Below are 61,113 nucleotides of genomic sequence, written 5' to 3' on the forward strand. Positions count from 1 at the left end.
CAGATGTACCATTCACCACAGATTTTAAGTGGGAGCCATAATAAAGTCATGTAAACTGCTAAGGGATAAGATGGGCTTGCTGTCTCTCAGACCATCTTACTTGCCCCCAAGTTAAGCACCCAAGGTGTAATTTCAGGCTTTCCTAAACTGCATTATTCAGTTTCCCTAGATCAGCCAGGTAATTCTTTCCTGGGGTCAATGTACAGAAACGTAGAGGCATAGGACACAAACAGTATGCATGACATCCTCTGGACAGCCCGAGACAGCAAGGCAGGTTGGGTTTGCCGTGGCTGCACCTGGGGGGTGCACAATTACTGTATGGTACACAGTGTCCCTTCTCCATGACTCTGTTTCTGCACAGACATCGTCGACAGTCACTGTCATGCCCCCCTGCCCAAAAAAAAATGCTTTGTAGCCACAGAGGTTTTAGTGCAACTGCAGATCCTGCATGGAATGCCAGGCCAAGGAAGCCTGACAGACGGAGCTCCTCCTGGACACAGAAAGCACATTCATTTCCAGTTTTCAAGCAGGGTTTCCTTCTATCCCTTTACTCCTTCCCAAACAAATTGCAATCTCTGTCTCCTCACAGTTGTCTCTGGCCCCTCACCATCTCTTTAACAGATTGCTGCAGCCATGTCTGCCAGTATTTTGAGACTCATATATTTATGAGTCTCTCAATTCCATGTCACTGGCTCCAGTGCATGGCTTCTGCTAAACCTAATATTTGGAAGATCGCAGGTTCCTGAGTGAATTAATCAGTGCAAAAGAATAAAACAGAGTAGTCTCCATTCAAGAACACAACAGACGTAACATAACTTTCCAAAACTGGATTGTGGTCTCCAGCCCACAGTCAGAAAACAGGAGCGCCAGGAAGCACCCTCTCAATCACCCAAGGCTCACCACAATGTCCAGGACTATTTGTGCTTTTCACAGATAAAGAGTTAGAAGATACACACTAAACTGAGAAGGAAGAGGTGAAATTATAATTTAGAGGGGAAAGCTGCTGGGGGAGGGGAACTGCTTCTGTATGAACTTCACCTTCAAAACAATGTGTCAGTAAGCACAAAAAGCCATTCTCATCAGATGATAAAAACTTCACAAATCTCTAGAAGCCTGAATCTAGTTTTGTTCACTTCTGCATGAAGTGAGCGATATACAAATACAATTTTTTAATGAAAGCATAGGACAGTTAGACATGCAATTTAACTTTGAGTGGCTGTTAATCTTTAGGGATATAAAAGTGAAATATATGTGTTTTCCCATAAAGAAAATGCCACAGAAATACTGAACACCTCAGCAGCTGGATTAGGACACAATGAGCAGTGTGTCTACATTGCAAAAAGAGAGGATATCACCTTCCAATAATATTTACATAAAATCCCTTAACATCTTTAACTAAAAGCTGAGAAAATAATACCTGAGATTTTCTAGATTTTCTAGTGCCATTTTTAAGAGCAATTTAATTTGGCTTTATTTATGTTCATGTTCCTTTTGGATTTATTTTTGACAATATGCAAGTGATTGCATTTCATGTTCATGGAAAATGGATTTCAGAGTAATTTCAAAAGCCACATTTAAATGTAAGATTAGAAGGCATTGAGAGTGGAAGTCTGTGCATATTTGTGTAATCAGGGAACAGGACAAATACCTTATGTCTTATCAGCACTGCCGTGCAATTTAAGCAGCATCATTTCAGTTTGTAAAGTTATGGTCCATCAGTAGAGTGACATAGTAGGGATCATTATAGAATAGATTTGAATTACAGATAATTTAGAGAGAAATCTGTTCACATAAATCAAAGCTAGATTCTTTAGAAACAGTTAATCTTAAAAATTATTCATTTACTTCCTCTGAGAATGGAATATGGTCAAATCCATCTATACTTCCCCATGCATTATAAATGTCTATAAACATTGAGTTAAATGTCAGCTGGAAGGAATCCCTCTTGCATTAAACTGAAATAGGAGCTTGATATAAACTCTTGTTTAAAACAGTTTATTTTTAATAAGACAAAACCTTAATTCTGGACTGACATCTCAGATTTAGGCAGGGGATTTCTGCAAATCCAAATGTTAGTTCAGTGCCATAGTCATTTCTATTTGGCATCAGACCAGCTCTTGTTTCTTCTATTTTTGAAATCACAGGCAAAACCACAGGCAACTGGATCTCTCCTAGGAAAGAATTGGATAAATAGCAAAAAGAGTATAATATTCTTCCATCATTTAGTCACAAAAAGAATATTATTTTAATTTCTGTTCTCCTCCTTTTCACTGTTCAATGGTTACAGTACTTGAAAGAAAAATAAATGAAATATATGTTTTTACTACTTAGATATAGTATGGTTCTAAATACTCAACATATTTTAACAATATCAGAATTGTTGATAAAAAGCCAAATAAAGCAGCATCCCTCTTCTCTCTTTTAAAGATGAAGAAAATACTCTTTCAAATAGAGTATTATTGGGAAGAATCCCTCATTAAACCAGTGTCAGAGGCAAATTCTGAGACAATTGGAGTTGAAAATGTAACTAACAGGGACATGCTTGTCATTGTCTCCTAAACTGTTTTTCCCTCAATTATCTTCCCATACCCCAATCACTGTTTTTAATCCAAAGTGTGTCAGCACTCTTTTTGCAACTAATTATGGTCCTCATATCTCTCAGGTCTGCTAAAATAATAAAATACCTTCTAGGAGTATGAAGGACTAAGTAAACTGGATTTAGTCTGGAAAAGAGACAGCTGGGGAGGTGGGGGATGGATAGACCTCTCCAAAATTATGATGACATAGTCAGGGTGGGTAGGGCTTGATTATTCCTTCTGTTTTGCAATAAAAAAAAAAAAAAATGCAGGATAGGAAAGAAAAGAAGAAGTGGGATTCAAGGAGAAAAAAATGTCTGACACCAGACACCTGGCCATAAGAACTCTTTGCCAAAGGATGCTGTGGGTGCAAAGTTTATGGACAGCTAAGGAGAGTGTGAAGAAACAGATGGAAAAGACATTCACTGATGGTCACTGAAGCCCCAAAAACCACATATAGCTCAGGAAATTCACAGAACCAAAAATAACTGAAGTTTAGAAGAGAATTATTCAGTACTTTTCTTTACCCTCCACTTGCACAGCTGGAGTCTGCTCCTGGAGATATGTACTGAGCTACTTGTACAGCTACTGACATGGTATGGGCCTGATTATTTCCTCTACAAGTATGTTTTTTAATAATGAGGGGCTTTATTTATTTTCTCCACAACATTTTTTAAACTTAAATTTTTGTAGATTTTTTTTTAAAAAAATCTAGATTTCAAGGTATTCATTTGGATGCGAAATTATTTTTAAAACATGTAATGATCCACAGAACTAGGGTCCAGAAACATAAAATTTGTAATTTTTTAAATGAATATAAGAATGCATAAATGAATAAATTAGTTTACATTAACTACTTCTTTTAATCTAACCACTGCACAAAGTAAATTTTACAAGGTTAAGCAAAATAATCCTGTGCTTTGAACAGATTCTGAAGATAGATTCTCAAGGGACTATGCTGGTTTTAAGACCAGCAGGGAAATTAAACTACAATTAAACCACTCCCCTTCCCCTGTTCCTTCCAGTTATGGAGGGACAATAACTGAGAGATTATGAGTGGAAATAACAATTTCTGAAAAACACATAGTAGTGGAATGAAACACACAACATAATGACAGGAATACTAATAGTGAATGCATACAAAAGAGAAGGTGTTTTACCAACACAAGGGTATTCACCAGCGGGAACAAAAACAAACACTTCCTGAAGGTCACACCCACATGGTCTCCAGACAAAGGAAATATGGCAGCCATTCCTGTACCTACACCACCTGGTGGTATTCAGAAAATTGAGAATTTCCAGTTCTGGCACTCCTTGTTTCCAGAAACATGGAATGTTTCTGACAAGAGATGTCCCCAGCAATGATGTACATGGTATGGAACAAACAACTTGGTCACACCCACACAGCGCTAAAAACTCCACCTCCTTTCCCAGTAACCAGGACAGAAACTTATTTCCATTGATCCATCAAAACAATAAATCCTATGGAAATGTTAATGCCTATCACTTAGTGAAAATCAGAAATAAACAGCTTGATATTTGAATCTGAAAAACTGACCTCCAAAGAATCCCCAGTATTAACAACACCTGAAAAATACCTTAAATGAGTATCACCAAATACAGATGGATAAAAATAATACTTGACATTTTCTGAAGGTCAAATATGAGAGAGATCATGCCCAAATATCCATATCTAACTTTTCCTTTTTCTTCTGTGTTGGATCACATGGCTCAATCACATATGAAGACCGATAGGGGTGTCCAAATGAGGAATGGTCTTTTCAACCTTTCTCAAGCTGCTGTTGTTCACACTGACTCATTAACTTGAAAAGCTACTGACATCTCTCTGCCTGGTGTTTCCATTGCTGGTGCTAAAGCACATTAAAATAAAGTTGCTTTGTTTTGATTTCTGACTATTAAAGTTTCACTGAGACTATAGACCTGTCTAACCTGTCAGGGAATGTCAAGCTGTCATGATTATAAATAGCCTCAGACCAATGATTAAAACACTAAAGTATGTCTAGATACACCACAAAAAAAGCAAATTTCCCCTGGGTAAATCAGAGCTAAACTTGTCAAGTGGTCAGACTCCTTCTTATTGTATCATGTCCTCCTTTTTTTACTTTTCAAATGCAGTTTTGCTTTTCAAATGCAATTTTGCTTTTGATTTGCTCCTACATATACATCTGCCATCATGCTATCCAGCCTTGTGCCTTACATCCCAGATTTGTCTTGTAGATTCTGTAGCCTGGGCTGGGTAAAACAGACTCGTGGAAAGACTGGGCATTTCTCCGTTGTTCAGGGGTTCATGTCTTTGAATGAATGCAATAATAATCCCACTTTATACAAAAATGATCCCTCCTTTCCAATTATAAATGATGTGCTATATCATCAGAGATGCATGTAGATTTAAGAAATTGTTTCTACATGTATTTGAAACTGTGCTATAGTCCCTGATCTTTTATCATTACTGCAGTCTGCTCACATGTCCTCCATATTATCCACTAGCTGTACACCTTTCTCAATATTTATATTTGGAATTTATTGGATTTGACATTTACAACAAAGTGTTAGATTACAAAGGAAATGCCCAAAAGCAGGACTTGGGTAATATCTAGTGATCTGAATCTCAAACCACTTATAAAAACTTCTACTCAGGCAGTGATTCTACTAACTATGCCAGCCCTTTAGATGATTACACTTGATAGCTCTCCTTCCCTTTGAGAGTGAGTTCTTAGTTCATACCCATGCTCAGATCTACCAAAATGTGAGCTGCCTAGAACTTACTTCCTTAGCCAGTCACTATTCAAAGACCAAGCCTCCTTTTGCATGAGTGGGACCTCATCTGATAGGGACAGATCCTAAAATTCTGTGAGGAACTCTTCTTTGTTTTGCAGCTTCTGGAGGAGGAGATTGGTGGATGAGAAGCAACTTAATATTTTATCTTACCAATTAGGATATCCATCCAGGAAAAAACTTTTTTTTTGCCTGGTGGGATTCAGATCCCTATGCCTTAAGTCATTATTTTGTAGGCAGAGCACTATCAGGGTTGTTCCTGTAAAAGCTCATGCACTCTGAAGATCAGATGTCTAATAAACAGAGAGAAAGACTGCTAAAATCAGTGGTTGCAGCCATTTTTTTTGAAAAGCTATGTGGATTTCTGATCTTTGTTCCCATTGCTCTTCTAGTCCTATATTTCAAAACTGCCAAATATAAAATACATTAAAAGCCTTAAATTCTAAAACCAGGATCTAACTTACTTTTCCAGCCTTGATGCCCCATGCTGCATTGTGTCTTTTTAGCCCAATCAGTCTTGAAGGTAGTCAGAACTACCTTCTTAATAATTCAGCTTGAGGAAAAGGCATAATTTCTGGAGATAAAAAGAGCAAATTCTTCTACACCGTGTTAGCAGTGATGTAGTTGTCTAATGTTTGAGGTGTCTGAAATCTCTCTGTGCTCTCCAAGGGTGTTAAGTTCAAAGCGACTGTGGGAGAATGTCACAGATGCACATATCTGAAAAAGGTCAGTGTCACTCTTCTTGATGAATCTCTCAAAGCTTTCCCCATGTCTTTATTTCTGTTTCCATCTACTCCTACCTCAGGAATCAAGTAAATGGAAAAAGGATGCCTGCTCTTTTGGGGCTGGCTGGAGGTGGCTGTCCACTCCTGCAGCCTGCAGCACTGTGTCCCCAGGAGGTGCCAGCACCTCCCCCCAGCCCTCACTGAGACACTTGATCTATATTTGACCACATCACCAGTACCTGGGTTCTCCATTGGATGATTTCAGAAAGCTTTCTGCTCAAGATGATGATGTCTTAAATGTCTGCAGTGCTCTGTCTAGAGCTGAGTCTTCCCAAGTGGGCATTATTTTGCTTTTAAACTTTTGTTGTATGTTCACTGGAGTTGCGCAGAGAACCAAAATAATGTTAACTTTATGGGACAGATTTTTTAGATTTATATCATATTTTGTTTCTACTCCTAAGAGGCTTAAAGCATACTTGTAACCACAATAAGTGGTTTACCTCATTGACTAAAGAAAGAGAGCCAGAAAAAACTTCAAGTCTGATGTTAAGATTGAAGATGGGTTTTAGTCTGTCTTATCCCAACTGAATAACTCATAGAACAGAAACCACAAACATGTAACCAGCACCATCACAAAAAGTCTCATCTGAGGTATTGGATACAGTCATGAACCCTATTGTCCACAAATGGCCTTTCCTGTTGCATTGTGGCTGATGAGCAGTTTATCCATTTGACATATTATGAGCCGGTGCAAGATGGCTTTAACTTACATTGCAAACATTTAGCTCTTGTTATCACTGAATAAAAAAAACACAAGGCATGCTATACCGTCTCTACAACCATGGGTTTATTCCATTAGGGTCAGGGATAAATTCCACTACACCAACAGATCATTCAGTTTAAGCTGATTGTACTGTAATACATAGCTGTAAATACATATTTCAAAAAGAAATAGCATTCCAAAAGGTACAGTCTCTTGAACACAACCCAAAGGCAGAAATGAATCTTTCCTTTGGCAATATCATCTGACGGCCAGCTGATCTCCACTGTCAAGCTGAAGCGACAAAGCATAGTTTTTCATTTGTGCACAGTTTCTTATTAATGGCAGCAGAGTCTAGCAGAAACTATTGCAGGATACCTTCAAAGAATTATGAAGAGATACGAAATTGAAGGCCCACATTCTACTTCTGATCTTCACCAGTAAAACTTACTAAAGGAATTAACTTGATAAAATTAGCAATAACATGTAAAAACTAAAAATGAAGAACCAAAATCCAGCTTTGAGCTGAATGCCACATATGGTGTTTACTATCTTATTAATGATATGTCCTCAATTTTTTTTTTGAAGACTAACTGGGAGATAACTTAGACCAGAGCCTTCAGAGGCAGTTGTGAAACAAGTCAAATGTATTTAGGATTATATACATTCTAAGGAGCATATAATCTATTAGTTAAGCATTTCAGTTTCCTATGCTTAATCTTTGATATTCCTACACAAACATTTATGATATTGAAACATTCATTTATGTAAATACATCAATATCATCCCTATGATTATTCTCTCTAGAGGCACCTACTATGACTACATTAAAATACTTTCAAGGCCATGTCTTTGAAAGAGCAACACATTATATGAACTGACATCTAGGTCAAAGCCAAAAGAACATTTTTACAAAGAAAACAAACCAGTCATTTCAATCATTGAAAAAGGAAGGAGCAGACCTAACTATCTGGCCTGCATGGGGAACTGATGGGAATTGCATTGTATTACATCATAAATTGCAGTGTTGGGAAGGGGAAAGATGCCTACAAAGTCTTCTCCTGCTGTGGGCCACTCGCTAGTGCAAGAAGGGGAGCTGCATGTAGATGGAAGTAAGGAAACAAAGTACTGTTCCTTACAAAAATACATTCTGCAAGAAAATACCACCTGAGGTCCTGTGAAATTAAGTCTCATAGAGGAAAATCACAGTATTATTTCTGTTTACCCTAACTCATCACCACATTCAACACACTGAGTCAGATCCCAATCTGCATAAATCAGAGAAAGTCGATGTTCTATTGATTCACACGAGCTTATTTTCTAATCCAGTAGTATTTCAGAACATATAACTATGATTTAAAATGGAGCACGATCTGTTAAATATTCCTAAAGAAAAAAAGGCAAGGCAATACAATGAATCAGAGTAAACTGAAATATGTGTAACCACATAACCACACTAGCCAAAAGTAACACTTCATTATTGCAGTTGGCGTTACATTTATTGAGTTTGTTCTTTTTCCTGTTTCTTTTTAAACTTTTCAATAATATGACAATAAGGTTCTCTTGGAGAATCAGGCACGCAGAGAACATAGGCCTTCCCACATGTCCCAGCCTGGAACACAACACATTTTGATACAAAAACCCCAGCTGCAAAATTTGAGGGAAGTAGAGCTAAGACTTCTGAATTGTTTTCCCCTTGTGTCTCTTTCTGTCAATATAAATCCAAAACTATAAAAACTTTTAATGCTTTGAAATACCTACAGCTGCGTATAATTAGTCCATTTGGGTTTAATATATTCTCTTTCCTTAGTTCCAAGCTTTTTGATATTCAAGTTAAAGCCACATTCTGTTGAAAAATATGAGTTTCACTGAGAAAGCTGGTTAAATGAACATGTGAAATTGAGTACCATAATATGGATCTGGACAGGAGAATGTGTCTGAATAATAGTAGGGAAATTATTCACTAAATGGAAAATAAAGTTGTCAATTTTCCCCAAGCTATATTGTCTGCTTGTTACTTTTTAATGTGTTTGACCCAAAAATGTAATCATAAGCTCTTAAAAATATAGAAACCTGTAGATATTCCATAAAATAGTCCATTATCATGGGATAACTTCTATCTGTCATGCTGAGCCTGTGTTAAAAACTCACACTGCAAATAATCGAATAATTTCATATTGTGAGGGTTCAATTTTCTGAAGGCTAAATGCAATAGGGCACACTATATGAAGCAAGAAATTGTATCAAGCCAAGGCTCTGCAGGTAGCACTATGAAAAGTAAGGGAAAAAACCAATGATCTAATAAAAGAGACTTCGGAGCAGAGTAATGAAGTGAAGGGTATCAAACCGAGACACCAGGTGGAATTTATCCAAAAATTCAGGAAAGGACCATGTATGTGGAACTGGTGAACTAGTAACCACACCATGTAACCTATAGCTTAAATCGCTTGAAGAATCAAAGCAGCAACAGTGACAACAATTCTTTAAAAAACTTCAGGTATGATCCTGGAAATTATGAGCCCGCCTGACTGATAAGTTAGGTAAACTGGTAAAAAATAAATACAAACCAATAAGTAATAGCAATAGTACCTCATTAGATCTATTCAGTTTTTAAACTCTGGAAGAAAATAATACCTAATAGGACATCTTTGAAGGAGCCAAGAGAAAAACATTTTTGATAAAACCCCTTGCCTGACATAAAATCATCTGTAAGGACCTTCATTAAACTATTAAAAATATGCAGCTGCCATTGGATAAGAACTAAGGTGAGTCCAAAATTAAAAAATAGATTGGGAATAAGTAATTTAATACTGCAGGCAAATCTGCAGAGGTGTCTGTGATGATACTACTTGTGGATATAGTGAGGTGTAGATACTGCTGGTGAGTCACAGTTAATTGGGGAAGTCAAACCTGAAGCATTTTGCAAAGCACTGAAAAATGCTCAATATTGCTGATCTAAATTATAAATGGCAGATGAAATTCACTGCTGGTGTATGTGAAGTCATGGATAAGGGAGAAAAGTTGCCTCAGACTACATACACATTGATGGACTCTTATTTAACAGCTCTAGTCAATAAAAGTATCTTTGAGACACTGTCAATAGCTCTCTGAACATCCTGGCTCAGCAATCATCAGAAAAGTAAAAAGAAAAGTGGGGTTACTGGGGAGGAATGAAGAATAAAGCAGAGGATGCTAGCTTCTCTCTACATATCCATGTCTGGCCAACCTCTGAGCAATGCATGAAGTTATAATGGTCCAGTTTCAAAATGGGTCTAACACAATAGAAAGATTTTTTAAATGGTGACAAAAATTACCTGAGGAATAAAGCAATTCCTGTACAAAGAGATAAAACCCAGATTAGTGCTCAGACTGGAAAAGCAACAATTTGGGGCAGAGGAGGACTGTAATGCAGTCACAAAGGGAAGGAAGGCGGTTGACTGGGGAATCGCGATTCATTATTTCTCATGGTCACATCTGGCCCACTGGTTGCTCACTGACATTGTTGTGTAGTAAGAGAAAGGGGGAACAAGAAGAATGGAAAGAATGAAAAGAATGGATGATGGACATTGCTTAGTCTTGTCCCAGATTTTATTCTCCTTCCTTGATGGAGCCAGTGTTTCAGGCTAGATTGGTCTTCAGTGTGATCTGAGCAAGCAGTACTTATGTTCCATGCGCCTCAGAAATTCCAGAAAGTAGCTGGATATAGCAACAAAGAAGAATATGGAAATCTGCTTTCAGAAAAGACTGGAAACAAACAGGTTAAATTCTGTTGCAGCTTTCATTTCTAAACAAAACCCTTCCCCATCAAGGAATTATTTATTCAACAGTACAGTTTGTCACATTGCCTTTTTCCTATATTGTACATGTGAATGTAATTTTCACCCTCAGTGCATTTATAATGTAATTTTTCTAATTAATATTTTTATGTATTTGATTGATAGTGTTTCATCATCTGTCTTAAAAATTGTGTCAAGATCATTAAAACACCAAAATGGAAAACTACAATTGGATTGTTGTTTGTCTTCTGTCGTAAAAACGAAATATCCATTCCACTACATAATCATTTCCACAAAATAAATTTACTATGCTTTATATTCCCACAGTACTAATATTGCAATCCTAAATTCTGTTAGTTCAGTCAGTGTCATGCATGCTTCAAACTGTAAATTACTGTCACATTTTGTGGTTATATTGCACCACTCTGCTAAAGCACTTTTCTAACATGGGCCAAAACTCTTCCTGCCCCTAAAAAGGATCACCAGCGGACTATATAATCTTAAGGAGAGCTAATGTTGAGAGCCACCATTTTCAATGGCGTGCCAAAAATAAATATATGGACATCACTGTGTCTCCAGCTGAAAAGATTGTTCCAAATCTGTGCGACCAAGGCGTTCCAAAGGATCTTTCCTGAACTTTAAATATATAAGAACAAAAGTAATTCAGTTGCTCCAGTAGATGCAACCATACACCCTGTGCTAAGCTGCAGAATCCCACCAACAGCATTGAAATTTGGAAAATTTCTCTATTTGCATTGGGATATGCTTTCAGATACAACCATAAACAAATAGAGCAGCTCAGAAATGTCCCTGGAATTATCTGTCATCCTGCAACATATTTAAGCAAGAGCTCAGTTTTATAATGCAAATAATACCCTTTTTACAAAAGACAATGCATGTATGTAATACATGATTCATGCTTGCATGCTTTGGTGCTCTGGAGCATCACCAAGATAACAGCTAGTTGAACTATGTATGATTTTAGGTTTTAGGATTTTAGGTAAAAAGGTTGTATTTAAGTCAGTAATTGAATTAATTGTTGGACAAAAATATTAACTGTAGTGTTTAGCCTCCAAATTATATCGTACATTCCAACTAAACATTGGAAAAGTGTGGAAAACCATGCTGGGGTGGTGGATGTGCATTACTTTCTTTCTAATGTGAGTGGAACTGTTATTCTGTTAACCTCTTCAAGGAGACACAAACTGGCTTGTGCCTTAGCCTTGAGTAGGGTAACAGAAATCTTAATGCAACTAACACTGCAAGTGGAAAATATTTTCCACATGTTTGAAATGAAGTAGAATAATAAAGTCAACATTTCTCTAAATGCCTCAGAAGAACTCCTGCTGTGGGACACTATAATCTGGTGACAGAGTTCATTTTGACCACCGTCTTTTAATTAAATTCTCATGATAATGGTCAAAGCAAGTGACAGTAGAATTTATTCATCACCAGACAAAAGCATAACTAAAGGTGTTGTGCCTGATGGTATATAATACGTGGGCTTAGATTTTCTCAGTTTTGTTTCCCTTTATCATTTTCAGTATTAAAGAACAATAAAATCCAATAATGTGTTCTTTCTTCTTAGCACTTTCACTGCAGGAAAAGAACAATTCCTGAATAACATTTTCAAGGGAGTGAGCTTGCCTCAGAAAAGAAAGAAATAAAAAGTCTTAAATCAATGAGGGTATAAAAGTAAATTTAATCCATTCTTAATGGCCCATGGACATGGTTCACTGAGGTTCCTGCCAGCAATTTTCTGCTGTTCCTTTGGAAAAAGAAAGGTAATTAATGAAACAAGTTGAAACTTGTTGTGTAATCCTCTCCTGAAAGTAGTATTCGTACATTTTTCAATAAGAATCAGCAGCTGATTAAAAATGTACATGTCTGAATGCTTAACGCTGTTGGAACAGAAACTGCTGCTGGATATTAGGTTTATTAATACTGCATTAGACTTTTTCTTTCTTTTCTTTTTTCTCTCCCACTTGTGATAGAACGTGATCTGCTTTCAGTGAAGACACCCTTGGATAAACCAAAGTTCATTAGAAAACAAATGTATATCAGTGAAATCTATTAAATATAATTACAGACAGAGAGTTTACATCTAGTTTGGATCCAAGTCTTCAGACAACAGAAATCTCTCTCCTGGGAGACATGGGCATGAATCCTTCGATCCAAGGAAACAACAGATGCCAGAAATGCCATTTCAATTGCAGGTGTGTTGGTTGAGAAGTCACAGTAGCCCAATGCATGCCCACCATCCCCTCCCAGGTTGCCCACAGACTTTTGAGAAATGGCAGCCCCTCTGCCTCCTCCACTCTTGGCGAGGAGGAGACACCTGGAAGTGCAGACAAGCACTGAGTGCCAGGCTGAGACCTGTGCTTCTGACACCTCTGCTCTTCATCCTGCTGCCTGGCTAAGCCAGGCCTTGGCATTCCCCTCTCTCCTGCCACACTTAAAACAGAAGAGCAACACCTGCTTGGATTTTCTGGAAGAAATATGACATTATCTACACACAGAAGACAAGCATAGCCTCTTGACTCAAAAGGAACAGACCTGTCACCAACATCTCTGAGTCATATTTCTAAGCCTTGGAGTAGAGGAAGAATTTAATATATGCAGGATCTAAGTCCCTGTATGTTTGTAATCTAATATTGTAATTAAGCCCCTTGGGAGCTAGAGAGCTGTGCTAGTAGTTCTGCAGGGAGACTGATCTATGTACATTTTGTTTGCTTGTTAAGTGAAATAAATACAATGCCAGCTAAAAGAGCCATTATTTCAGTAATGTTTTTCCTTGCACCCCACTGTCTTAAACATCCTTAAAATGAGAAGATTGATGCTGACAGAGCTATGGCAGGAACATTTTAAAAGGACAGAAATGCAAACCCAGCTTGAGAATTGACATATGACTCAAGCTGACTTTTTTTCACCTTTTCTAGTGCTAGGAGGCACTTGTCTAGCACCAGCTGCCTTGTCAAAGGCTTCTGCAAGATTCTTCTCTCTGTTCCATTCAGCTTCCTTCTTAGGATTCAGTTCTTGATTTCCACAATGCACCGGGTTTTTTTTACATGAAAGACTTGATGGGGGAAAAGAATTCAGAAATCCCTTCCAAAGTACTTGTAGCTGTTGATCATCTGTGAAGATTCATATATTCCAGGACATCATTAAATCTTGTACTGAGAGTTTCTGGAAACTTGAAAAAGCCAAAAAACTCAGCAGGGATTTTTCCCCTCTGCCCCCCTGCTCCCAGAACCTACTCACTCTGCACTAGAATAATTTCCTTCCTTCTTTTCATGACCTAAACACAAGTGCCATGGATACATAAACCTCTCTGTCAATGCTGTTATAAGCAGTAGCACTATATTGACAAGGAGAGATGTAGAATTGATTTAGGGCTTGGTTTTGGAGCTGCACAAGTTTGAAACTACCACAGCCATCAAGAGGAGTTCTCGAGAGGGAGTGGCTACAAATTCAGGCCCAAAGAAAGCAGTAGAACATCAACAGCTCAGCCATGCAGCCAGATTCTCCCTCCTCCCCATGACCTGACCTGACCCTGCTCAGGGGACCCAGGCAGAAGAAACAAATGGTGGCTGGAAGGAGAATTACTGGGGATGGAGTTTGTCAGCCACCTCCCCATGACACCAGCAGCACCACAGACTGTAACGACAGAACCAGACTGAAGAGACAGCTGGACAGAATTATAATGGAATAAACTTTTACTCCAACTTTGGTAATTATGAGGCATTAGAAATTTAGGTCATGTCCTTTTTGTCTCTCACACCTCCACTCATTTCTTGTTTCCTTCTTTCTGCAATTATTTTATAGTCCGATTTGAAGCAAACCTTAAGATTCTGGAATGTACAAATTTCATAGGGCATTAAATATAAGACTAACAAAAACAAAACAAATGCACTGAGAATTCATAGAGTGTGACCCCTTTAAGTTTTTTATCCATGTATTGCAAACATGTTGTGGTAATTTCAGGGCTTGGACAGACAGGGATTCATGTTAGAAAAAACTGAATTTTTGCTGAGTTTAGGTTCTGTTATGACTCCAGAGCTGATACTAGTAATGTATAGGACTGTCTCAATTCAGATAAAGCATTGGAAAATTCATCATGCACCATTTTTGGCTTACAAAACTAACCTTGTTTTTTTCAAAACATTAACAGAGCTCTGCAATGAAACTCAGAGCTGTGCTTCAAACATGCCAGGACATGATGTGTTACAGATAGTGGTGCTTGTGTGAAACTTCAACCCAGAGATTTACTCACTGTCTTCCACCAGATTCATAAGTTTCAACATTCTGTCAGTTCTCTGTGTTCATCCCTCTGCTGAAAGCTGCAACTTAACTCCCAGCAAGCATCCACAGCATCCACAATCTGCTTTCATGAATTGGACTGATGCTACAAGAATGATAATTTCTCCTACTCTGAACACTTGATATCCTCCCTAAAGTATATCAAGATATCCTCAAATATTTCAATCTGGATTTTCTCCTCTTTGCTGTACCCCTTAATAGGAATAAAGAATGTTGAAAAGCACTGATCCAAAGCAGAAAGTCATCTGTAAACCCAGCATTACTGTCTTCTCCAGACCCCTTCATGAAGAGAATATGATTTCTGCCCTTATGACCTCTTAAAAGAACTCAACAACATCATCCTGTAATAGGGTAGTTTATATTTAGCAAGACTGTACATGTAATTGGACTACTTTGCTGTGTGTCGTAGATCGTCAAGAAGCAAAACCAAAAAAAGAGGCTTCCAGGGAAAATATCCTGGGTTATTGCAGCAAGATAGATATAATAATGATAAATTAAATACATGGTTGAAAAATGTAGCAGATTTAATCTCACTTTCTAACTGAATCTTTTTCAACTGGTTTAGAGTATTTTTAAAAAAATATTTATGTGATCAAATTTCAGCCTATCAGTTGTGAATAAACTGTCTGTAATTTTTTCACATTCACCTGAGCTGTGCTGTTGGTCACTCAAAATCCACAGAGCTTCACAGATTTACGTCTGCTGAGAATTGAGCAGATTGTTTAATTTGAGTTTCCTGACAGATGGCCTAAAATCCCTCTTTTAATAAATAAACTACTTCCATTTCTGCCCAGAACTAATTTATTTTTCTCATGAAGTAAATTTGATTTCCAGATTAACCAATGCTTGTTCATAGGCTTAACTTCACAAGCATTCATACAAATATTTTTATGAAAGTTCTTCAAAAGCAAAGTTGTTTATATCAAAGAATGGACAAGTGGAGATTTCCATAGTAGCTTTTCAACCAACCATAAGTAATGTTCTTTCTGTACAAAAATTTCAATCCCCTCTGCGCTCAGCTGGTGGCTTTCCATGGACTTCAGGGGGAACTGAAGTGGATTATATGAGTCCAGTCACATCAAACACAGTAAAATCTCAGGAGATCATGTACTTTTTTCTTGAGGGCTTTTTGTGTAAGTCCTTACCTCCTCATCTCTCAGTTTTTTATATATCATGTACATACCTGAATTGCCAGTGGGCTGCAGCTCGCCTCTGAGGCAGCTGTTTCTCCTTTGCATCGGACAATTCCATATCCAGATATTAGAATTTGAATTTGCCCAGCTGTAGCCTCCCTAGCACAGTTGGGTCTTCCACCCCATTCATGGAAGAGGAAAAGCAAGGGGTTCCCAGAAGGGACTTCACCACCACCTCCCTGTCACCCATCTGCAGCCTCCAGGTGCTGGCTTTCCATGCTGCCTCCAAGCCTCCCATCCACTCTGCCCCCCATTCACACCAGCCTCGTGGAATGACCCCAAGCTGGTTTTTCCTGCTTTAAGCAATGGCACTTTGCTACCATCCCAGACAGAAGGTCTGTACTAAGCAGGTGTCTGGAGCCTGGTGTGGTTTCTGCAGGCCATACAGGGGCTGTCCCCAGGCACAGAGCTGGGCCACACTGCTCTGACACGGGCAGTGGCCAGCCCCTTGCTGCAAACGCACATGTCCCTTCCCTTGCCTGGGTGACAGCAGAAAAGCTGAGATGAACCCAGATTATACTCTTTTTAGGCCTTTGTTTTTGAGGATTGACTTGTCACCTGAAATTGTGATCAGTACCAGCTGTCATCCTGTGCAATGCAAAAAGAATTTCCTCCCATCCAGCCGTGATGCATGTCAATATGTTTTTAACAGCAGTCTGTTTTGCATTAAATATTCAAAGAGGTGTAAAGCTGAAAGGAATGAATAAAGACAGGAAAGCACTGTACTTGTATGCCTTAATACGTCTTCAATTGAACAAAGTATGTAAGACAACATTGTTTTCACTGTCATAAATTAATTATTTAGTCTTATTTACACAGGTTAACTATAATTAAATTATGTCTGTTTTGAAATACATTTTTTTTTCTGTAGCAGGCCTTAATTTAATTTAATGTTTTATTTTAATTTAAAACTGTTTTAATATAATAGAAAACAAGTTGGCATGACAAATAAAGAGCTAATGTGCAGATATGATTCATTTGCTCATAAATCAGTTAATCTCTTTTAATGGAACTCCTTTAAATAATGCCTTTTTTCAATCAGCTGTATTTCTGCTCTTTATACGGCTGTTGTTAAGGAACCAGCATTTTCCCAATGACGCACCAATACTGGCAGGAAGCACATCCTAAGTGTATTTTGTGACTCATTTCAATTTGCTCTTTGGTGCTTTCACAGTTTGCTCATTATCATCAGCATCGGTGGCTAATGGATACTCAGTAGGAAGTTGGGTTTTTTTCATGAATGTTTAATGGAGCAACAGAAGTGAAGGTGAGGAAGGATTTCACTGGTGACAAAGTGAGCTTGTGGCTGGACTGCAGGGCATGACCCAGTGGATGAGCACCACTGCCTCCCATGCCAGGGGCCCCACCAGTGGGGCTGGTACCTGCCACGGTCCCCACCTCTCACCTGTACACAGCTCATGTGCCTCACCAGCAAAGAAAGGGGAACCATCTCTAGGCTGAAGGAAAATTATATCTTTATACACTGATCCTTGGCATTGCTTTGCATATGAGCTCTCTGAATACCATGGTTGTTATAAACCTGAATACAGAACACACTTGGCTCTGTAAATTTGCTATACTGTGCTTAGTTCATTTTTTTCTTAGCTTTTTTTAAAAGACGCTGAAAGAGACACTATTTTTTGCATTACCTGTTGAACACAGAAACCTTTTTGCCCAGGTCTTCTGTTTCTGTTTGAGACAAAAAGCAGGAAAAAATATCATTCCCTTCCTCCCATATACACACGCACACAAAACTCTGAAGGTGTAGCACATCCGTTGTCAAGAATTCCCCTTAGGTGGACTGGTCATAGTGTTCAGAGATGAATGAGTTCAGGTTTCTGACAAATTCTAGTTCTTGAAAAGCCTCTTAAGGCAAACATTTATCTCTGTCTTTCTTCAGCTGGAGTCCTGAGCAGCACCCACAATCTGTTTGCATGAATGGGACTGATGCTACAAGTATGATATTTTCCCCTACCCAGAACACTCCATTAGAGCATTCCAGTGACCAAAATACATGTCCATAGGCTCAGGTGCCTGCAGAGCATGCAGCACATGAAAACACACATAAAATATGTAGTGAGGGGCGCAGGAGGAAGCCTGAAGCTCAGAGGGAGAGATGTGAAAGGCAGGCTCAGGAAACCTCTGAAGTGTCCCTTTGTGCACACCAGGAGCCATACACAACCAGGCCAACAAGTTTACAAGCATTCTCAAGAAAAGCAGAGGTTTACATTACAGTTTGCATTATTGATTTTGTCATACCAGGAGCAACAACAAAGTCAGTATGTAGTTCAAGGTGCACAGTGATCTTTATTATGCTCTCATATGGTTTTCCTAGCCTCAAGTTGTTTCCTCAGCTTTAAAAACAGTGATGTCACCGCAGGGAGCAAAAAGGAGTCCATTATACTGGGTAGCAGGAGAAAAAACCTCTGCAGTCCAAAGGCAGAGGATGAGCCAAGTGCACAAAAGGTATATATACAAGAACTCACATCATGAATGCTCCACTGTTTGACACATTTAATATTCATTCCAAAACAGTTGCACGGTCATTTAAAAACAAAAAACAGATGCTGAAACAAATGTGAAGAAACAGTCAGGTGCTGACTGATAAAATCAAAATACTCCATATCCTGTTTGATTCTTTCCTAACAACCACACATAAAGAAGAGGAGACTTCTAACCATATATGTAGGATAACTGACCTGGTACAGAAATAAAAATACAGGAAGGATAGGGACATGAGACCTCAAGGAATATTTGGATAAACCAGTATCATGACCTGATACAATTTACCCCAAAGTAATTAAAACTTGAAGAACAATATGAAATGATTATGAAACTGCTGGTCATAGAGAATATATAGCATCCCAAAGACTGCAGGTCAGTGAGTACTCTTACAGGCAAAAGACAAATGCAGGGTGATAAGTGCAGTCAATCCACCTTGGGAAAGACGATGTGTGCTAGAAAATCTTTGAAAAGTCCAAGAGGAATCTTCAGTCAAGCTCAAAGAAAATGCGTCAGTAACATGCTATGAAACTGGCTGTGAAGATGAAGTAGTGTCCTAGAGGAGTCCATTGCAATAAATACACTGCTAAGCAATCATCTCAGTTTGATGCTGAAACAGAAGTTACTTGCGCAATGAACCTATAAAATCAGCACATCAAATCAACTTGGGAAAGCCTGAATGTATTTTTGTCAAGAGTGGAATTCAAAGTGCCCTGACCCTCTGGAAAAATTTTTTCCCTGCAAAGGGCAAAAGCATCTTCTGCAAAAATTGCCCTCTGCAAAAATTTGCCCTCTGCCCTCTGCAATGTAGACAATGAAAGTGAAGGAAAGAAGCATAAGGACCAAAGTTGAATGCTTGTGTAAAAAGCAGGTAATAATGGCTCCAAATAATGCTTATGTTTTCATTGGGTTTGCATGGCAAGATTTTGGTAGCAGAGGTGCTAAAAATCCCTTACTTTTGCATAGTTTTAAGAAAATAAAGTCAAATATCTGGTGAGAGACAGTCTGAGTGAAGGTGGCTCTGTCTCAGACGGACAAGGGAAGCTCTACCTCCATCTCTGCATGATTTTGCCAGCTCTCAGGCTTCGCAGATGTGGTAATCTATGCACCTTGTTCACTTTCTCCCCTTGTCTTTTACAGACTTGTCTTCACTGAGGGACAGTTTCCCATAGGATTATCCAGTTGCTAGAAACCAAGTGGGACAATCACACATTGTTCTTTTTACCAGTTCAAACACAGAGAAACTCAGTGAATAAACATGGCTTTAGCAGACCATCAGCTATGTTTTTCTTCCTTCTTCTTTCAGTATCACAGGATATGTTACAATACATTTTCCGCAGGTCTTGCTTCTCCCTCAGTTTGCTTTATGATGTTCAGCTCTGTACATGGGTCCTGGCAGCACAAATTCCTGTTGTAATGCAGTGATGCACTTGTGCCCCAGTGAAACTGTCAGACCACCTTCTGGGTGACAGGAACTTGTAAGCTCATCTCCCCCAGGCTGCATTTCCAGAACAGGAAACATCTCCAAACAGATTTCAGCTTCAAGCAAATACCAATGGTCTGGAAAGAAAGACTGTTCTCTTACTAGAGAGCAGAGTCAACAGAAACAGCAGCATTCTCTAGCTACTGAAAAATGGAAAAATATTTGCTTAGAAAGGGAACCAATTATTCATTTGAAAGTTCATTCTTCTTTTCCAGCCTGTGTAGGAATTGCTACACACTCACCTTAACAGCTACAACAGTTCCATAGCTAATCATTGAAGATAATATGGTGTCCTTCCTTGTGCAACTTAACCAATCTTCAACAAAATGGATATGCCACATTTAAAAGTCATTACCATCCTTATCTTATTCCAGCAGATTATTCCTATCACATTAGCATGAGATGGGAGAAATTCTGGACTAATTTCATGCCCTACAATTTTTGCCATGTTGCACCCTATCCTCACTACTGGAGCCCCATTATCTCATTCTCACAACTTCTTACACAGCTGAAGAATCATGTGCCAAATCAGTAGAAAATACTGAATTTTGATAGTAGGATGGCAGTACTAATTGCTAAGATCCTAAAAATCTAGGTTTTCTCTCCAGTTCACTTTTATCCCCTTTTTAAGTGGCTATTTTAAATACAAATTTTAAAGGAGACATTAAGGAATTTAACATTTACTCATCTTTTTTTTTTTCACCAGTCATAATAATAATAAAAAAATGAAGTGTTGTTTACCCACCTGTCTTAATATGGAAACACTTCCCTCTGAAACTGCAGCAGTACCTAATTTCTGGAAAAATATTGCTTTGAAAATGAAATTGTCCATACAGGTGAAGATGAAAAAAAAAGGAAGGAAAAAAAGAGGAGTTTTTCTGGTTTTTCTCTCTTGGCTGACATATATCTTTCATTACTCATTTCATTAGTAATATATCACACAATATCATGTTCTTGTGGCATTGATCTGAATCAGGTTTAGCATGGACAGGTGCTGTTTAAAAATTCCCTGTCCACACACAACTCTGCCAAAAAACACTGATCCTTACCTGGAGCATCCCTCTGCTTTGCAGCTCAGGGCAAACCCTGGAGTAGAAATCCTCAATGCAACTAAAATGTATTATAAATTTTGATAATTAGGGTTTTTTTAAGTAATGAATAATGGATATTGTTCTACAAAAAGCATCCATTTTCTAAGGTGTCTGTCATGGACTTCCATTAAGCTTCTTTCTCTGCCAAATGCTTTTGTCAGAGTAAATGTCACATTGGCAAAACTATCAGGGTCAGTTTGATAATCAGCACCCACACAGACAATCCTTTTCCATGTTTTTTTTCACTAATGGATGAATATACATTTCTAGGAAGCAGATAATCTCTTCATACAGATGTCTGAGACAGACTGACAGGTCCTGCCTCAAAATGTCTGCTGAGCTCTATTGCCCACCAAGAGATTCCCCCATAAACTTTTTCAGAGTGTGATCAGGAGTTCTACTTTTTTGAATGTGAATTTTAAGTTCCAAGACCAGTTCTAGCCTTCTGGGATGTGCAGAATTAGGGCAATGATTCTCCCACTTTGTATCTTGCAAAGTCATGGAAAGCTTGCCTACAGGTAAAACTTCCTGTGACACCAAAAATCTGAAGAGATTTTTTGAATGTAGTATTTAGAATGTACACTGTGAACTGTATTAATCAGCTGCCTATGAGTTTGATAAGGTCAGCTGAGATGTCCCATTGGGCTAAGTAGAGGCAGCCTCTGAAATTCAGTGACTGAAATCTTGCTGCTATGTCTACAGCACAGTCGCTTTTTTTGCAGCACCTGCAGTCAGCTACAGCCCTGACTGAGACTGGGACAGCCCTTTAAAAGCACGGGAATCCACTGCCAGTCTTCTGTGTAACTGCATAAAGCTACAGACATTTACTGTTTGCTCTTGATATTTATGATATTGACTGAAGAGGTGGACAAGCTGACGGAAATGATAAATAAAACAGTGAGGTAGACTTGTCTTCCGTGGAATATTTTCCAGTTTAGTCAAATGGGGCACCCTGCCTCTTCTTGGCATCTGTCAGAAATTTGTAAGCCAGGGTAAATTGCAACTCTGGTTTAGCACTTCATTGTGATGCATCATTTAAAAGGTATGACAGCTTTGCAGTTTTCCAGTAATACCAGGAAAATGGAGAAAGGTTATACTTAGGCTTAGCAAAGAGGATTTTGGTTTACCATTTGTTCTCCAAACCAAAACAGAAAAAAAGAGAAGGAATTTTGAGTGGTACTCCAATGTAGGAAGCTGTTTAGCTTCTACAGATGACTTTCAGGTGGCATGTCCCACAGCAATGCGGGGAGAGAGGGGGAAAAGTGAAGAAAAATAAACTATTTACCATTGTGTGAGACCCAAATCACTGAAAAAACCCATAAAACATAAGAAAAATTCTAGCACTCCTACACAGAGACAAAACAGACCTCAGCAGAGCCTCTCATGGCACCGGTGCTCATTCTCACTCTGGAGATCATCAGCATCCATGTGAGAGGCAGATATAATAGTAACAGGTGAGTTATTGAAGAACTCTCCTAATGAAGAAACAGAGAAGCAAAGCAAAAATCCTTCCCCTCACCCATAAGAGGGCTTAAGGTGCTATTTGGAAGGTGTTGGAGTCAATGTGCTCAGCCAGCAGCACACCCCTATCACACAGCAACATCCATCCCACAGCAGGTGTGTCCTCAGAGAGCAGGAGGCTCATCTCACAGGGAGAAACACAAGCCCACAGACACTGGGTAAGGAACACCTCAAGGCTCATTAGGCAAAGGAGGTAGATCTGAAACAGGTCTGAGACTTGCACAAAATGTCCCAGTGGACTCTGTTTGACACCTGGGCCAAGGTTTGCCACTCTTTCCAGTGATCATCACTTCCCCGTGCATATTCTCATTGATAGGTCCAAGGCACGTAAAGAACCCTGAGTTCCCTTGTTTAAAAAAAAAATCTAATCCCACAGTTGTACAAATGAAATGTTAACATCACTTGTAGAGACACAGATTTAATATTAACATAGAAATCCAGATTTACTAGATATATAAATTTCAATTAAATGTTTAATCCTTTTCATTAGACTAATAAATAATTAAAGAGAGAGTTCCTAGTTTTACTTTACTTAATGAACAAAGTATACATTCATTGTGACACACAGTTCATCATACAGGCAAATGGGACAAAACATTCCAACTTTCCTTCAAAGAATGACATTTTTAAGTAGAAGAACATAGATTATAAATGAAGGTCCTTTGACTCCCATTTCACTGATGCATTTAATTTGAATTTCTCCTCTTCTTATTTCAGGTCCCATAGAAGTCCTTCCCTCTCTGTTTACCCAGCTTTGCTGCCTGCTGTGATGGGGATGTCTCTACTGAATGATTGTTAGGCCTGATGCCCGACTTTCTGCAGCCAGGCTGTTCTCCATTACTACCCATTAACTCCATCAGAACCATGCCCTGGTTTAGATGGTTTGCCAAGTCAAAGCTCCATCTCATTCATCTCCTGGTTCCACCATAAAGACTATGAGAAACTACTCTATTCTCACTAATGAGAAAGTCATTTAAGGTCAGAACTTAGCACTATAACTTTTTATGTTTGAAAAACCCAGCAAATAGGCTGAATGGCCTAGAAAGATTAATAGATTCATTTAAAAAACTATAAAATGTGCAGCTGCTTATTGAGCAAGTACATTTCTAAGGTATGTGAATATTTAATTCAAGTTTGAAAACTTCTCTAGACCCATACAACTGTTTGGATACAGCACCAGGATGCCAGGAGATGCTACCTATCCTTCTGCAATACCATTTTCATTTGCCTTCCCTTTGACCCAAGGAAAATGGTTGCCATTAATTCATTTGACAGCTGACAAACAAAGTCTGAATTGGTTTAGTTAATGGAAACATGAATAATCCATCAGTAAAGTCTACTTGTTCCTGGGATACTATTCTCATTCAGTTCCCTAGGTGTCTTCCAGCTGATTTCAGTAAATAATGGATTCTGTCTGCAAACTGGAACTGCACACATTTTGATTATTAAACAACAAAGCACATGTATATCCATAACATTTTTATGTGATAAAACTGTAAGGTAGAGCATAAACCCAGTAGTGAACTAACATCCTGCAACTGGGGTCCTGTAATTCAATATATTTGAATGTGAATTTTTTCAATTGAATAATGTGAGTGATGATATGTGTCCTGTTTTCAAAAACATTGACCCTCTATAGTGCAAATTAACTTTAGCAGTATTTTCAGAGGAGAAGATTTCTCAGATTAAACTGAGTTAACAATCAGTGACATATAATTTCCTGTCTTGTTGGGAATAAGGGTTTAAATAAGGCACATTGTGAGAATAACAGGTGTCTGTTCAATTTCTCAGTGACCAACTTGCAATTTTTTTTTAATTATTGAGTAGGTCAAACTTTCATGCTAAACTGATTATGACAGTTATCTCACAAAAATGAAGTCTCAATGAGACTCTCTGTTCTCCATTCAGAACATCATCACGCTTGTCGTTTCCCAGTGGCCCAATGTGCCAAATTTACCATGGTTAAGTGAGAGCAGATCTTTTCAGGTTCTAGACTCTGCTTTATGACTCATTCATTGTATTTGGGTTGCTCATTTTTATCCCAGAGAACTGTGCATTCACTTTCTATTCTTAATTAATTCTCTTTCTTCTTTTTTTTTTGTTTTTTTTTTTAATATGTCTTGCAACTTACTAAATATAAGGAATTAAAACAAGAGAATTAAGACAAAATTATTATCTTTGTGAATGGTGAAAAGAGAAATGTGATTTTCTATGTGACTTCCGGGATATGCACGATTTCTATAGACTCAGATGGGAGAGATAAAGAAAAATGCTATTTAGTTGCAGTGACATGGGAAAGACTCTGGGATACATTTGTATAAAATCTGTGGTTAGATTTAGTCCATAGGCAGTGGGAAATTAGATTAAAAGTTGTCAGAGTTGATGAAAGAGTAGCAGTATGTTTAAGTTTGTTTTTAAGGAGAAAGAAAACATTACTACAAATAACAATAGTATATCTGTGGTGTCCCAGTTTTAGTGACATCATGTCTCCTGCTTTAGCTACCAGAAATGAATTTAAGTAAGGCTAGACTTCTGCCCTAATTTTTAGAGGCACTCCAAACAGCAATTCATGCTATCCAAATCTACAGGGGAAAAAGTACCAATTGGCTGTGCTAATTTTTTCTGTACTATTGAGGGAACTTGGACAATTAGGTTTGTCTATGATCCAGGTTCATCTCACCTAACATCAACTATGTTACATTTGTACATCTGTCCTACTATAATCATCTACCTCCATTTATAGTCACAGCAGAAAGATAAAATGTATTCAGCAGATTATGATCTCATCCCAAAATTAAGCGCCTGAAACAGATGGGACAAATCCACCTCTGGATTTGCCTGTTTCTCTCAACTGTGAACAGAGGAAACACAGAAGACCCCTCTCAGCTCAGAGACCTAACTTTTAAATGGCAGAAGTTACATAAGTGTAACCCTGCTCTCAGGAACAAACAGTACATTTATATAACAAGGTAATGACCCTAGACAATGAAACAGAAGAACTTGAACATCAGGTACAGAATATGAAAAGGGATGGGATAGGAATGACAGAAGCTGGGAAATAACATCCACTGATGCAGCGCAGCACTAAAGGGCATACAGGGCTTGCATGAAAGAGAAACGCAGGTCATAAAACTGCAATAGATGCTGGTGATTCAATAAGACTAGGATTATCAGAGATAGCATGAGCATTGCTTTGTTCAAAATCCCTTAACAATCTTAAAGAAATAATACAAGGTCTTACTAACTAGACAGCCCCATGGATGGAAGTAACCATCCACTTACCTGCACAGAAAACTTCAGTGCTACTACGACCAGGACGTTTTGAGAAACATTATCTTTCCAGATGTGAGACAGAAAACAAATATTCATCCTGATAAAGGTCCAGTTAGTGCAACAGCCAGTAGGTTTCTAGGCCAAATCACAGAGAGCAATGTTTAAAGAATTTACTCTGGCACTTCAACAAGCTTCCCTTCCATTGCAGCATCTCTGTTCAGGAGTGAAATGCGCAATTAAGCACATTTCTACCCAGAGCTTCCAAAAACCTGCTGCCTTTCCAAGTCAATGAAAGAAACCGGTTGTGAAGTCAGACAGTTTGTTGTCAAAGCAAAAAACACACTGTGGTCTTACCCAGATTTTGCCTCTTCACTGCTTCCAGGTCTGAGTCTAACTGATTTGTTATTACCAAATAGGGTTCTTTCTCTTTGTCCAGAAATAAAAAAAATAAAATTTGTGGGTTTTGCAACAAGGATGAAAATGAGATAAATCATAATTTGGGTGGGCAATCAAGATTCTGGATATAGGTCTTTGTTCTTAATTTCTACATTCAAACCTGGCCTAGGCCACCAGTGACTGGAACTCACTACTACCTGGCACCTCTTTGGCAGTCCCTAAGAAAAGAAAAAGTGGTCTCAATCAGGTTCCTCATGGACAATCGTTGTCCCTAACAGAGAAACCATAACCACAGCAAAAATTACCTGAGGTCATTTTGGATAGTTCTTGGTGTCAAACGGGAGGCTGAATGGATGCTGAAATGGAAATCTACCTTTCTTTGGTCAAAGTCCTTCCATACCTCCTCTGAGCACATGGACAAGGTAGATCAGACTACTAGTTCTCATTAGGGACATCATCATCATCACCATCAAATTTTAGTCAGGCAGTGGTGGGGTAATAAAAAGGCTCATTGCTGGTACTGTTTCCTAAGTAGGCTGAAGTCTGCTTATAACTGTGATCTGTGACAGGCAATAAAACAAAGAAAAATTCAAAAAAAACCAAACAACAACAAAAAACCAACACAAACAACACTAGAAGCCATTTTTATTGTATATGCATATATATATATATATATTAAACACTGTCATAGGCAGTCAGACCACTTCCTATAGGTGCCAATATTAAATCTGGTTGTTGGTTTTTGCCATTGTGTGTCTGAGAGAGTTTTCTATTTTCAGTTTGCCTAGTGTAACAGGTCTTCTATTACAGTTAGACCAAAAATTTCTTTGGTATAATTCCTGGGTTTGTAGCTTTGAAAGGAAAGAAATCTGCCATTCCTTTAATGGGAAATCTCCAGCAGGAGAAAAAGAAACAAATCAGTGTGATTGTTCCTCTTCAGCTTTATTAGGCATTCCAAGAGCATCTGAAAATTCATCCTTATTTAAAGATGTTGAACAGAACCTATGAAAAAATTTGGTGCAGTCAAAATATCATTTTTTCCCAGGAACACTAAATGTAAGGTCTATGACATAAAATAGATCTGTCTGAAACTGTCTGAATCTGGACCTAATGTGCTCATAGAAGAGCTGTTGACTAATTACTTCTAGCATGGGAAAACGGATTAAGATATAGATTAGAAACTACAGTAGTCAAAAGTAAAAAATACACTTTTCCATTTCCCAACCTCTTTGTAAACATAGATAAATTTTGCACAATCATCCAAACTCTCTCTGGTTTACATTTTGGTCCGTGATTGTAATAATTGTTCTGATAAATTGGGATGTACACTTAGATTATAGGAACAACACCCAAAATGGGGTATGGCACACCAAATCTACCAATTTAGGCATCACCACCTGAACCTGGAGGCCAAGGCTCCCTTTACAGCTGATTCTGTCTCTGTGTTAGGAGTACCTGTACCACCCTCTATATTATTTATTTTATTCACTTATTTTTAAAGGATACAAAGGCTTCATCATACTGGGAGAAGAGTTTGGCAACTGAAAAAAACAAATTCTATTAATTTACAGGGAAAATAACTGGAGTCACTAAAAAGGTGGATGAAAAATTTTATATGACCAATCATCATTCATTTCTCAGTCCCCTCTTTTTTCCCCTCACAGCTTATTCACAAAATTCTTTTATTCATTTATTTAGCACTTTCTCTTTGACCATTAATTTGTGCATTCTTTAATACCGAACGTGACAAAGGCGGAATTAAAGAGAATAATGTTCTTTCTTCATTAAATCACGTGGCCCTGACTCTTTCCAAACAAAGCCAAATAAAAGTTAGCTATTCTAGAGGAGGTGGCCAAGCACTGACTAACTCACATAATCAAGAGATGATTTTATTCCTCTTGCTGTTATCATGTTTCCTCCAAATGTAATTAAAAACGGATATAAGCATGTAATCCAATATGACTTAGTAGACTACTTTCTCAAACAGAGCAGCTGATAGTTTGAGGAAAGAGCATTCATATTAATTAATAAAACAAATGCTTTTAGCTTTACATAAGATGTTTTCATTTCATTAAAAATGACCTGCCTGCTGAGTAGTCAAGAAATACTGTATTTTCCCTCCACCAGAAAAGATTTGGTACTAATTCTCAAAAGTGCATTGCTGGGAGTAAAACCCATCCCATTTGAACAAGAAGTATACACCTTTTAGCATGCAAAAAGCATAAGATTATATTAGTTTCTAATATGAAACATATACATAAGTGTATACTATACTTATTCTTACTGCTATATGAAAACAATTTCTCCATTGCAAGAGAACATGCAATTTATAGGCTGGTAACTTGTAAAACACAGTGGTAATGTTTTCATTGAAGAAATAATTTAATTTAATCTCATGTGGATAGGTACAAATTATATATGGAAAAAAAAAAACTTTTTTTCCCCCCAAAGGAATCTAGCATTTAAACATGCTACTAGCATGTTTAAATAGAACAATTTCATCTTAGTACTGAGAAGTTCTAGTAACATGGGAGAACTGGGACAAAATCAGACATAGAATAGACAGATCCATAAACTGATCTTCATAGGTAAGTTATTTATATGATATTTTCTGAGGATAATCACATAGATCCCACATAAATACTAGTCCTTTCCTACTTTGCAAATAGCTCAGAAACACTCATAGCCATAGATCACATGCCACATGCAGGCTGTGACTAGACAACCTGATGAAAGAAGAGAAAAACACATTTGGTAAATTCAGATGTTTGGTGGTATTAAAAGCAATTGTGGTTATCACTCTGTCTGCTGATAAAGAACAGTGATTTTCAGGGATCATTATAAAAGGAGTATGTAAGGAAATATATAAATGAGAAAAAAATTAATAAATGCACACACTTTTTATTGAGAGCTCCTCCCAAACATAGCAAACAGGTGGTTTGAACATGACTGGTCTCCAGGTGCCCACCAAGGCTGCTCTATCACTCTCTCCTCACCTGCGCAGGGAAGAGAGAAATACATTGAACAGCTTGTGGGTCAAGATAAGGACAGGGAGCCATCACTCGGTGGTTACAGCCACATCAAAAACAGACTCACCTTGGGATATTAGTTAAATGTTTTACTTTGAGTAGATTGGTAATGAGAAAAATTAAAATTAAATCTTAAAACGCCTTCTTAAAACACCTTCACCCCGCTCCTTCCTTCTTGACAAAAGAAGTTTGAAACACCTTCCCCCCCCCTCCTTCAACTTCACTCCTGATTTTCAATACCTCCTGCACTCCAGTGGCTCCTGACCAGTTAGTAAAACAAGGCAATCCTAAATCCACAACTTAATCAAATCCTCACAAAGCACAATAAACATTCTTTAGCCTTACAACATGAGGATATGTTACCTGAGAGCCTAGGGTGTTCCAAGGAGTTTCCTATCTCATGAGGTTTTTTTTTCTTTTATGGAAATGACTCCAAATGAATTCCATCTAATCTTCTTATGTATTAATTATTCTGCCTGGTGCAATATTTCTCTGCTTCCTTTAATCTGTTATTCATATATTAGTACTAAGAGATTCTCAAACAATAGGCTAAACTCAGATTTTTATTAGTCTTTGAGCATAAATGTTTTACCTCACATGGCAGGTTTAAAAAGGAGGAGTTCTCTCCTCCAAAATCCTTGCCCTTAAAAAATGCTCAGTGAAATGAACTTTCAAGTATATTGACACCCATAAATTGGGTTCTTTCTAAGCTAACATCAAAGCAAAAGTGGAAGATCTGGAAGTGGTGCTTCTTAGGTTCATAGCTATATAGAAGCTCAGTCTCTAAAGTTCTTCTGAGTCACACAGTTCAGGGTGGCTCCCGAGGTACGTCTAAATCACACAGCTGTAACATACCCATGGCTCTACATCCCATACTTGATACTGACATCAGTACAAGAGCTGAGTGGACCCTCTTTCTTCAATGCATTCTGGTTCCTACCAGAAATAAAACTAGACACAAACAGGGAGGTAGATATGTACTCAAATGGAACCCTGTCTATGTGTCCTGAAGACTAAGAATGCTGGATTCTTTTTTTGTCTTACAAAAAAATTTCAGAAATATTGGAGACTTAGTTTTACCTGGTCACATTCTGAAGTACTATGTAGCAAATATATTTCCTTTATTTTCTTCTGTTAAGATATGCATTTAGGATCATTCTCAGATAGAAAAAGCTAAATGAGAGCTTTGAAGGAAAAGCCAGACAGGCTACCAGTATGGCTGAGGGACAATTAAATATTTTATTAAATATCCTGTCCTATTTTCTATCCTGAAAAGCCTGCAAGAACAGCACATCTTATCCATGATATCCTGGCAACTGTGGCTACAGTCTCTCACATTTCCTCATTAACAATTAGTACAATCAGCTCTCTACAAAGCTGTTATTTACAAGGAATATTTCCAGTGGGACTTGAAGGAGGGCACAAGAACTGACAGTCCTCCTTGCCTTCATGTTATTTGATAGAGCTGGCTGAGCAAACTAAGCAGTGTTGTAGTATCCAGTGTAAATAGTTCCCCAGCTGCTGTGGAGATTCAAGAATTAAAAACTATAGGACAAACTGGCTTGGAAAAAAACACAAAAAATAAAACAATTAAGATTTTTCCATCTAAAAATCTGAAGCATGAGCTATTTTTGGGAAATTGTGAACAGTTCTATTTCTCAGCCAGCCTTTGATTTCAGCACCATTGTCTCAAAGACCAAGGAAGAAGCTCTGCTGACTGACACATATTCTGCTCCTATTGAAGGGACCTGTATTGCCACAAGTAAAGCACCCATAAAATTCAGATGCTTATATACATTTCAAAAATATGCAGTCTGGTCTTAATAGCATACCCCCAACATCACCAGCTGAAGCAATTTTGATTAAGAAAGATGTCTCTTTCTTAATTTTTTTTTTCCTTACACAAATCTGCAGTTCACGTGTTTTTTTTTGGAAATGGACCTTGTCAGTGTAGGGCAGAGAAGTACAGCAGCAGCAGGCATTAGCATACCATTGCAACAGCAATATCTATCTGCAATGAAACTTCTGCTAGAGCTTCTCACAAAGGGAAGAGCAGCCCATGAGAACAAGGCATCACACAAGAACACCAGCTGTATCCAAAGTTTGGAAGGAGGGGCAGTTAGGTTTGCTTTCAGTCAGCTCTCAAGAAGCTGATCACATTGGGCAGACTTGAGTCCTGTTACAAACTGATACCTCCTGCAGCCAAGTTTCCTTATGCCTCATTTAGATTTCTCCCCACAAACCAGGAAAATATAGCTCTGGAACTTGTCCCAGGCAGTTAGACCACTGTATGGTATGGAAGGAGCACCACTTTTGCTTACAGCATGCTTTTCAGTAATACAAACAGCAACAGGATAAATCTGAGTCTGTTATTATGTCTCTATTTAAAGATAACCAGGATAATAGGCTGAGAAAAGAGAAATGGAAGAAGCAAGGTAATTCTGTTGTGAAAATCACAGTAAAGGAGTATCTCATGAAAGGCGGTGTAGCTGGGATTGTATCTGTATTTTAACTTAACAGTGATTTCCTGCAAAACTCTCTTTTGTTGATAAAGGAGGAAATACCCGAGGAAATACCTGTGGAAATCGGAAATATATATTTCATTATCAACCAAGTCCGTACTAAATTAAAAGTGAGCTATCTCAAGCAGTGACAATAAAGTAAATCAGACTTTGTACAGATCATAATTTAGTAACAGAAGTTAAAAATGTGTTGGAAGATAGATAATGACAACCCCCACAAAAATATGGGCAAACTAAGATCTTTTCTAACAATATCTGAACAGAAAAGTCTCAGTTTTAGGGTTCACTAAAGCCTAGCTTATTGAAAGACAAAAATCAACCTTTATTCTAATTTCCTTTGGAGTATTCATTGCCTCAGGGAGGTTTGCAGGCCCAGGAAAAGTGAGAGCCCATGCAGACAGCCCCAGCTGCTGTTTACCATTGTTTGCTGGTGGGCAGACAGGCAGAGGCCCAGCTTTACTCCTACCCTGCTGGGGAGCTACACGTTCTCTGAAAACCCCCGGTGGACACAGGTATTCCTGTATTCCCCCTTCCTAATTGCCACTGGCCAAATCCTGCTGAGGACTGGAGTAACTGGGAAAAGAGGACTTTGGGGGACCTAAAATGTGCTCCTGGCTTCTGTCCTCACCCCCTCTAGCAGAGACATGGGCTGGCCAATAGATTTGGGCTTGAGCTGCTCCTCTCATTTCACTTTCTAAACGTCTTCCTTTTCCTAAATGTCACCATTTGTCACTGGAGTAAATAGCACACTTTAAATTAATACCTCATTGAGAAAGACAGTGTTGTTTTTCAATTAGGGAAACATTCTGGCCCCATCACTACATCACTAGTAGTTTTACCATCTAGGTTTATTCTTCTAAAAGTGTTCAGTGGAGTATCAGTTTGTCCATTTCTTTTCAGTTCTCAACAAGAAACAAAGCTTGTCTGGAAAGGCAGTATCCTCTGATAAAAAAAAAAAAAAAAAAACAAAAACAAAAAAATCCCCAGCTGGTTTGCTAGAGGTTATTTTTCCTTGTCTCACTCCTGCCTGTGAGTTTCCTCATTTGCAGATCCCAACAGCACTACAACTTCTTGGTTTAGGCAGTCCTGTGATTCTTAAATTTTTAAAAGCAGCCATTTCCAGTGGAGGATGGAGCATTCATCAAAGATTTTTCTCCACAAGACTACTTTGGGATTTTGAAGCAGCCTCTTTAACAGCCAGCATAACATATCTTCCTCTGTCCCCTAACCTTCACAAAAGAAGAATAAAGGAGAGTTTGAGGAAATAAAGGAAAGGGTTATGGACACATAGGTGGCTTCATTTGAACATTATGACACTGGAAATTAATAAATATGAAGGAGAGAGGGTTTTTTAGTCCATTTCAGCTTCCTAAAACTTGTTACCCTATTTGTTTCTATTCTGGTAGAGTTCTTTTCAAACCAGCTGGGATTCACAAGGAGAAAACATGATACTTTTGAAGAAGGGTTTTGTGGGTTTTGTATCAATTTAGATGAGTGTTGTTGACTGGGCTTTGGAAAAAGGCAAGTTGTTTCCAATCTGGAGAAGTTCAGCTCTCCAAATGCAGGGGGTCTGGGATATCTCCCTTGATTTACAACACAGAGGAAAAAAAAAAAAATGTAGTGTCAGAAGTAAGCAAAATAAAAGCACAGCAAGGAGGATCATAGTAATGCCAGAATTCTTCCCCTGCTGCCCCAGTTTCTTAACTTGTAAACTAAATTTAGTCCTGGCATGAGCAAAGGTAACACCCACTGCAGTCAACAGGACGTCTGCCATTTATACCAGAGCTCTGCTGACAGTTTATGCTTCTTGTCATTTGCATTTGTCACCTGCAGCTGATTAAAAGAGAAGGAAAGGAAATGAAAGGAAAAGTGTAGGGGGAAGAGGGTAAAATGACAAGTATAATACAAAGCTATAAAATTTGAGTAGACAAAAACATACAATTTTGTAGAGAACAGGAGAACTTGGGAAAACACTGGAATAGTCTAGTTATATTAATGATTTAAAAATTCATGTTCTCAAAGCAACTTCTGGCAGGACTCCATGAACTTTGCTTACCTGTGTGACTTTTTAATTACTACTACTAAATCATCTTTCCATTCACTAAACCTCACTCAGTTTATACTGGAGTCCTACAGTGCTCAAGAATTTCCTGAGTAGCGTGATCAGATCTTATTTTCTCATTACACAAGCCTACACTCCATTTGGCTGTAGTTCTTCATCACAGATTGGTCAAATTAAAAGAAAGTAAGCTGAAAAAATAATTAGAATTTTAATTGCAAATTTATCCCTTACCAGAGGAACAGAGGAGTTCCGTTATTTTCATTTTATTTCCACCACCAACAAACATGTAATTTGTTTATTATTTTGAGGAGAAATTATGCATATCAAATTTGGGGTTTGGATGTGATTTTCTATTCTTGCCAGAATATTGGAGTAGGGAATTCGTTAACCTTCAGCACTTTTTGCCACAGGAATTCTCATCTGCTTACAGTTCTGAAGTCCCATATAAAATCCCATTTAAAAAGTACACCACCAATACTAAAACTTGAGGAAATCTAAGACTTTTAAAAAGTTAGTGGTCTAGTGCATATTTATAGCCAGGCCACAGCTTCACTTCTCAGGAAGGAATTCTGATAAGCAAAATGTGTTTTCATCTCAGCAAAAAAAATCTCAAACAACAGAATACCAGTTTGGACTGGAAAAGGAAGATTTCCTTTGCTTTCTCATGGAAAAGCTGTACCACAAACTACTACTTGACTCTGAATTCCTGAAAGCAATGAGCAAAACTTGTCCCTCCAACGCCCAATACAGGTTTGCAGTTGTTGATTGCAAAATTATGAATTGCAAGAAGAAAAAAACAAAGTATGGTGAAAGCAAGGGTAGCTTTCTTGCCACTATGAACTCATAAAGAGTACAGGGGCCACCCAAATATCTTTCATCCACTCCCATACTTCCAGCCAGGGTCTGTCATGACGCCAGGGCTGTCTGTGACCACTTACAGTTCCCTTACACAGTTCATCTGTAATTCTTCACTTCAGCTTCTCCAGTTAGCATATTCTTGCTATGCAATAAAAAAGACCCAAACAAACCAACAAGAAAACCACACCACCAAAGCCGAAACCAAACAAAAAACAAGTTTACAAAGACTAAGTTTGTTGGATTTTTTTAGTATGCCAAGACTGGCATGTAATTTTCACAAGGGAAAAACAAATACAAAAGGCAGAAAATTTAGGGGTTTTTTTATACCTGAAAATAAGTCCAAGGAAGCTTCTTTCCTTTGTTTAATAGGCACATGCTATTTATGTCTGTGATGGCATATTGACACAGTGACAATTTTAGATCAGTGTTGGCTTATATATGAACTGGAGATTTTGATGCTCCACTTCTGCTGGTTTAGATTGCTTCACTCCACAACTGCCTTGAAAATATGGCATAAAAATTTCAAAAGAAGTAAAGCAAATCTGCTAATGGGTGATCCCAAAGGCAAAAACCAAAACTTCTTTGTTCTTGCTCACTTATGTATTTATCTTTTAAGTTCTGTTTTTTTACCAACTAGAAGATAGTGCATTGTTTTGGGTTTCAGTAAAAGTAAGTACAAGTGCATAGCACATAGTTCATCCTGTGATGCATTATTTTGGACTGCTCCCAGAGAGGAGGGAAAAGAGTTAGTACTGTAACAAAGTTATTTTTTTCTTACTGGATAAAAATATCTTTCTACTGCCACCAGGCTTATAAAAAATTATTTTGCAGAAGAAAGCTTAGCCAAAATAACATACAAGAGAAAGCTTTACAATGATGGCATCGAATAAACTCCTAAACCTAAACAGAGCACAAGAATCTCCCACAGTCAATCATATTTCAATAGAAATACATTTTGGTCCACTCAGAACCAAATGCACTCAGGACAACCTCATTCACTGAGAGGTTAAGAGGCATTTGGTTTTGTGACTTTGGGTTACTGATAAACTTAAGGTCCCAAGCATGTGTTATTTTATTTTTTAAAAAAACCACCATGCTCAGCCAAGCTCCATGCTCTCCACCCAGGGTGGATCTCCCTGGATGCAGTTGAGAGCATGCTATATAATACAGGAAAATGCTATATTATTACAGTGCTTACTATATACAGCCAGACAAACGAAATTACAAATGTATTTATCCATACCACATTTTCTAGTAAACCATGCAACCAATTCCTTATATGTCTGAAATTTGAAGGAAAACAGTGTGAGAAGTTGGTACCCAACAGACAGACACTTTGTACTGCATACTGAGCCAAATTTTTAAGGAGCTCAGATCTTTTTACACCCGATTTTTTTTTCCACCTTTCCAAACCATTTCAGGTATGTCTGGTTGCCAGATGGGTAGTAGAGATGAAACATAGGCATCCGTCTGGGGGAGGCTTTCTCATAGCTTTGTCAAAAAAACCAAATAATAAAACATCCAGATTTGAGAGTGTGAGCAATTGACTGCTCCTTCCAGACTTTTCTGGAGTCTCTCAGAGACTACTAGGGCTGAAAAGAGAAAAATGAGTCTTGAGCTTCATTGCACAAGATATTAGACATACACAAGAAAGAAATTTGACTGGAACATGCCCGGGAAGTAAAATGACAGGGGAGGGTGAGCCAGCACAGCACTCTGGCTGTTTGTTTTATGTTCCCAAAATATATGCAATCTTAGGGAATGCATATTTCAAGCACATTTTCCATTCCTGGCCAAATATCTTTCCCAGTAATGAACACCAGCTAGACTTCTGGACAGGTAATAATCAAGGCTTATATTCATAACGACTTTAAATGTCCAGAATCAGAACCTCACAGTCCCAGTCTGGGGCTTTTCACAGCACTTCACCAGCCTCAGCTGTTTCCATATGGATCTTGATTCCCTCTTAGTAGGTGCTTATTTGCAGGGCTGTGATATTTAAGTGTCCCATATTCCTAGTGAAACACTGCAAAGACCAGAAACATTCCTTCATTGGATCTTCTTCCTAGACAGATTTATCACAATAAGTGGTGTTTGTCTCTTTATTATTGGGTTCTAACTGTGCTTACTCTGGTCATTTTCAGAGTGGATGAGTTGTTGTCGACTCTTTTCTTTCTACTTTTTTTTTTTTTTAATATATCTTGAAGTCAGTCTATGTGAAGCTATCCTTTAGTTTTGTCAAATTTCCAACAGGGTTACTGTCTTTTCTTCAGCTTTATATGTTTTAAGATAGGCCTGTTAAAGGCTGGCCTTTCTGATGGAAACTGTTACCCTTTTTGTGTCTTAGCACCTTGGGCTTCAAAGTGTTCTGTCAAGTAAATGAAACAGTTTTCTCTTTTTGAAAATAGATAGTCCATCTTCAAACACTGCTTTTACAAATGTTTATCCATTTGAGGTCCTTAAAATGCTTCCTACACTTTTTGTATCTATCAGATAGCCTCTGTCATATTTCATATACTCCTGTACTTTTTGAAGGTTATCTAGTTCTTGTGACCAGTCCTCAGGAATGTTGCCTAAATGTGTGAACTTTTGAAAATATCTGTGAAAACATTTGCTCTTTCTGTTTCCAATTCCCTAAGATCTCATCAATATTTCCTTTGACAGAATACCACATCAAATTTACAGACTTAAGACATTTATAAGGATTTTTTTTTTTTTTTTTTTTTGCTGTTGTCTCTGTAGTTTTGAATCCCTCATCCCAGGAAGAAAAAAAGAAAATTCCACAGAATTATGCAAGCAATCATCATTCTTCCCTGCAAAATCAGATGATTCTTGCCACGAATTTCTTCTTCTCTCATGCCAGTCTCTGTTTCTCTATTGTCAGCCTTGAAAATTATGGTGTTTCTTTACCAACTGTACATTTTATCTAATTTTTTTTTAGTTATTTAAAAGTAAAGAACAACATATCCAAGTCCAGCTTGCATGGTTTTTTTCATACCTTTTTCATTTTGTTTTAGGTTTCTTAAGAATCTTCTCAATCACTTGCACAAAGAACTTTCCACTTTTAATTCACCTCATCATTTGTGTTTGATCCATAAAATAACGCAATGTTGTTTTTCTGTTTTCATATTCTATTAAAAAGAAATCAATAGAAAATAGCATTTACTGGTGCCTGTGAAAGCAAAAGGGTCCTGATTATTCAATCAAGTCCAAAATGCTGTCCCTGTTAAGGACCAGAAGAAACAATGCAATTATCATCTAATCTCACCCCCCATCTAAAAGAACTAACTCACCTATTTCTGGAAATGCCCTACTGTTTCCTCTTTCCACTATATCATATCTTATTAAAAAAGAGAGAGAGATATTTCTCCATCTAGAAAGAGACAGATAACTTGATTTAAAGCAGAGAATACACTATATTTCAAGGCACAATTTTATTTCCAGAATTTGATCATCTGGACTTCCAAATTTACCTTCAGTCTGTAGTCTGTGGATCATGTTAAGCTGCATTCCATGGAAATCAATATTTTGTTATTATCAGAAAATACTGCCCTGTGTAGCTATTTGTAAGTTATGATCATATTATTCCATAAGGCATGTTAGAAGCAACAGGGAGACTCTTAGGAGCTTTACTATATAAGTCTCTACTGAATCCTGTCTACTGCCTCTGTATCTCTTGAGAAGGGTGGACACCAGAACAGAATAGGATATTTATGCCAAAGCTCCATTTTGGCTCTGTTCCTGTCTCACAGTGGAGCTCTGGTCCCTCAGAGCTCGAAACTCAACAGAGGTTTGTTCCTTCCTGTGCAATAAGCTGCAGAGAACCCCAAACTGCTGTTCTAAGGGAGGCTAGAATAAGGGAAAGGGCTTGGTTTTGTCCAGACTGAGTAGCCTACAAGCAGCACAGCTACAGAATGCTAAATTTCACTTCTTCTAATCAGGACAAAACGACCTGAGCAGATTCTCAAGTATTAAACCATACCACTGTGCAGCTGTTTGAGAACAAAGCCTCAGAAACAGAATTTCAAAGGAAAATTAATCAGGCCTATGAAGGCTGGGCATCCAGGCTTTTCCTTATTTTGCATCAAAGTGAAATGCTGAGAAAAAAAAAATACCATAAAACTCTGTAGAACTGAAAGTAACATTATGAGATACACCAGAAATGATCATTGTAGTCAATATCTGTAGGGAAACCATCCCAGACCCAGCATGCTGCTCTCCAAAAGACACCATGAAGAGAACACCAGGAAAATAAGGTCCTGAAACACACCTTTACACAGCTGTATTTGTATCTTTAGCCTATCACGTAACTCTTGAATGGGTTAATATGACATCACCACAGTCAAACTGGCACCAGATGCACGAGGAACACACGTTCACTGCACATCCACAGAAGCAAATGAGCAATGGCTCATTTGGCCTATTTTACCTGCTGCCCTCTCTTTGCCCCTTATGTACACCTTCCCTTCACTCCTGCATTGGAGTACCACCTTCACCACCTAGACTCAGCATATAATAACAGCAAGCTACAAAGACACTGCCCTGAAACACAGCTTTCATGGCAAACACAAGCTATTTTCTCCCCTCTCTTCAGCTCTTATGCAAACTGACAGGATTTCCTTCTTCCCATAATATCCCACAGAGATTCCCGGAATAGTAAGGATGCCACTGGGATGCCATGTCCTGTAATGTCTGGGACATTTACTGCTAGCAGGTGTGTTCTGAGCTACCTTCTGGGAATATAGTCTGCCACAGAATGAGGTTAGTCCAAGTGCCTTATATCAAACCCATATAGCCTTGAGATACAGTCAAGCAACACTGAAGAATATTATGTTTTCCAGATATCACTGTGTGCTGTAGCACTTGCTAAATCAGTCTCCAGACATACCCCTGAGGAGTAAGACATTCTTTAGCACCTGCCAAGACTAACACCCGCTGGTCAGCCCCGTGGCTGCAGCAGATGGTTTGGCAGAGGACACTAGAGGCAGTTGAGCTGCCCTGCAGTCATTTACCCAGGAAAAGAACAGGGATGGTATGAAAAGGGCAGCTCCACTGTGGGCTGCAGAGCAGGGATCTCTTTGCTGTTACTATTAGAGTAGTTCCACTGCTTCCCTCTGTCTGCCATTCTCCAGTGCTGCTCTGACCTTCTCTCCAAGCCATTTGCCTTTGCAGGCTTTGGCACCGGTAAAATGCATATTATGCATAGGAGCTCATGAGACAAGAACCTGCAAGGAAGCAAATGTGCCCTTTGCCATTCCTTTTTGAACAGCTTTCAATCAGTTTTATGTGTTGCTAAGTCTCTGGTAGGAATATAATTGTGGTTGAATGAAATCTCTTACAGGAGTCTCCAGTTGGTGCATGTGCTTGACTGTGACTGAATATGAAGTTTAAGTTATCGTGCTCAAAGTCCTTCACATTTTCCATCTCCAAGAAGTGATATATCTTAGATTTTAAGCCAAACTTTAGCTCATATCTGGAATGGGATAAAAGAATACAAACTATTTTCAAGCAATATGATCAGTTAAGTTGAGTCAAAAAAATTAGCTTTTATTTTAAAATCTGCTTTATACACTATTGTTTCAGTCTAACTTGTAATAGCCTCATTAAAAACATCTCAAAAAAAATTACAGAGATTAATAATCCATGCTGTGACCCTTTAATTTCTTTTCTTATTTGATCCTATAACTACTTTTCTGTAATGGCATCAAAGGCAAACATCAAGTTATCTATTTTATACTCGTGATATCCTTTTCCTTTCATTCATAAAGACACACCATGAGCCTCCTTTTCTCCAGGCTAAACATTCCCAGCTCCTTCAGCCACCCTCCACAGGACTCCTGCTCCAGAACCTTTATCAGCTCCACTGATCTTTGGGAGTGCCACTGGGCTTTATAGTGAAATGTTGATCTCATGTCTCTAATTTCAATTTGATTTGTACCAGAGTCACACTACGGTAAGTGCATTGGCTCTTCTGATTTTGGCCCTATCTGAACAGGTATTAAAAGAAAAATAGCTTTGAATTCCTGTTTGCTTTCACTCAGCCCATCTTACCTCTGCAGATAACAACAATTGTATCACTGCTAATAATGCAAATCCAATACACACAGGAATAAACAGTTGGTATGTTATTCTACTTCATGCATTATTGAAAAAATTGTCAGTCAAATTTCTCGTTAGAGGTTATTTATCATAAGCAGTGGAGGTAATAAGAAGCTTATGTTTTTATTCCATTTCCTCAAGTGGACTTTGTAGTTCTGATAGTAGGAAGAGTATTAAATTTTAAATTGGAATTTCAACATAAGTTATAAACCCAATCCTTCACTGTTTTTCACAGCTCAAAATGGATCTAAATTTGTCATCCTGATGATTTATTGGTGTTTTATATGCTCCTTGCATGCAGATCTCTAGTTATATAAAGATAGCATGCTTAATTATTAGAATATAATTGTATATTTATGCATTTGCATTTATTTGTAAGTATCTGCATTCACATGAATTGAGGTGCATGTCAGCACAAAGCCAGCTGAAATTCTTAACTTTTTCTCTAAATTTTCTTCTCATCTGAGAATCAATGTAGCTGTTCTACAGTAATACATAAATATATGTGTGATAATATATAAAAATGTCATCAATTTACAAACAATAAAAATTGGAGACTTTTCAACTCTACAAAAAAGTAAAACCAGGAAAAGTTCTAACAGCCAGTTTCCTTCTCACCCTGCCCCCTACTTTCACATTTCAATCTTTGCCCCAAGCCTTGGAAAACTGTAGACTGCATTCATGTTCCACATTTTCAGCAAATATAAAGCTGTCAAACACTTGATTTTGATCCTGTCAAAAAACATTTTATGAGGCTTCAGGGCAGGTGTATTTCTTGTAATTGCTTCTATAAAAGAAACGATGGTTTTTAGGATAGGTTAAGGAGATGATTTCCTCAGTCCACCAAATGACTTCACATTTATACCTGTGTTAAGCAATTATGAAGTGAGTGCAAAATGTCATGAGTAATCATCCACTACTTTGGGAGACTGCTGGACTAAAATTCAGAAGACGTAAAACACTCATGTCTGGTTCTGGCACTCCATCAACCAGAAGTATCAGGCAAATGCATCATCCTGCCTCCAAGTGGTAACAGATAGTTTTTCCCTGTTAAAACAAAGCAGCAGTCACTCCATAACCTGGCTGCACAAAACCCAAACCATCCCCTGATACAGGATGACTTCCATCTGCTTTTGCCCAAGAACATTTTGTTGCCATGTACTTTTTGAAGGTGTCCATTTTTTTGAACTAGGTGAAAAAGACTTTCTCATAAATGAAACCTTCTTCCTTGTTTACATATTTTTCTTTCAATTGTAATGCAGACACCTGAAGCAAATAAGACATTTGTTAATTTTAAGTCTTTAGCCTCACCCTATACTTGTACTATCTAATCTATGGCCAAGTCCTGCTCAAGTTGTTGCAGAGATGTTTTCAGTTAAATCCTCAGAAAAAAGATTTCATGCTTTTATTTGAAGTGGCTGATATATTATAACTGTTAAGTGACTTCCAGTAAGTGCAGTAAAGCATATATTACAGAGTGAGGGGATTTTGGGTTTTTGTTTTGTTGTTTTGGTTTGGTTTTTTGTGTTTTTTCATAAAACCTGTTGTCACTCACCTAAAATGAAAGAATTTTTTAAAGGCTCTCATAAAGTTAAAAAATGGCATATTCAAGGGGACAAGACTACACTGCTTGCCTGACATCTTTCTTCTTTAAAGTATCTAATGATATGGGATGTTACTGCTAAGCACAAAAAGGGAAAAAATTAACTTTAGTTAGTTCTTTAAAGAAATGTCATAATTGAGTGAGAGGGAGTAATGCAGAAGAATTACTATATACTTTTTTTCCTATATTTCACTGTTTTACACATGCTGGGAACTGTCAGAAAGAGGACACGAGAGCCTTCACTCCTAATTTTTGGAGGTACTCATGTGTTGTTATGTTTCTTTCTAAATTTTTGATTAAACTTTCAATTTCATTCTTACCTACTATATCCTCTTATTACGGAATCTGGCAAACAACCATTTCTATCACACAGCGGCCCTGTACTTGACCCCCCCCTTAATTTAAAGTTGAATAAATCTGAGGATTTGAACTCAGTTCACAAGAATAGACATAAGAAATGGATTTTGCTAGTGCTTTTGATCTAGCTATGATCTAACTTTCTGACTGAACCCCATTTCAGTATAAAATACGACTTTTTCAGCATGTTCAAACAGCATTGTGGTGACTGGAGAGCCATGAAGAAAAGCCACATGTTGGTTAGAGGAAGGCTTTTGGTAAAGGGCAGGAGGGAAAATTATTATAATGCTTAATTAGCACATACTGACACTGCATTGGCAAAGGAAGAACACGTTCTTGTCTCCAAACAAAACTGCAAGCTATAGCATGCATTAAAATTGCCAGAGAATGTGCTTAGAAAACAAAGGTTAAATGCTACCAACTGTCATGAATAGAAAAATCAATATTTCAGCTTAAACCTCTTTTAAGAGGGGTCAGATGGATGTTTCTGTGTTCAGTGGGCCCAGGTGAAGAGATGCCCCACAGCAAGCCCCAGAGGCTGCCTATCACAGCCCAAACTCTCCAGGGCTCCCTCCCAAACTGCAAAGGATAGTTCAGGTAGAACATGTAGAGCTCATGGACCACTTTCATGGGGTGCTGGGCCTCCTGCTGCTCTTGCAGACTGTTCTGGTGCTGCTGTACCAGAACATGTAAATATAACCTATGAGTTTCACAGGTCATAGGTTATAGGTTAGTGCAGGCAGGTGACAGGCAGCCTGATCACCACCTCACTTTTACACAAAGTGATTTCCCCACTTTTTTTGAGCTTACCAGAATATGGCTGCACAGAGAGTTATAGGAATGGCTAAGAAAAGACTGTGCCCTAAGGTTTTACTGATCATCAGAGGAAAAATACATCTCTACAGGATCATCCAGTTAATCTTAAAATAGGGAGAGTTAGTCCACCTGGAAAAGCTGTCTTCATTCAGCATGCTGTTACACACTATGCCGAAGTTCTGCCATCTACAGGAGGCCATGACCCATTTCCAGCAACAACTGGAATAAAATCAACCCTAGTAACAAGATTTTACTTTAAAACAAAATACAAGCAACCTATATGCCTTTCTTTCCAGATTTTTTTACACTGCTCATCTTTCTAAAAAGCAGTTTATGCAGTTATTTTTGTCTACCTCCAGCAGCAAAAATGCAATGTGTCCTCTAGAAAATTCTCTTTCAATTTAAAACTGCAGTGCACTTTTGTCATATGTTCTAAGTAATTATTAAGTCAATAGTGTTTTCTTTGCTACCTTCACTTAATTTCATACAAATCAAAATGCTATAGTCAGAGGCTGATGCATATCATTAGTTATTAAATACCTCACTATGTACTGTGCAAAACCATTGTTTATCATGTCCTCATCGAGTTATTTAAATAGATGTTCACTAGGCATAATCTAATTTAGTACAACTTTCACATGTAAAATTGTTCTTACTCTTGTGGGAACAAAAACTTTAGAAGACAGTATCTTTAAATGTGTGTAGCACCAATTCAGGGGTTGGTTGCACATATTTTATAGCTGATACTCAACAGGTTGTTCAGCTTGAGGACTCATGAAAATCTGTAGGCAAAAGAATTTTGCTAGATGTATAAAAATTCAACAGTTATTTTACTACAGCAAATTTTATTCTATAATTAAGGTAGGGTGAGATGCCAGAGTAGTAAGGTGAACATACACCAGTGTTCAAAACAGAAGAGGCTGTTTTATATTTTTTACAAATATTAAACATCCTTGCATCAAATAAGTATTTGTTATATTTAATAAATCTTGGCTTTAGGAACTTTTCATGTCTGCTTAGATTTTCTCTGCTCCTTTTGTTCTATTATTATCAGGTGAACTGAACTGTATGGAACTGCCTGAATCAAAACAGCTAAAACAAACAAAGTTTGATAAGAGCCCATAAAGGTTATTTCAATGGAAAATTTTCATCTATTTAAAAATACTGAGATCCCTTTTCATAGCTGAATAACACACGGAAATATAACCAGTTGCTAATCACCCCTTTGAATGGGGGGCTGTTACTGAAGGAAAAGGCAGAGACAAGGAAAACATTTCTTTTGCTGTGTTTGGCATTTCTTGGGCCAGGCCATGTTTTCATTTAAGGATGGACATTTTTTCTTCATGAAGGTAAGATCACAGAAAACAGAACCTCCAAAGCACAAATTCTAAAGTCAGTGATGAGAAAGTCTTTATTTTTGTTACTTATTTTGTTGTTGTTAAATACCACTATGCTACCACTATAGAAGACAGTGCAGAAGAATGACCTTGCTGTTATCTGCCAAAGCAACTTGCTTTCAGATTCAAAATTGCAGAGGACTTAACCAATCTCTACTATAGAAACTGTATATCATGAAAATTCTTTTTTTTTTTTTTTTTTTTGCAATAGCATGTGACAAAGTAATATGACATGGTGGTAACTGTTCATGAGCAAGAGGTAAGTCCCTTTTGATTACAGAGCAATAAGACAAAGGAAGAAATATTACAAGACTCAGGAAAAGCTGAAGGCAATAAATGACTGAGAACAGCTTGTTCAAAGGCACTGCAATGGATGCAGATGCTTTTTCACTAGTGTAATCCATCCTAAAAACCTTATTTTCTTACTCATCATTTAACCTTAATATTGGTTTTACTTCACCAAACACCAGCTAGGACCTTCTGTCTTAGGTTTAACAAGTTAGGGACAGTGTCCAAAACCTGATGGAGCTCAACTAGATCTGAAAGGTGAGTTTAAAAACAGAGGGCATAAAGATGTGGGTGACTGAAACTGAAATCAGACAGCTTATAAGGCAGAGATGAGCTGGGCTCTCTGCCTGCTTCTCCCCTTTGGCCCCATAAGGGAATAGGGTGTAGCACAACTGGCAGGTGGATGGCCTGAGGCACTCATGGCTCAAACCTAGTTCTGGGTGCTAAATCAGACACCTCCAGATACTTTGCATCTGGCCTACTTTTTGGCAGCTCTACCAAACCAGTTTTTTCCTTTATTTGTCACATGGCAAGTTTCTTTATGTGAGTTCAGTTCCAATTCAAACAGGAACAAGTTTCAATGTTCAGACTCTTACATTGTCAAACTCTCAGGGACAGATGAATGAGCCAAAAAATGATCAAAAAAAGTGTAGAATATTGAAAACAGCATGAGATCCAGACTGTTTTGTAAGTGATCCCATGTGGTTAAGTATATCACATACATGTTCCTGTGCTGAAAGGAAATTTCTGCTTTAAAGAAAATTTTGCAGAAATGCTTTGTTCAGGACAGGGATGTGACAAAATTACTTTATTTTTACACTCTTATCCAGCTCAGTAGACTTGCTTTTCATTGCAAACTATTTCTTTAACACTAAAAGTTATTTTTCTCTTTTATTTGCTGTACAGAAGAGCAGTTCTGTGGTTTTCCTGAACTATATGAATGCATTGAGTCATTTCTGACTCTGATGAAGTATGAAGGTAATGTGTGAAGAAGCAGCATACTTAATAGAAATTCATCCTTGCTATGAATGATTCATGAAGGCTCTCTTCTAGAATAAAAATATGAAGCTACTTTAAAGCCTCTACTTAATACTAGAGTAAGTTTAAACATTTTTAAAGGCATCTTTCATATTTTCTTTCATTATTAGTAGTCAAGCTATTCATTCTCCCCCCCATAAAAGTTATTACATGTCGTTTTGGATAAAGCATAATGTTTTTATTTCTCTCCAGTGTTCTCAGAGAAAGTATAATCCATACCTAAAGAAAATCAGTTCTTTCTTCTTTCTAGAAGAAAATGGATAGCAGCACAAAATCACACTTATATGTGGGTCATCAGTGAAGTAATTTCCAACAAATTTATTTCCTGCCAGATAATATAAAACTTACACCCAGGAAAAAGCTAATACAAGATCCAAAGACTCTCAGTTCCTGTATTTTTTGACATGATATTCAAAAACATTTGAAGAAGATCTCAGATGTCAGTACAAATAAACACCAGTCTGTTACTTTTAGCCTTTTCCGCTCCCTGCCTTTGCCATGACAATTAATTAAAAAAATCCAACAAAAATATCTGCAGCTAGCAGATGCAGAGTAACGAGGACATTTAAAAATTTGATCAGACTTTGTGTTTCCAGACACAGAGAAGTCACCAGCATGTTTCCTTACACAGACAACATGAAGATTAATGTTAGGACGAAATAAATAGGCCAGAACAAGCAGTTTTTCAGCTCCCTGCAACGACTGAAAGTGGGGATTAGAAAAACCTCTTGAGATGTTCCGGCCATTAAGAGATGTTGTCCCTGATCTAAGGCACACTTAGCCAGCTCTTTTCCCTGCAAAAACCTACCCATTCTGCTGGTCCTCAATACTCATGTTAACCCTTTGCTACTTCAATTCATGATCCAGGAGAAGCCCTCTGGAAATCGCCTTTTTTCGGGTTAACAGTTGCAACAAACCCCTGCTCTAAATATTCACAATATGAAATTATCAGTCAGTTTCTCCTATCAAATAAATCCTTCCTCACACAGGTATTTCTGAATAAGCTGTTCATCCTGTATTGGTAGCAAACATCTGGCTAAATGCATTCCAAATTCAAAAAAAAAAAAGAAGGCTCAAGCAAGAAAAGTGAGGGAAGCCCTGCTATGAGCCAGTGCAACATATAAGGCATTTCTGCTTGACTGAACAAGCCCCACTGGCCCACTAAGGCTCCCCTGCAGCACAGAGAGCTGGAAAACCCCCATGAGTTCCGTCACATTAGGCTCAACCTTCTGCCAGATCTCAAAAATTCCACCTCTTTTGAGACAAGGTTTGCTAGCACAGCTGGGGCAAGCATGTAACTGCCCAGAGCGCAATGGGTGACATCAGGTCAGAAATATTCTTCGTCTTGATACCCTGACCCAAAAATAATTAAGAATTCAGTTTCTGGCAGAAATAAGTCTCCATAGCCTCGAGGGTTCAGTGTCTGTCTAGGTCAGCTTCTGCCAGGGCAGCCCGGACGGTGCTGCAAGGCACAGCCAGAAATGACAGAGGGAGGGAATGAGGGCTTTAGTCTGGGACACAGCTCTGGAAAGCCTGACTTCAACATTCACATCAAATGGCAGTGGGCAAGGCAGTCCTCATCTGAGATAATAGGCTTTTTCCAGTGATTGCACCTTGTCACTTAGGAGCACATCAATCCCAGAGTTTGCTACCACAGGCTGTCATGTCATATATTCCCTTCCCTGGGCTCTGTTTTTTCTGTAAGAAATAGTTAATGTCTACTTCTCCTACCAGCAGGCTGCTCCAGAACCTCACCATGATGGTGAGAAAATTGCTTCTGTCTTCCACTTTAAATTTATTCATGATTAGTTTATAACCATTTCCTCCTGAGCCAATATTGCCCTTTAGCTTAACCAGCTCTTTTCCCTTCCTGATGTTTATCCTCCTAATGTGTTTACACAGGACAGACATATCTCCTGTTAGCCTTTGATGAACAAAGCAAGCTTTGGCACTCATGGGATTAACCAAATCAATTCTCCTCCCACCCAGCACTCAGCTTTCTCAAAGACTTGTCTATTTGCTGTTCTTAAGGCAGGTAGTGCCATCCCTGTCTTGACAGAGTTATTGCAGTCTGGATATTAGATGACCTTCATCTGATTGAATCTTCTTTTAGTTCTCCCAAAATACAGGTATTCTACTATGGGGATGAATTAATTTTGGAAATCAGTGCATGGTACAGAACCCTAGAGCCCATAAACTCGTGTCCGTATGTGTGGCACCCCAGGAAAAGCAGAAACCCAGAATCTTTGGATATTAATTTAGTTGCCTTGAAGTTTCCATATTTCTCCAAATACTCTTCAGGTTTATGTGTAGCCTTTAGTATCTCATTATCTTGCCAGTGTGACAAAAAGAATAAATAATCATTGGTCTTTTATCTGGTAAAGAAATGTTGTGACATTGTGAATGCATTTTTGCACTACTTTTTTTTCACTTCATGCATATTTTCCTTTGTTTTCACCCCACATACAGCGAGGCTTCAAATTCAACCTCCTTCTTTCAAACCTAAAACCACCTCTGCTTACTGGGATTCTGGATTCTGTCTGAACTGAGCCAGCAGAGTTCAACAAATGGAATAATTTTCAGCTGAATGAGAACCCATGTCCTGCTATGGTTGTAAATTATTACTGTCTCTGCACTTTTGAAGATCGGTGTACCCATTAGAAAATCCAGAGCTGCTCGGACTGACACATGACTTGGGGAGAGAATAACCACACACCTGGGGTCAGAGTGAGCCAAGCTGCCTAAAGTTTCCACAGAGGGGACAGAGGTCCCTTCCCCCTTGCAGTTCCCTGCTGATAGCAGGCACATGTAGGCAGAGTCTGCCTGTGCTGGCCCCAGAGCCGCCCAGAAGGGGCTCTGCGAATCTGCTTCTCCCACTCCCAATCACAGGACATGGGACCTACCAGGATTTCAGCACCAAACTGGCTTATTCTGTGTGGTTTGGCAAAACAGTGAGAATATATAGGGTGAGACTACTCTTGATCTTGCTATCTAGACTTCTTTCCATGTCTCCCTTGGAAAGTTTGGTTGTCAGACAGGAAAGCAGCTGTGCTTTGCCTGCATTGTTTGGCATTCACCTTTGCCACAGTTTTGTTGCCACTGTTTGTCCAAAGGAAAGGTAAAGCAATGTTAACATCCTGTCTGGAAGAATAAAAATAGGGAATAAAATGCCTGGGTTTGTTGAGAGATGCTTCAGAAAGCATTTGCCTGTTACTTGTGATGCTACACCAGAATTCCTTTAGAATCTCCACAGCCAAAGCATTTCAGTGTCAGAAGACCCAAAGAGGTGCCAAACTGAGGCACATCTTCCTTCTTTCCTGCTCACTGTGGTTACAGGAACTTCAACCCTTTCATTAGCTGTTTAATTGTCCTGCAAAGGCCTTGAGTCAATATTTTTATTTCCTGATTTTACCTGCCAGTGGTGAACAATCTGCCCCTCTTTTCAGAACTTCTAACTAAATTTAACAGGCAGGACAAGGAGGAGCACTCCCATGCCTGCTGGACTGGAAAATTGTAAGTATATTTAACAATTTTAGGTATGCATGAAGACCTTGAAAACAACCACTTTATTCTGAATAGGACTACTGTCCTGGAAAGAAATGTTATGTTGTGAAGTAAAAAAGTCTGGATTATACAGAAAATCTGTAAAGACAAGGATGCTGCAGCTCCATAGATAGACTAAAAGACAACAATTAATTTGCTGAGGTATTAAAATGAATACTGGGAGAGTATCTTCCATTTTGTAGATTCTATAGTGTAAAATAAATTGGTTCTTAACTGCTGGCCAATGACAGCTGGAGTTAAGTGAGGAGGGTTTTAATTCTATCTTTTATTCTCTTTCATATAACCCAGAAAAAGTTGATCTGATTCAAAAAGCCCTGATTCATTTCAGAAGTCCCATCAATTCCCATGTGAAGAGATCTTCACTTAGGATGATCATCCCTCAAAACTTCACAATACAAAAAATACAATGCAGCAGAGCCATATCTAACTGCCATGCACTCCATGTGATGTCCAGGAAATATCCACCCATTTGCATTTAGACTTTCTGACAGGGTCTGTGAAAAGGCAAGTTAATACAAAGTTGACATCCTGTCTGGAACAATATATTTTAGGTAGTGTTAGTTTCATTTGATGCAAAACCAAAACAAACTGCAGATCTTTTCCTTAAACCTCATAGTACAAAAATTAAGTGGGGAAAAAAATTCTGGGGGAGGCATGCTGACATTGTTATTAGTGCAGAATGGGAAAGAAAAAATGCTAGAATGTCCTGATTCAACACTCCTATTGAAAAAAAATTGTGGGTTTTTTTGGTTCAGGGTTTTTTTTTTTTTTTTTTGGAAACTCAGCCTTTTAGAAATACTGCAGAAAACAGCTGGATTTATACTCAAAGAAAAAAAGAAAAGGTGATTTACTGTATCTTTGTTTTGGAAGGTTTAGAGGAATTCAGTGGGCAAGCTCTCTGATTCCATAAGGAGAAACCAGTCTGACCAATTCTGAATTAAACCCAACAAAAATGGGGGCTGTACATCTTAGTATGACAGCCATTGTATAAAAATATGTGTGAGATGGATTTCCTTTGATGTACCTCCAATTTCATCAATCCAAATTTTTTATTATTGCTATTTCAAAAATCCCAGCTGCACAGTGATTTCAGGAAAAGGGGAACAGACACAGCAGAAGCAGGTAAGCCTGAATCCTTTGCCTTTTTAAATCTTGTTCATGGTGTGTCAGCACCTCCTCACTGTTCTGCTAGACAGATTTACACTTTCTGGAACTGCTGGAAGCTCCTTTGCAGAATCCAAGCAAGATAGAAGGGATTCTGTTGACCCTCAAACATGCCAGTAGTGGACAAAATCTGGAACTTGAATTTTTAGATATGGAAATGTTTTCTAAGGAACTGAACCTTGCACTGGATTGGAGTACAAATACTGTATGAGGAGTGCTTGTCTGACTGCTGTTTGCCACTGAGCCAGAAAAAACACTATCAGAAAATTACAAAACTGATGAACATGTTCCTATTTTTTTTTCTTTTTAACATATAAAAGGAAAGCTGCCTTACCCAGCCACATCTGTTTCTTTGATTTAACTCCATGTTCATTCCTGTTAGTTATGGATGAGTGGTTTGACAAGTGTGTTGCAGCCCACTTCACTGAAGAGAAGGATTTCCTAGTGAAATAAACCCCTTTATCAGACTTTGATACTAACACATTTAGTGAGTTAGTTCAAAAATCTCTCTTCCTCTTCAGGCTTACATTACGGGACCTATTTTTTCACAAACTCATTGAAGAGGAGACATCTCTCTCCAGTCACCCTAGATGCACTCACAGCAGGACTGTGACTATTCATGAGGGGCTTGCAGAGGAGTAGCAGATATATCCTGCTGATTTGTAATGTAATTCCTTTGCAAGAGGTAAGGCTGCAATGTAACCCAATTCATTAATCTCCGAACTGTGAAACCTCACAAGCTTCAAGAGAATTAAAGATTCTGGAGAGGCAGAGAGAAAATTAGAGTTTCAAAACAAGACACTATTAACTTGGAGCAGAAAACCATAGCTAAAAGTAGAATAACTGCACCCAGGGTGCAGTTATGGGTTTTAAGGTGAGATTAAACAGATCACAAGAGCAGTTTATAAACCTTGCTTTTATCCAGTTCTCATGACATGGGTATATATTAGTCCATCAGCTAATGGCAGCATCTTTGACAACATTTTGATACTAAATTGACTGTCACCAGAAAACATCTAACACCCAAATTGCTGTCTGCACGTGAAATTTTAACAACACACACTTCTGAGAGTCACTGTTTGAACACAGGCTTCATTTTCAGGAATACACTTACAGCATCAAGCATAGGGCAGTGGGAGAATTAAAATAAAAGTAACTGTATCAGTCTCTCAGCAAATGCTCAGCCAAACCCTCTCCTCAGGAGCCAGCAGCCAGGCCCCACCACACTGTGCTCAGCACTGTGAGAAAATAAAGTATGCAAAGATAGGGCTGGCAATTATCATAAATTCACACTGATGCAGGCTAACGAGAGTACCACCCTGTCTGACCACCAGGGGGAATTCAATTTTGGAAGCAGAAACAAGGAATGCCACAAATATACCTATAAATATAATGTGGGTCGGGGAACTGGTTTAAACACACTTTATGGCTTGAGGTGTCACCCAGTCAGATATCAAAAACAAATGGCAAATAGCAGGCCCCTGAGCTTGAGCAATTTAAGACTTGTGAAGCATGAAATCTTCAAAATGGGATTTAAGCAGAATTGGAATGACATGCAGGCCTTGAGCATGAGTTCTGCATGAGTTAAACTTCTTATGTTCCTCAAAAGCTAACACTAATACCCAAAAGCAACTCCTGTGGAACAATCTCTGGCAAATGAAAATTCCAATAGATAGATTAATAGTTAGATAGATAGATGGACAGAAAGGAACAGCCAACTAAACACTGGAGCTGATAACATCAAGACTTGAGTTTGAAACATCCTTTCTTGGCATTCATATCCACTCCTTAGTCACCCTTTCCTTTTATTCCCTGATTACATTCTTCCTTCCCCTTCTTATCTACCAGCACACACTGATGTGGAAGATCAGACAAAATATAGGGCACTGGACCTTCAGTATTACACAGCCCTTCAAATTTCCTTTTTTCCTTGAATCAATGGAGTTCTGTCTTCCCCTCTGTTCTGCCACTGAGGATTTAACCCTGGCATCCCTCTGCTCTTTTATCTCGAGTCCAGAATTTTTTCAGTCCTTTCTTTAGAAAGTGCTTTCTCCCACTGGCAATTCATCCCCTTTCCCTGCCTTGCAGTTCTTTTAGAACACCCTTCCTTTTATTCAAATGCTTCCTTTGCTTTCGAATTTCTCTTTAAACCCAGGAATGCTGCCTGTCTCCAGCTCCTCACTGGTGATTATCTGAAGTACTCTTACAGTATAAACTTTCTGACAGTAGGCAGCATGTAGATATACACAGCAGGACAAATAAATTATGCAGAAAAAGTGGTCCAATGCAAAGTCTTACCTTTTTCCTGGTCTTGTAAACCAAGGGGTCCTTTGAGTCTTCATTGTGTTGCTACTCTCTACTTTCTTTCTGGTTTAAATTATTCAAGTGCACTACTGAAAATGAAGAAAGTTAAGCCTTAAAAAAGGAAAAATTTTACTTTAATATATCATTACATCAGGTCATTGTTGGAACTAGCATCCTGTTCCAAGCAACCTCATCTTCATGTCTAACAACTTACTCCGCAAATTTGCTGATTTTTCAAGCTCATATTAGAATCATATTTTTCCAAGTACCCACCCACTGATACTCTCTTCCTTGGCACTTTTCTTTTCTCCCCTAATATAAAAAAATATTGACAGCCAGATTCTAGGTCTCTGTGGTTGTCAAGGGATTTGGAAAGCTCTCAGTGAGAATGTTCTGAAAATCTTATTTTTATTAATGAATTGATGCTAGCAACTTCTTCTAGGATGCTGTGCCATTGTTTTCTTGAACATAGCAGGAGTCAAGAAGGAAAAGGTAATCACTATTTACAGTTATTGGTCTCCCTCCAACTTGCATGTTGCTCTGATAGTTTTCTTTCTCTCTCTCACAGATACCAAGTTTTCTGGTTGCTTCCTACTCTCTCCTCTGTTGTTAAAACATGCACACGCTATTTTTCATTTCCAGACAAAGGAGATATTTAGATTAAATATTGGGCAGAAATTCTTTGTTGTGAGGGTGGCAAGGCACTGGAACAGGTTGCCAGAGAAGCTGTGGATGCCCCATTCTGGTGAGTGTTCAAGGCCAGGTTGGACAGGGCTTTGAGCAACCTGGTCTAGTAAAAGCTGTCCCTGCCCATGGCAGGGGTGTTGGAACCAGGTGACCTTTAAAGTCCCTTCCAACCCAATCCATTTTATAATTCCATGATTCTGTGAGTCCATGCTCCTTGTTGTCCTGTGCTCATTTTTACCTTTGCCCAGGGACATGGCTGACACCTGAGTGAGCAGAGCAGCTCAGCAGGCAGCAGTCTGTATTTCCAGAGCTGGCAGTGACTCATGAATGAAGCAGGCTGTATGTATGCTACCATGGGTCATCACACAGCAATAAACTGCACCGTCTGGTTCAGAACCTGTCTCGTTTTATCTGGATCCCCCCTGACTTTGCCTGATCCATACCTGGTGTTTACTGACCTTTTAGAGGAGCACTCTTGGCTGTAGGAATAAAAATAGTTTCTTGTGGAGGTTGTGCACAGACAGTGAAGTTGTAGTGTGTGTGCTCAGCCCCATGCACAGCAGCCTCAGGCCCAGCTGTAGGCCTTGGGCCAGGACAAGAAAGACTGTCCAGCACTTTTCTTGCTGGAGCTGTTGCCTTTTTTTTTGAGTGATCAGCCCACCCCAAACATCCAGGTGCTGATAATACATTTTCTGGTCCCACATGACAATGTGCAATGTCTGCTCAGCATTCAAGGGATAGTGCTTCCAAGCTGAGCCTGTGCTATGAGGATACAGTATTCCCTGCAGTTCTGTCCCAAAAACTCCCACTGAGGGTGTCCATAGGGCCACAGTGGGCTCTCCCTTCCCTCTCCATCTCAGGGGGTGCAGTGGGGCACACCAGAGGAAGCTGCTCATGGTGCTTACAGAGCTAGACCAAGCCCAGTAGGTGCAGAAGTAGGTGCAGAAAGAGCCCCTGTGCACACACAGCCTCTGAGAATCTCCCTGGGGCCTTTGAAGACACATGGGGCGCTGCAATAAAGGCAAGCTAAAACATATTTTCTGAGCCACCAGGCTGTTACAGGGTTTGCTGGGCAGAATAATTTAGAAGCCAAGTAGCCAAAATCCCATAGGAAGGGAAAATGTGATCTTCCAAACCCCTCAAGTTAAGAAGGTTTTATTGTGCTGACAGAGAAGGCTTTGGCTTCACCGGGCATTTTGCTCAAGATGGCTCAGATGAAAAGTTGAGGGATCTCAACTCAGTCAGTATATTTGCACCATTGTTATTTTTCTTTTAATGTTATTGTGGCATGTGTTTATGTTCTCCAGCTTTCAAATAAAGCATTTTTCGAGTATTAGCAAGATTTCTACCTGGACATGACAGGCCTGAATATCACAGTGCTTGCCAATAGTCTCTGCAGAGGCAGAGGGACACTACTGAGGCGCTGGCCAGGACACAGGCAGAGTTAGATTTAACTAAAACAACCAAAGCAAGCCCTGTGCTTCTATGTAAGAACACAGCAATTGCCTTGGTACTTTATGATGGTCAGTCTATCTCAGAGAGTGAGTTGCAGTGTCTGGGCCACATTTTCTAGTTTGTGCTGAAAAGCCAGGCTAACAGGGGATTAACAGGAAGATAGTTCCAGGATGGATTATCCCTGTGTGTGATGGTAAAGAAATTTCAGTGCTAGCGACACGTACTGACACCACGTTTGGAAGTCTGCCTCTGGCAGTGCACTCCTAGGGTTAGCACAGTTGTATCCTTCCAGGCCTGAAAAACTTGCCTGGGATTTTATCCCAGGCATCAAACGCCTTTTCTGACCTGCTTGTGTCCTTGCAGCCTCAGCAAAACTTCACAAACTGTCTTAGTTTCAGAAGCTGGTTTTCCCTCTCGAAAATCCATAACAGCTTCAAGGGACACTTCAACTCTATTTCTGTAAGATTTGGCTGGTTCATAGTACCCTCACTCCATGCCACTTGTCAGGAGCATTGACCTGATAGTGTCTGACAGACAAGCACACAAGTAGCAAGAATAAACAGAGATAATTTTAATTGTTTGAGACATTTAAGACATGTGTGGTATTTAATTTGTTCATACCATGGAACATGACAAAACAAATTAGAAGCAGAAGGAAATACTACCTAGTGTCACTATAGGGTGAATGTTTTTATGTTTTATCAAAGCCCTTCCAGGCAGATATATGAGTAGAAGTGAATGTCCATTATAGATGTGCATTTAATTCTCTGTATTCAGTATACCAGTAAATTGAATGCCTTTCTTTAAATTCTTCTAACACTTTCATCAAAGCAACAGCTTTTGTAGATTTTTATCCTCTTTGAAAGAACACGGCACTTGCTTTAGGCACATTGCTTAGTTTTTTTCTCTTCAGAGTTACAAAATATGTTCATGTTTCTGCAATAATCAGGAAAAAGTCAAAAGACAAGAAGCTAGCACTTGTATTCCTTTGTCAGCAACTCACTCTCTGTGCTACAAAAAGGAGACAGAAAATTATAGAAAGAAACCAACATTATGACCACAGAATTCTGGTGTTTATTCCTACATCAAGAGACCTATATTTAGTAACTGAAATTCCTCTTTCTGACTCAAAAGGGAGTTTTGCATTTTGGTGATCAAATACTGTAAAGGAAGTTTCGTGTTTTTCAGCTGGTTATAAGCAAGCCACAGGATGAATGAGATGCACTAGAAAGAGGAACTGACTGATGAGCAACCTGTTTTCACTGCAACTGTGCTGTATGGAGCAAAGAAAGAAATGTTTCTCCGTCTCTCCCTCTGTGAATGAATGAATGAAAATGTTTCTTAATATTTGTGCACTGGATACAGTACAGACATGTTCACTTGTGTCCCACCAGACAGTATTCTTTCAGAGGCAGTCCAATTTTGGCTGCTACAATGCCTGAAGTCTAGAGGAACTATATTTCTTTCTCTACTCTCTTTAGTGGAGGAACTTTATTTTTGCCCTCTGAACAGCAGCACAGAAACTGTTATTCATGAGTTCCTTCCCCCAAATTGCAGGTTATTATGCCCTATTTATCTGCTGGACTTGACTGGGAAATTTAAATTACAAGATCTCCACATACTCAGAGAAAAGTTAACCAAGCTCTAAGAGATGTGAATAGGATGGTAAATAGCACTCTTTTTCAACAGTGACAGAGTTGCTAGAAGAGTTAAGCACCTTTACTGTACTAATTCCTCTTACAGTAACCTATATAGGTAGATAGAAATATCATATGGACACTTGTCAATAGACAGTGCCACCCAGCTAAACAGGAGTACTGTGTCAAGATTCAGATTTGTATGCTTGCCACAAAATCACCACTCAAAGGTAAGTAAAACACTGTGTTCTTCTACTTCAGCATCAAATATAACATTGTGGTGCAGGAAGATAGAATAGCTTGATAATATTCTTCAACATGTTTCAAAGGAATTATAAAGTCATAGACTTTTCTCACTGACTCTAGTGGTAGGTCTCCCATCCTTTCATTTTCAACATCATCTGCTGTATTTACACAAACATTACTGGCTGACATTTCTCTCCCTCCAGCCTTGATACACACCACCATGAGGGGGGGAAAACACAGAAGTATCACAGAAGTATTTTAACCTGGATTCATGGAGTTTATTTAATTGCATTTTGAGCTAATCAAGAACACTTTCAAGAGCATCTCAACAGTCTGTAGAGAGCATTACCAGTGCCAAATAGTTTCAGGCAAGGCTGCTGAAAAAAAATGTGCACAGAAATTCCAGTAGGTGGTCTGAACACTGGGAGGGGGGGACAGTCCTCTCCCTTAAGAGGGATGTAAATATATCCCAGGATCTTTCTGTGTTAATTTTTCTTGAAAGAAACTGCTCACAGTGAGCTCTGTGGGGACTAGATCTTACTGGGAGATGGTTGCACTAAAAGCGGCTGATGTCTATTCTCCTGCACAGTGACTTTCTAATTCTACCTAATAAGATAGACCTCCACACAAATTGCAAACCAGTCTGAACTCATTGCCTGTCACAGAGTTAATGTGTCCTGGACAAGAAATTTTACTCATCACCACAACATAGGTTTCCAAAAATCATGTAAAAATATTTCAACAGCTCAAAGAAGGGTAAGTTTTGAAGAAGCCGGGTATGGAAAAGGTCCAGCCATTAATCACACTGGGAGATATTTAAAGAGGTTGGCCATGATAACTGCTGTGCTTGCTCCCCCAAAAGTACCTGCACCCAACAAATAAATGGCAGAATTTCCTAGGTCTTATGCCAGTATAAGCATGAGGAGATGGCAGGACCTCTCTGCAGAACACAAAGCTTTCTCTCAGAATTCTAGCATGGCACAGGCAGGATGCTAATGATAATGTCAGGAGAAAGGACAAGAAAGAAAAAGAAAGTTTAGAAACCCAGGGGAAAACAAAGGAAAATATCAGACAGAACAAAGAAAACTCCAGTGGCAGAGCAGCTCCATCAAGATCCTGGGCTTTAGACCATACCCAGCACAACTGCAGCAAGGAAACCAAGATAGCACAGAAACAGGAAAGAATTTGTCTCCCCAGAAACAAGGGGAGGAGAAACAAGTTCCTGGGAAGCTGGGGAACCCCCAACGAAAATGGTGGTTTGATCCTGATGATAAATAAGCTTTTCCAAAATGGATGAGCCATTTGGACCCATTCTCTGCCATTTACGAATTTGTTCTTGAATTCAGATGAGTGAGTGTGAAAACCCACATATGCACTGAGAAAGGGAAGGCAGATGACATCAGGCTTGAATTCAGATAAGAAAAATGTGTATGAAAAAGCAGAAAAAACAAACCAAAACAACCTCATACTGCAGCATAGGAAAGTCTGGTGCTCCTTTTCTGCCCTCCTCCAGATGGGATTTTCAGCTCCGAATGGCACACACCATATTTTGTTACAGATCATCTGTCTCTCTGGGATTCACCATCTTGCAGGAAGGTTGAAACCAATTTGTAGGATTGGTGCTCCACAAAGTTTCGTGTGGCAGCAGCAGCTGCCCTTGTGCTCGGCTGCTGCTCTGGCTCCCCCACACAGACCGTGGCAGTCATTTCCTGGGCATTCATGGGAGATGCAGAAAACCAAGGCTGCTGGTGCTGTATCATACAGCAAAGAAAGCAGGACCTCTAAAGCATGTAAATGATCTTGAGACTCTTCAAGTCATTTGCTTTCAGACACAATTGCTTATGTTTTAGTTTCTCTACTAAGAAGTGTGAGTTGCAAAGCCTGCACTCTCCAGGGCCATCTTTACCCAAAAAGGAATTTGCAAAATTAACATCAAAACAGGTAAAAACCATGTAATTTACCGTGTTAGCCCCTGATATTTTCCAGCATCTGATGTATGTTATTTTTATTGTCACAAAAATACCTAAAATTGTATTTAAAGGTTCACATATCTTTTTAAAACTTACTTCAGTAATTTTAAACACTTTATTAAAATAATTTTCAAGACCACCATATTTTTAGTTTTTTGGTCTAATAACATTGCCGTATATGATACACACAACAGGGAATTTTTGTTTCATCTTTGTAGTATGCACATTTTTCTTCTGATGGAATTTTAAAAAATAATCCAGTTCTGATTTTGCTGCTTATTTTGGATGGTTTGATGCTTCCAGTTATTAAATGCATGAGCTGTAATGGCAACACTGCATGCTTTCTAACTAGGAAGAAAGTAGAAGACAAAATGCTGAGATGGTAGCCTGTATGCATCCAAATCTCCCCCATCCCAGGGAACTAAACTGTACCCGTGTGCAAATACAGTCACCTCCTTGTCAGAATTTTCATTTCCAAAAGTCCATGGGGTAATGACATCAGAGTACATACAATGTAATATTCCAAATGTTGCAGTACTATTAAATAAGCAGAGTGCTCTTTTGTGATATACTGAATGCACTCAGCTTTTCAAACAATTCATCTAAAGCTTGAACACACGTGACTACCAAAAATGTGGGACAGCAAGGATACACAGGAGGAGGAGAAGGTTTGAGGAGGTCTGAGTATGTCCTCCATGCCTCCACAGATTCTCCACAGCCAGCTCCAGGTCTTCCAGGACAAGGATGTCTAACAGCTGCTTTAGGCCCATAGGTTTTCTGCAAAACCTGGATGCACAAAAAAAAACTTCAGCTGTTTATTTAACAGACCGATTTTTTTTTTTTTTACGATGGGTCTCTCAATTGGTTTGCATTTCAATGCTTAGATATCACAGATTCCTACAGGAAATCTGCCATAAAAATGAGAACCTGAAGCAGGCCAGATTGCTCACTGTTGAAGGCTGCAGAAATGTGGGTTGAAAATCATGTAACTGAAGAAAAGAAATTCATGAGTTGGAGTTTTTTAAAATTTTATTTTATTCTATATTTTGTGTCCATATAATTTAAAACATATGCAGAGTTTTAAAAAGATGTGTCTATCTAATCCTAAAATAATCAATATCCTGTAAAACTTACCTGTCCTTACAGATCCTGACCTATAAAGTTATGCTTTCATTATCTTAGACACTATGAAGACTGGCTGCCAGGCAAATGAAGAGTGGCCATGAGCAAAGATCATAATGAAATCTTGAAGATCTGCGTATTAAGGCAAATTAATGAAGTTCTGTGAACTATTTCACTTTGTGCAACAAAGAAATCTGGATGGTTTTGCATATGCCGTGTTAAAAATAGATTTTTTAGTTACCCTAGAACACTGTGCAAGTAGATAGCCAGGCTTTTAAAAAGAACACATATAAAGCAAAACCTCAAACATAGCCCCTGTGGACTCCACTGTGGTGGCCTACTGCATAGGTTTACATTGGCAGTGCCACAGAAGACAGACATGCTGGAATAATTCACTTCTGAGTCAAATTTTTCTCTGTGGATTTTGTAATTTGATTAACATTTTTACGTTATCTTTTTACAGGCTCTTTGAAAGTGGTGTAA

General features: G+C 38.6%; 2 long non-coding RNA genes across 4 annotated transcripts; one reads left to right on the plus strand and one right to left on the minus strand.

Moving 5' to 3' along the window:
• Positions 1-29,144: 29,144 nt before the first annotated feature.
• On the minus strand, positions 29,145-54,548 carry LOC132325348 (uncharacterized). Of its 2 annotated transcripts, none has more exons than XR_009485921.1 (3): positions 54,439-54,548; positions 53,508-53,599; positions 29,145-29,408 (listed from the first exon to the last, which is right to left on the minus strand). It is a non-coding gene; the product is annotated as an uncharacterized LOC132325348 (long non-coding RNA). The 2 variants fall into 2 exon arrangements; XR_009485922.1 differs by lacking the exon at positions 29,145-29,408 and adding an exon at positions 51,543-51,650.
• Positions 44,931-50,856, plus strand: LOC132325347 (uncharacterized). Of its 2 annotated transcripts, none has more exons than XR_009485919.1 (3): positions 44,931-45,107; positions 45,367-46,540; positions 48,951-50,856. It is a non-coding gene; the product is annotated as an uncharacterized LOC132325347 (long non-coding RNA). The 2 variants fall into 2 exon arrangements; XR_009485920.1 differs by having other exon boundaries at positions 46,350-46,540.
• Positions 54,549-61,113: the final 6,565 nt, after the last annotated feature.

This window comes from Haemorhous mexicanus, chromosome 3 (assembly GCF_027477595.1).
Source record: "Haemorhous mexicanus isolate bHaeMex1 chromosome 3, bHaeMex1.pri, whole genome shotgun sequence".
NCBI classification, from domain to species: Eukaryota; Metazoa; Chordata; class Aves; order Passeriformes; family Fringillidae; genus Haemorhous; species Haemorhous mexicanus.